The sequence below is a fragment of the Helianthus annuus genome, chromosome 9 (genome assembly GCF_002127325.2).
Source record: "Helianthus annuus cultivar XRQ/B chromosome 9, HanXRQr2.0-SUNRISE, whole genome shotgun sequence".
NCBI lineage: Eukaryota > Viridiplantae > Streptophyta > Magnoliopsida > Asterales > Asteraceae > Helianthus > Helianthus annuus.
The window spans coordinates 169,751,568-169,823,656 of record NC_035441.2 but is presented as its reverse complement, the minus strand read 5'-3'; the positions used below and the strand labels follow the sequence as shown (position 1 = coordinate 169,823,656).

At 41.2% G+C, this 72,089-nt stretch overlaps 2 protein-coding genes across 3 annotated transcripts; both read left to right on the top strand.

Annotated features, from left to right (window-relative positions):
* The first annotated feature begins 26,465 nt into the window (after nucleotides 1-26,465).
* Nucleotides 26,466-29,349, top strand: LOC110879503 (formin-like protein 2). The gene is made up of 5 exons (XM_022127973.2): nucleotides 26,466-26,649; nucleotides 27,627-27,825; nucleotides 27,917-28,128; nucleotides 28,249-28,645; nucleotides 28,729-29,349. The coding sequence occupies exons 2-5, from the start codon at nucleotides 27,660-27,662 to the stop codon at nucleotides 29,031-29,033; spliced, it is 1,080 nt and encodes a 359-aa protein (XP_021983665.1). The 5' UTR covers nucleotides 26,466-26,649; nucleotides 27,627-27,659; the 3' UTR covers nucleotides 29,034-29,349.
* Nucleotides 29,350-50,406: 21,057 nt separating this feature from the next.
* LOC110879502 lies at nucleotides 50,407-53,434 on the top strand. Of its 2 annotated transcripts, none has more exons than XM_022127972.2 (6): nucleotides 50,407-51,027; nucleotides 51,901-52,030; nucleotides 52,417-52,565; nucleotides 52,687-52,746; nucleotides 52,927-52,995; nucleotides 53,080-53,434. In XM_022127972.2, exons 1-6 carry the CDS (start codon nucleotides 50,785-50,787, stop codon nucleotides 53,149-53,151), a joined length of 723 nt encoding a protein of 240 aa, XP_021983664.1. In that variant the 5' UTR covers nucleotides 50,407-50,784; the 3' UTR covers nucleotides 53,152-53,434. The 2 variants fall into 2 exon arrangements, with proteins under 2 accessions (XP_021983664.1, XP_021983663.1); XM_022127971.2 differs by having other exon boundaries at nucleotides 50,415-51,027; nucleotides 52,684-52,746.
* Nucleotides 53,435-72,089: the final 18,655 nt, after the last annotated feature.

The following is a 72,089-nucleotide window of genomic DNA, read 5'->3' as shown; positions in this document are numbered from 1 at the left end:
CATGCTCCCTGTGGTTTGGTCACTTTAACGGTTTTGCCCCAAACCTTTAAAAATAGCATTTTTATCCAATAGTTTGCTATGGTTTTTCCATTTTGCTCCCTGTGGTGAGCAAAATGGAAAGATAAACAACTTGGATAGAGTTAGAGACGGGGAGCAAAATGGAAAAAAACGTAGCAAACTATTGGAGGAAAATAGCTATTTATAAAGGTTTGGGGCAAAACCGTTAAAGTGACCAAACCACATGGAGCAAAAAGGAAGTTTACTCTATTTTTAGAACGAAACGAAAAACTTGGGAAAGATGAAAAGTATGGTGGACCAAAATTGAAAAAATAAAAAAGAGTTGGGATTAAATTGCAAAAGATGAAGAACTTTAGGTTAAAAGTAAAAAAAACAAAGGGTCTAAATTGCAAAATTCAAGTTATTTATTAATTTTAGATAAAGATAAAAATAAAAATAAGTGATATCTATTAAAAGAAATTTATTAAACAAATATAAATAAATTTCTGAGGTTGAAGGAGAGAATGACGTCTATACTATCTATTAAGGGAGCTTAGATGATGACATAGAATTGCCTACGTATCACCTTCTCAGCTATGCCACATAGTCCCCGCTGATGTCATAATTCCGATTTATTTATATATATATATAAAAATCTATTAATCTAAATAATACATAAAAAAATTTCCAAAATTCAAAATTTTCAACTTTATTTCAATCCCTGCCTCTCACAAATCCCTAAATCTCATTTCAAATTTCAAACCCCTTTCTATTCCATTCTCTCTCTCTTTCTCTCTCTCAGATATGGCGATTCACATGAGCTTTGATGGTGAGATAGATTATCAAATTTCAAACCCATTTCCATTCCAAATCACGAAGAAGAAGAAGAAGCAGATGCACATATGTCAATGGAAACAGGTATGGTTACGAACAACGACAATCACGAATTAGACGATTCACGATCTGACGGTGATGCAGAAGAACAGAAACCTAGGGTTTTGAAGGCGAAAAACGGTTAAGTTTCGATGTGGTGGAGGTGAGCGGCTACGATGTATGAACTTACTCCGGTGAGTAGTCGGTTACGAGGTAAACACCTTATTTACCCAACTTATACTTTCTGACTATTTTAGAACTTAACAGAGATGGATGATGATGATGGTTGTTTGCGTTTTTTAATAAGTAATTTTAGATGTACCAGTTGTGTTTGTTGAAATTGTGTGTTTGTTTCCATATGCAGGTCTGGGATTTTTAATAACAAGTTCAGATCTGTTGAAATTCTGTGTTTGTTTCCATATGCAGGTCTGAGAAAATCAAGTTCAGATCTGTTGAAATTGTGTGTTTGTAATGTCCAATTGTGTGTTTGTTTCCATATGCAGGTCTGGGATTTTTTTTTCCGAGTGGACCTGTGACCACAGTCTCTCTCTTACTGATGGAAAGCACATGAATAATGGATGCAAAGATCCCAGTACAAAAAAATATGAAGCTCATGATGGCTGCTTATGAGGTTTTGCTAGTATATTTGATTTGTGGTCTTCACATGGTTAGATTTTAGTTTATTGTTTAGTCATTTTTACTGTTTAGTCATATGCAAGAATAATACAAAAAAACACTCGATGATTACATGTGGCTGATTTCTAAAATCACATTTTGGTGCATAAAATTGTTTACACACCATTGATAATTAGGCAATTATACTTCAGCTTTCATTGTAAAGTGATATAAATGGTATGAACAATATATGGACAAATGTGAACACTTAGAATTTGTTGTGATTTTTTCCAGAAGACACGTACTAAAGTACTGGTCCAACTTAGTCAACTATATATTTGTTATGATTTTTTCCTATTTTGTCTATTTTATGGCACCACACTTTCTTTTCAAAATGGATTAGAAATCCGTTCAACAGAATTTTACCAAGGAATTAAAATGCACTCAACTAGAGAGTCATGACCCTTCTCCTGTAACAACGAACTCCACGTCGACCTGTGCTTAATCCTAAAAAAGATTTTAATTTAAGGAATGCGAATAACTCGATCTTTTAAACACCAATGTTAATGTATTGATGATATATTTTTAGTGACTAATTCTAGATGAGCTTAAAGTATGTGAATTATGAAAGTATTGTAGGCATTTATGTTGTTTCTTCAAAGATTTTATATGATTTTGTATCTACTGTGTTTGTATACGTATAAAGACATTTATTATATGGCTTTTAACTTTTATTTGGGTATTCCCTTGTCTTTACCTTCTGCTCCTCATTTTGTATTATTGTGAGTTTAATTTTTTTATTCTTATTTGTTTGTGTAGTCTTTGTCACCCAACCCGCTCCATGGAAAATTCGAGAACTCGCCGTTTCAGAAGCAGTCAACAATCGGCCGCAGTTGATTGCTTCTTTTTTGTTTATTTCGGGTTATGTGGTTTTGGAAATTATTGCATGTTCAATCACCCGGATCCCATACCCGTGCATCATTCGGTATACTAGCAATCTTTTGTTTTCGATTTCGTTTCATTAAAATGGTTTACATCAACTAATTTGAGGTTTGAATTTAGTTATGATATATTTTTATTTGTGTTTATGTGAAGACTGACCAGGAAGCAATCAGGGAAAACATGCCTGCAAGATACGCTCGTGTCCCATGCAAGGTATAATTGATTGGATTATTTTAAATTATTTTTGAGTATATACATCAAAGTTGGTATGGCAATATAAAATATAAACAATTAAAATTGGTACAAAGGGTTCATCGACAATGACAGATCTTGGATTTAAAATAAGATTGTGTTATTTTTATTTTATTTTTATACAAATCATGGTTTAAAAGTGCTTTTCTCTTTGTATGCCATTGTATCACATGTATGCTTATATAAATAACTATATTTTTGTGAGTACAAGCAAATAACATACTTATGTGGCTACTAGCTGCTTGGATTTATTTTGCTTGGAATGGAGAACACCGTTCCACATGTTTGTCTCGTTATTTTGAAATTCCCATTATCAATTTTGCCTATTCTTTTTTTTTTGTAATTAGATTTCTTAATATTTGCATCACTTATGTTGGTTGTGTAGATATTCGTTTAATAGGATAGTGATGATGAAGGTAAATTTGGCGATATTTAAAATATCACACGTAACTGGAGTGTATCAAATGTTGTTGTTGCAAATTGGACTGTGGCTATGCGCTCTTGATCCTGAGATGTTGGAATGGCCAATTGCATCACTTTTGCACGAGATCCAGCTAATGTAAGTCTTCTGTCACTTTCCGTTTATATTAACATTTGAATTGGGCATTTCAATAAAGGGTTGTTTCGATTGACCCTTTCAACAAGGGGTTGTTTCGATTGACCCTTTCAAAAAGTCTTTACGATGTTCGATTAAGCTATTCTTGTCCAATATGGTTGACTTTTACTATACAAAAAATGCACATTTCAACCCCAGCCCGTTTCACTGCATAAAAATGGTCGCTTTTAACATCAGTTGGAAGTTTAAATCATTTAGTAAATAATGCATCAGTTTTGGTTTTGCTTTATCTCAAATCAATTAAATTGATCAAATTAAATTTATCAAATTTTATTATGTAATGGTTGGAATTCAGGATTCTATTAAGGGAGATTAGAGGATGACCTCTGTTGAAGAAGCAACCAGTGAGAGTGTTTTGGTGGAAAACTTGGAGGGGTCAGTGACGTTCTTAGCTATTAAGTGATAGCATTTCCTGACAACCCTCGACAACGTCACCGACCCCTCCAAGTTTTCCACCAAAACACTCTCACTGGTTGTTTCTTCAACAGAGGTCATCCTCTAATCTCCCTTAATAGCTAAGAACGTGACACGTAGGCAAATCGAGGTCATCCTCTAATCTCCCTTAATAGAATCCTGAATTCAAACCGTTACATATTAAAATTTGATAAATTTAGTTTGATCAATTTAATTGATTTGAGGTAAAGCAAAACCAAAACTGATGCATTATTTACTAAATGATTTAAACTTTCAACTGATGTTAAAATCGACCATTTTTATGCAGTGAAAACGGGCTGGGGTTGAAATGCGCATTTTTTGTACAGTAAAAGTCAACCATATTGGACAAGAATAGCTTAATCGAACATCGTAAAGACTTTTTGAAAGGGTCAATCGAAACAACCCCTTGTTGAAAGGGTCAATCGAAACAACCCCTTATTGAAATGCCCAATTCAAATGTTAATATAAATGGAAAGTGACAGACGACTTACATTAGCTGGATCTCGTGCAAAAGTGATGCAATTGGCCATTCCAACATCTCAGGATCAAGAGCGCATAGCCACAGTCCAATTTGCAACAACAACATTTGATACACTCCAGTTACGTGTGATATTTTAATCATCGCCAAATTTACATTCATCATCACTATCCTATTAAAAGAATATCTACGCAACCAACATAAGTGATGCAAGTATTAAGAAATCTAATTACAAAAAAAAAAAAAAAGAATAGGCAAAATTGATAACTGGAATTTCAAAATAATGAGACAAACATGTGGAACGATGTTCTCCATTCCAAGCAAAATAAATCCAAGTAGCTAGTAGCCACATAAGTATGTTATTTGCTTGTACTCACAAAAATATAGTTATTTATATAAGCATACATGTGATATAATGGCATACAAAGAGAAAAGCAAGAGAAAAGCACTTTTAAACCATGATTTGTATAAAAATAAAATAAAAATAACACATTCTTATTTTGAATCCAAGATCTGTCATTGTCGATGAACCCTTTGTAGCAATTTTAATTGTTTATACTTTATATTGCCATACCAACTTTGATGTATATACTCAAAAATAATTTAAAATAATCCAATCAATGATACCTTGCATGGGACACGAGCGTATCTTGCAGGCATGTTTTCCCTGATTGCTTCCTTACCAGCCTTCACATAAACACAAATAAACATATATCATAACTAAATTCAAACCTCAAATTAGTTGATGTAAACCATTTTAATGAAACGAAATCGAAAACAAAAGATTGCTAGTATATCGAATGATGCATGGGTATGGGATCCGGGTGGTTGAACATGCAATAATTTCCAAAACCACATAACCCGAAATAAACAAAAAAGAAGCAATCAACTGCGGCCGATTGTTGAGTGCTTCTGAAATGGCGAGTTCTCGAATTTTCCATGGAGCGGGTTGGGTGACAAAGACTACACAAACAAATAGTAATAAAAAAATTAAACTCACAAGAATACAAATTGAGGAGCAGAAGGCAAAGACAAGGGAATACCCAAATAAAAGTTAAAAGCCATATAATAAATGTCTTAATACGTATACAAACACAGTAGATACAAAATCATATAAAATCTGTGAAAAAACAACATAAATGCCTACAATACTTTCATAATTCACATACTTTAAGCTCATCTAGAATTAGTCACTAAAAATATATCATCAATACATTAACATTGGTGTTTAAAAGATCGAGTTATTCGCATTCCTTAAATTAAAATCTTTTTTAGGATTAAGCACAGGTCGACGTGGAGTTCGTTGTTACGGGAGAAGGGGCATGACTCTCTAGTTGAGTGCATTTTAATTCTTTGGTAAAATTCTGCTGAATGGATTTCTAATCCATTTTGAAAAGAAAGTGTGGTGCCATGAAATAGATAAAATAGGAAAAAATCACAACAAATATATAGTTGACTAAGTTGGACCAGTACTTTAGTACGTGTCTTCTGGAAAAAATCACAACAAATTCTAAGTGTTCACATTTGTCCATATATTGTTCATACCATTTATATCACTTTACAATGAAAGCTGAAGTATAATTGCCTAATTATCAATGGTGTGTAAACAATTTTATGCACCAAAATGTGATTTTAGAAATCAGCCACATGTAATCATCGAGTGTTTTTTTGTATTATTCTTGCATATGACTAAACAGTAAAAATGACTAAACAATAAACTAAAATCTAACCATGTGAAGACCACAAATCAAATATACTAGCAAAACCTCATAAGCAGCCATCATGAGCTTCATATTTTTTTGTACTGGGATCTTTGCATCCATTATTCCTGTGCTTTCCATCAGTAAGAGAGAGACTGTGGTCACAGGTCCACTCGGAAAAAAAATCCCAGACCTGCATATGGAAACAAACACACAATTGGACATTACAAACACACAATTTCAACAGATCTGAACTTGATTTTCTCAGACCTGCATATGGAAACAAACACAGAATTTCAACAGATCTGAACTTGTTATTAAAAATCCCAGACCTGCATATGGAAACAAACACACAATTTCAACAAACACAACTGGTACATCTAAAATTACTTATTAAAAAACGCAAACAACCATCATCATCATCCATCTCTGTTAAGTTCTAAAATAGTCAGAAAGTATAAGTTGGGTAAATAAGGTGTTTACCTCGTAACCGACTACTCACCAGAGTAAGTTCATACATCGTAGCCGCTCACCTCCACCACATCGAAACTTAACCATTTTTCGCCTTCAAACCCCTAGGTTTCTGTTCTTCTGCATCACCGTCAGATCGTGAATCGTCTAATTCGTGATTGTCGTTGTTCGTAACCGTACCTGTTTCCGGTGACATATGTGCATCTTCTTCTTCTTCGTGATTTGGAATGGAAATGGGTTTGAAATTTGATAATCTATCTCACCATCAAAGCTCCTGTGAATCGCCAGATATGAGAGAGAGAAAGAGAGAGAGAGAATGGAATAGAAAGGGGTTTGAAATTTGAAATGGGATTTAGAGATTTGTGAGAGGCAGGGATTGAAATAAAGTTGAAAATTTTGAATTTTGATTTTTCTTTTTATGTATTATTTAGATTAATAGATTTTTATGTATATAAATAAATCGGAATTATGACATCAGTGGGGACTATGTGGCATGGCTGAGAAGGTGACACGTAGGCAATTCTATGTCATCATCTAAGCTCCCTTAATAGATAGTATAGATGTCATTCTCTCCTTCAACCTCATAAATTTTATTTATATCTAAATTTAAATTCTAATAAAAGACTCCCAATAATGCCATATAGCATTTTCTCCTTCAATTCATTAATTAATCATATTAATATTGATATTGTAATTAATATTTCATCTAATCCAATAGTATTAAATATAATATAATAATAATGAAATACAATTTAATCTGATATGATATTATTAAATATAAATATAATAATAATGACATATTTCACATATCACGAAGACCCATATAAAAACCCAAATTAATAAGGAAAAGATATCACTCCCAGATGCATATATGGAAAAAAATGATGCTATAACTAACCTAACATTAGTATTGCTCCATAATGCTATAACTGGCCTAAGATTAGCAAGTAGTTAATTTTTTTTTGTTTATAATTTAAATTTAACATGTGAAGGAAGTTAATATTTAAAAAATTGTTGAGGGAAACAAAATTTAATTAATTAATAATATTATTAGAATTAGATATACCAACCACAATCCATCTCCATCGTCACAATCTCCAGCCACCAACTCCATCTCAATTAAAATTTAAGAGCCTTCTCATTATATATCAAAATTTTAAAGAAACATTTATGTGTTTATCAGTTTTTTTTTCTACTTCGTCTCATCCCCTAAGATAAGAATGAGATTTAAGAATTTAATTCGCATTCTTTATGTATCGTATCATAACATATTATATAAATTTAACTATTACATAAATATATATTTTATGCATACATAATTATTATCACTGAAGTGACAAATAATTATTAACTATTTGCTTAAACGTTACAGCGAGTAATGTTATATTTTTTTTGAACTTGGTATGGATAGTTCATGTTAGGGTAATATGTGTTTATATTAAAATTTATATTTAACATGTGCAATATCAAGAGTAATTAAATTTTGTAATTATTATGTTCTTCGGATACAACCACTCTTATCATTCAACCCGTGTAACACACGGGACTATAAACTAGTTTGTTTAATAAATTTCTTTTAATAGATATCACTTATTTTTATCTTTATCTAAAATTAATAAATAACTTGAGTTTTGCAATTTAGACTCTTTGTTTTTTTACTTTTAACCTAAAGTTCTTCATCTTTTGCAATTTAATCCCAACTCTTTTTTTATTTTCAATTTTGGTCCACCATACTTTTCATCTTTCCCAAGTTTTTCGTTTCGTTCTAAAAATAGAGTAAACTTCCGTTTTGCTCCACGTGGTTTAGTCACTTTAACGGTTTTGCCCCAAACCTTTAAAAATAGTCATTTTCCTCCAATAGTTTGCTATGTTTTTTTTCCATTTTGCCCCCCCGTCTCTAACTCCATTCAAATTGTCTGTCTTTCCATTTTGCTCACCATAGGGAGCAAAATGGAAAAACCATAGCAAACTATTGGATAAAATGCTATTTTTAAAGGTTTGTGGTAAAACCGTTAAAGTGACCAAACCACACGGAGCAAAACGGAAGTTTACTCTTAAAAATAAGTGTGTAAATATATAAATGTGTGTATATGTATATATATTTTATTTATAATTATAATTATTCTTATTGATTATTATTTAAAGATAAAAATAAAATTAAAAAAAGAATAAATGGGAAAGTGTAAAATAGTCCCCGAGGTTTGAGAATTACCAAAATCGTTTATGGAAGTTAACTGTACATTTTAATTGAGTTAGTGATTTAGATATAAATGACAACAAAAATGAAACCCAGAGGCCCGGTTAGAAAAAGTTTTATTTTTTAACTGAAATGACAAAAGTGACCAAACCTGATTTAGACATTTTACTCTTTGTTTTATAGACAAAAATCTTATTCACACCCACATAAAATGATTCATGTGTCCATCACTAGCCGAAACTATCACGAAGCTCCTTAGCAATAAAAGTGCATTAACTAAAAAGCTTGTCAATGTTGAAAAGTTTTTTGCAAATATTTTTGTTGATATCCAAATGAGTTTATTTGAGAGAAATTTTTATAAACTACTGAGATTCCGCGCGCTATGCGGCGATAATTTGACCGGTATCGGTTTAGCTCATTACGGTAACGACACTCGCTGTAGCAGCCAAGAGAAAAATATCTAAATAACAAAGTCTTCGTATTCTTTAGAGTTAATAATATACATTATATTAAATTAAATTAATATTAGCGTGTGATTATATGAAAGAGTAATGAAACGTTCATGTCGTATCGTCACAAATCTTAATCCAGTATAAGAAAGCGAAAGTTAATTTCTTTAACTAATTTATTTTTTTGTCTAAATTGTTGGTAAACATAGCAAAGTGTTCGATTAATGCAAAAACTGTTGAAAAAATAAAAGGCAGATCCCAAACTCATCAATTAGATGAAAACACAAACATGGTGTTTAATAGGTTATAAAATTCCTAAAAAAATTATAAATTCAAAAAGTTAAAAGCTATAATATAAAAAGTAATTAAAAACATTGTGATCGAAATTTAAAAAGTAAAAAACTCTATTGTAACCAACAATTTGTTTTTTTATATGTATAATAATTTTAAAAGCAAGCGAATTTTTAATACATAGATTATTTTCAAAATAACATACAACTATACAAGTCAAACTATTTTGTACTAAACAACAAAATTGACAATTACAAGGGAAAAAAGACAAATGACAATTAAATTAAATTATACTTAAAAGATGTTATATATTTTAAGCATTTGTCACTTATCATTAATTATCACTTTTATCAACAAAGTGTTTAAAAATGTTAAACTGCCAAAATGGTCTTAGAGGTTTAGCCATTTTTATCACTTTACTCTAAAATTTAAACCTTTTGAATCTGAATCTTTATGGTTTCAATTTTGTTATCATTTTCATTCAAAATCAAAATCTGGTTAGATTTTTCAGTTAACATTCAGTTTTTTTTTTTCCCTCCCTTTTAACAAAGGGCAAAATAGTCAGATCTTTTTTTTTTTAATTTGTTATAATAAAATGTTAAAAGTCCATTTCGCCCTTCATTAAAAGGGAGAAAAAAGACAAAAAAAATTGAATGTTAACTAAAAAATCTTACCAAAATTTGATTTTGGATGAAAATGGCAACAAAATTGAAATCACAGGGACCCAGATTCAAAATGGTTTGAGTTTTGAACTAAAGTTGAAAAAGTGACCAAAACTCAGGGACCATTTTGGCAGTATACTCAAAATGTTAAAATGAGAGTTTTGTACTTTAATGAAGAGATCTAATTTTGATGAAACAATGGTTAACCGGGCTGGATTAACACACTGGTCTCGTCAAGAAGGGTTAATCCCTTCCTCTCGAGGATCCCTGGCTGGATCGCCTGCTGGTTGATCTCCTGCACAAGGAAACAAACCGTGACTCGCAACAAGGAGGATGGGGTGGGGGGTGCTCCTTGTTACCACTCTCCGGCGTGAGAATCAGTAGTCTGCTTGGGAAGCAAAGTATGATAGTAGTAGTAGTGAGAGAGTTGTGAAGAGATCCCTCAACCTGGTTTGGGTTGGTATTTATAGCCGAGGAGTGAAGGAGGAGGTGGATGGATAGACTGACGACATGCTGCACCTTTGCAGGTGTGTCAGGCATGTCGGCTGTGGAGGTGAAGCCACGTCAGTCTGTCGCTTACGTAGACCTGACAGGCGGCTGCCATTGGTGCTACTTGCTCTGTGGTGTCAGTCCCACTTGCTGAGTGCACTGGATGCGGTGCGGGCCGCATCGCTGTTTGCGATAACTGTAGATGTTCCCGCGTCTCACTCTTGATCAAGAAATACGCGAGATGCGGTGCCAAGCCGCATCGTCGTCTGTGGTGACTATTGCTGTTATCCAGCTCCCTTGTATTGATAGAAGTGTTCACTGGATGCGGTGCTAGACCGCATCGCTGTGAATACTTCCGTTTTCATACACCAGATGCGGTGTCGTGCCGCATCACTATACCGTTCTCATATTCCGGGTAAGTCCTCCTCCATCATTGGGCAGATTGGATTCAACCACTGTGTTTGCGCGTTCCCGCACGGGCACAGGTAGGTTGTTAGCTAGTGAGGGTTTTGATAAGGGTAATGGTCACTCGCGGTCGTGCTGACGCGAGATCTGGAACCATACCCCTTCAAATTTAAAGACAAAAACTTTAACAAATTAGGCATGATTGATATATGGTTCGACTATACACCATTTATCTGATCTATAGATTATTCTTTTTTTTTTTCTCTGTTCATTTAAATAACTTGTCCCCTACACTTTCAACATGCCCCTTACAAATCAAAGTAGAATAATTTTTTATCAACTCTTTGAGTTAATTCATTACTTCGTATCAAAAGGTTAATACACTAAGGTAGTGTTTGGTATGCAGGAATGAGAGGTGGAATGGAATGGATGATTACGAGGGAATGAAGAAAAGGGTGTTTGGTTGGTCAATGGAATGGAATCACCCATTCCAAAATGCATTCCTGAAGGGGTATGGTCCCAGATCTCGCGTCAGCATCGACCGCGAATGACCATTACCCTTATCAAAAACCCCACTAGCTAACAACCCACTTGTGCCCATGCGGGAACGCATCGACACAAGGGTTGAATCCAATCTATCTAGTAACAAAGGAGGACTTACATGGAACAGGAGAACGGTAGAGTGATGCGACATAGCATCACATCTGGTGTACGAAAACGGAAGTATTCACAGCGACGCGGCCTCGCACCGCGTCCAGTGAACACTTCTATCAATACAGGAAAGCCTTACCTTAGGCATAGAAGAAGATGAACGTAGTGGTACGGCTGACACCGCACCATACGGACATTTTCGTCACGACAAGGGATGCAGGCAAGACGACGATGCGGCTAGCACCGCATCTCGCGTATTCCTTGATCACAAGTAGGAGACGCGGTAACTTCAGATGTTACCGCACGTAGCGATGCGGCTTGCACCGCATCCTATGTACTCAAGCAAGTGGTACTGACACCACAGTGCAAGTGGCACCAATGACAGTTACCTGTCAGAGCTACGTAAGCAATGGACTGACGTGGCGTAACCTCCATAACCGACGAGCCTGACACACCTGAAAAGGGGCAGCACGTCGTCAGTCCATCCATCATCATCCTCCTCCACTCCTCGGCTATAAATACCAACCCCAAACCAGGTTTGAGGTATCTTCTGAGAACTCTCTCACTACTACTATTATCTTACTTTGCTTCCCAAGCAAACTACTGATTCTCACGCCGGAGAGTGGTAACAAGGAGCACCCCCCACCCCATCCTCCTTGTTACGAGTCACGGCTTGTTTCCTTGTGCAGGAGATCAACCACCGGTGATCCAGCCAGCGATCCTCGAGAGGAAGGGATTAACCCTTCTTGACGAGACCAGTGAGTTAATCCTGCCCGGTTAACCATTGTTTCATCATTGGCGCCCACCGCTACTCTTAGCATTTTCTAATCCATCCATTTTTCCTCTCTCACGATCATGACTGATCACCAAAACAACACTGCGGATAACCAAAATCCTCCAGTCCCAAACCCGGTAGGGGTCAATGCCTCGACCTCCCAACCCGGACACATTGGCACGTCCACACAAAGGAGCCCCTCCTTTATGTTCGGACATGACTTATCACAGTTCCCATCTGTGATCCCACCAGGCACGACCATTCATGCCTGGTACGAGCAGCAGGCAGCTACGCTGACTGCAGCATACAACCGCGCTTGTACTGAAGCGAATATACGAGCTGGGCTTCCCCCAGCACCGCACACCCCTGTTGAGCGTATTTTACAATACGACGGCAGGATCCATTCACGCCCGGCTTCAAGAAGCCGGCGTGAAGAAAGGGGATCGTCTTACTGTTCGGTCCACACCCTCAACGAGGATGATTCCTCATACGGGTCCCACACCAGAGGACCGGTACATACCTGCCTTGGCCCCCATGGCGAGGACAGGAGGCGATCAACCTCCAGACGCGGCCCCGGCATTCAGACCCGATTGGGCCCACAACCATACATCGAAGGGTACGGTCATACCGACCCTGACGACCATAGCTACCGCGGTGATTCGCATGACACCAGTAGCAGACCGGGAGGACGCAACTATGTTCCTCCCAGTCACCCCCGCAACACATACCTTAGGGCGGCAAAGCGCCCTGCAAACGAACCATACAGGCCAAAGGCAGCGGCCGAAAATTCCAAGTTCGGCACACGGATTGCCAACGCCCATGTCACCACGACAAAGTTTCCATTCAACGTTGGGAAATACAACGGTTCGACCGACCCGGACGACCACATGAACGTCTTCATGGGCGCGGGCATCAACGGCCAGTGGGATGAACCCACTTGGTGCAATTTTTTCCCCCAGACCCTTACGGGCCTGGCCAGGGCATGGTTCGATTCTTTGCCAGTGGGATCACTGGATTCATTCGAGGACTTGCGCACCAAGTTCCTCGCACATTTTTGCCAGCAGCGACGCCACGAACGAGATTCGTGTGACGTCATGAACATCTGGCGAAGGAACGACGAATCGCTCGAAGCATTCGTCGTCCGTTATAATAAAGAGTGCCTGGAGATAGGTGACGTGGCAGACCAGATGGCACGAAACCACTTCATCCGAGCCGTCAAAGACAGAGAGATGATCATGACCATCTCTGGCAAGGAGGGCTTGCCCAAAAAATGGGAAGATATCATGACTGCGGTCAAAAAATACGCCCAGACACAGCGGTCACTCGAACCGCATGTGGCAAAGGCAAAACCCCAAGCCGAAACATCCCAACAAGGGTCCAAGCGTAACAATAAACGCAACCGGGACGTTGGAAATCGCGATATTTCCAAACCATACTTCCCGCAAACCAACACGTTCGACCCAAAGAACTACAACCCCCCCCGAGACAATCGGGCGTCCAAGAAAGAATCTCGGGACCGCAACTGGACCGAGATCACCATGTCGCCAAGTGAGGTCCTCCTTGCCGACCCACAGTTCTTGCGACCGGCCCAACCAATGAAGTCCAAGAAAAATCAGGACCTCACACTCTACTGTGAGTACCACAAGGACTCGGGCCACACCACCAACAGCTGCATCAGTCTCCGACTGGAGATTGAGCGCGCCTTGAAGGAGGGGAAACTGCAACATCTTTTGCCAGGTGGGCAAAAACCCACCAAGCGCATTACCCCTCACGGCGAAGGTACCTCCTCCGGGAAGCGAACCATGCATGTGGTTTCCACCCACATGATCCACGGAGGCAAGGGCAGGCCGCGAAAAGCGGCAAGAAGGCCGGAATGTGACTGGAAGGACGAGCAAGTCGTCTTTCCAAAAGTCCGAGGCGGACCGCGCGATAGGCGCGCCGTCGTCATTTCAGGCCAACTAGCACACTACTGCACCGAGCGTCTATTCATCGACCCGGGCAGTACATCTGATATAATCTACGAACAATGCTTCAACCAGTTCGACCAGGAGGACAAAGATCGGTTGCAAGCAGTAGATTACCCGTTAACCGGGTTCGCAGGGGAAACTGTCTTTCCCCTAGGCCAGATTACTTTTCCTGTGCGTCTTTCCAGCGGAAACCGCACAAGGACAGAAGAGGTAAACTTCATGGTTTTACCTCACACCTCCAAATATGACGTACTCCTCGGGAGAGAATCCCAAGGAGATTTCAATATGATTACGTCGGTCCCCCACTCTGCGGTTGGTTTCTCAACCGAATCGGGGGTCGCGATAATCTATGCCCGCAGGGACGTCATGATGTCGGACGAAGTACGTCCGACCAAGGTCGCAAGGCCCACCCCCAATGACCAGCCAGAAAAATGGGTTCTCAACGCAAGATACCCAGAACAAAAGGTCACATTGGGTCACGCCTTGTCCCCGACCACCAAAGCGCAACTGAAGCAGCTCCTCTTCAGGAACCAAGACATCTTCGCGTGGACACCCGCAGACATGACCGGGGTCCCACGTGATATTGCGCAGCATCACTTGAATACCATGCCAGGTATCAAGCCAGTGATCCAAGGCCAACGCCACCTTGGGTCAGCTAAAAATCAGGCGATGCAAGAGCAGATCGAAGAATTGCTCTCCGCAGACATCCTGCGGGAAGTTAAATACCAGACTTGGTTGTCCAACCCAGTCATGGTAGAAAAACCGTCCGGGGGCTGGCGCATGTGCGTCGATTACAAAGACCTTAACAAAGCCTGCCCCAAGGATTGTTACGCGCTTCCAGAAATCGACGAAAAGGTCGATAATCTCGCACCATTCAGGTGGAAGTGTTTCCTCGATTGCTACAAAGGATACCATCAAGTACAAATGGCAATCGAGGATGAAGACAAAACGGCATTCCGGACTCCCACCGGAAATTACTGCTATACAAAAATGCCGTTTGGGTTGCGCAACGCGGGCTCAACCTACCAAAAGTTGATGAACGACACTTTCCGCGGCCAAATAAGCAAAAGTGTCGAAATCTACATGGACGACCTGGTCGTCATGAGCATGGAAGAAGATACCATGCTCACAGATATCGAAAGAACATTCCAAACTCTGCGAAGCGTTAACATAAAGCTCAATCCAGGGAAATGCTCGTTTGGAATGGAAGAAGGCAAATTCCTTGGGTTCATCGTGACTAAAGATGGATTCAAGGTAAACCCGGAGAAGGTCCAGGCGATCGAGCGCATGCCATCGCCTTCATCGATGAAGGATATGCAACGGCTAGCCGGCAGGCTAGCGGCACTTAACAGATTCTTAGCCAACCACGCAGCTAAGTCTTATCCGTTCATCAAGACCCTGCGAAGCTGTTCAAAGAAAGAACAACTCCAGTGGACCGCAGAGGCTGAACAGGCCTTCCGGGAAATGAAGGAGTGTTTGATACAACTCCCAACTTTAACCGCACCACGCAAGGATGAGCCACTCATACTATACCTATCCGCCGCGGACAACGCGGTGGGTGCGGTACTAATTGTGGAGCGAAAGGGGGTTCAAACACCCATCTACTACATCAGCAAGATGCTCAACGACCCAGAGACGAGGTACTCAATAATGGAGAAATTGGTGCTAGCATTAGTGCACGCTTCAAGACGGTTGCGACGCTACTTCGTAAACCACGTCATCACAGTGCTAACCAATTACAGGATCGGCCCGATCCTCTCCAAACCCGACATCTCTGGGCGATTAGCGAAATGGGCCATCGAGCTGGGCGCACACACGATACATTATAAACCGCGCCCCGCGATCAAAGGCCAGATCTTAGCTGATTTCGCCGCCGAAGTACCGGTGAATCGCATCCAAGAATGCGAAGAAGCACAAACTCCTGCACCAACGCCACCCTCCTCAGAGACATGGGCACTCTTCACAGATGGTGCCTCCAACGACGAAGGGGCGGGTGCAGGTCTGCGACTCGTCAGCCCTGACGGCCAAGAACTTACATATGCAATCCGCCTCGAATTCAAAAGCACAAACAACGAGGCAGAATATGAGGCTCTGTTAGCGGGGCTACGTTTAGCAGTAAAAATCGGCGTGCAACATCTGGAAGCCCACGTCGACTCTTTGTTAGTTGCAGGCCAAGTACGCGGCGACTATGTCGCAAAAAGGGATATCATGATCCTCTACCTCGAGCAAGTCCTGCAACTAAAATCCAAATTCGCTTCATTCAATATTCGCCATATTAATCGAAGCGAAAACAAATCCGCAGATGCACTATCAAAACTTGCATCTACCAGCTTCCAACACTTGGCAAAGGAGATACGCATCGAAATCCTGCAAAATCCTTCGGTACCCCTGCGCCAAGTCAACGTCATTCAATACGGTTCCACATCATGGATGACACCTATTATCGCATATCTACAATCCGGTGTGACTCCCGAAAGCAAATCAGAAGCACGCAAACTACAATACAAAGCGTGCCATTATCAGATGGGAGACGGTATCTTATACCGCAAGTCATACCTCGGGCCACTACTACGATGTGTCAACCCCCAGGATGCCACATACCTCATTCGAGAGATACACGAGGGCATATGTGGCATACACGCTGGACCACGCATGGTAGTGGCCAAAATCATGAATGCCGGGTATTACTGGCCCGGCATGCACCTGGACGCCGTCAAAGAGTTGCGCAAGTGCATCGACTGTCAACGTCATGCTCCAAAAACCTTGCGGCCAAAAAACAACTTAGTCCCCGTCACAACCGCATGGCCCTTTCAGAAATGGGCAATTGACGTTGTGGGACCTTTCCCTGACGCTCCAGGTGCGGTCAAATTTATCATAGTGGCGGTTGATTACTTCACCAAATGGGTAGAAGCAAAACCACTCGCCTCAACCACTGCTATGATAACAAGAAAATTCATTTGGGAACACATCATCTGCCGTTTCGGATTACCAATGTGCATTGTCACCGATAACGGCACCAACTTCGCTGCCGACGAATTTCAAAAATGGCTAGAGGAACTACACATTGAGCACATATTCTCCTCAGTCGCACACCCGCAAGGGAACGGCCAAGTCGAGAGTATCAATAAAAGCCTAGTCGAAGGGATCAAGGCACGGTTGGGAACGGCCAGGCGTGGCTGGGTCGATGAACTCCCAAGTATCTTATGGGCTCACCGAACAAGCCCAAAAACAAGCAATGGGGAAACACCCTTCAGCCTAGTCTACGGTTCAGAAGCGGTGATCCCCGCAGAAGTAGGTCTCCCCTCTCCTAGAATGTTGGCTATTGAAAAACTAGACAACAACATGGAACGCAGGATCGACTTGGACCTCTTGGAAGAAAGGCGCGAAAACGCTGCCATTAACGAGGCCAAATATAAATCCAAACTTGAAAAGTACTACAACGCGCGCGTCCGCGTTTGTACTTTCAACCCAGGAGACTACGTCCTACGCGACAATGAGGCATCTAATGCCGAGCGCCCAGGCAAACTCGCCCCCAAGTGGGAAGGACCCTACCTCATCAACGAGGTCTTAGGGAAAGGCGCGTACAGATTGCAAACACTAGAAGGCGAACCTATCGCACGCACATGGAATGCACAACAGCTTCGACGCTGTTATATGTAAGCCATGTTCTTACATTTCTCTATGTAACCTATTGGGCCGCAGGCCATTTGCAAATAAATAAATAAGCAATTTTCTACATTATTGTTTGTTATTACTATTACAAATGCGTGTTCCACTTTGCGGTATCCCAAAAACATATTGGCAAAATCTTCATTCGTGATACCCATACCAAGTGGTAACCACACACAAATATTGTAATAGGCCAGCAAAAGGCAAAAAGACTTGCATGTTTTATCCGGCCGGATACACAAGTTTTTGTTACACTTAACACAATTCCTGAGCCCAAAAAGGCAAACAATGGAATTGACGCGGACTCATACGACAAAGGTATGGAGTACACTCGACCCCATTCACAAATGGGTAGAGTTCCGGTAATATAAGCTTTTACAAAGCTTAAGCAATTCTAAAACCCTCACACGGTAAATAACAGAATTGATGCATACCCATACAACAAAAGTATGGAGTATACTTGACCCCGTTCATAAATGGGTAAAGTTACGCATACACACATTCAGACATGCAAGAATTAAAAACACTTGTACAAACTGAACAAAGAAACTTTATATTCAAAAAATTCAAGTATCCACATGATGCTTACTGAATTTACATAAAGTTCCTATTCTATACAAGAGGAATACAAAAAGGAGGCACAATCGCCAACCTAAACCCTATTTTGTACCGCTGGTCCCCGCGTCTCCTCCGGCACCACCAGCGGGTTCTTCCTCTTCCACATCAGGGTAAAGCATCCGCAAGCGGTCAACATAGTCCGCAACCTCCAAACACTCGTCCAGCTCCCCTACACAGGCAAGGGGCGTATCATAAAAGGAGGCTACGGCCGCTTTCAGACGACCTTCGGTATCCACGTCACGGAACCCGGATGCCTGATCAGTATAACCGCCTGCGGACAATACATTGATATGCCCAATGCAGCGGTTATAACCAGCCTTGAAGCCAGCATCGCGCGCACGTTCCTTAACCAGGTCCAAACCAGATGAGGTCTCAGGGGCATTCATTATAGCCTCGACAATCTGCAATAAAAGGATCATAAGTCTTGAAATACTAATCCAAGCCAATGTAAAGGCAATGGATACTTACACGCGCGATGCCGTGAGTCCGCAACCACTCACGGTCAGCTTCCAGTTGGTTGAAAGAGGACACCAAGGCATCCTTGGCCTCAGCAGCAGCGTCAGCCCGCTTCTCCGCAGCAAACACGCGGGCAGTAAGGTCCGTAACCGCGACCTCCCGGGCCTGAACCTCAGCCTGTTACAAAAACAGCAAACAGTTCACTCGATAAATATGTTCAAAACAATAAAGGACGAAAGCAACAAAGTTAAAGAAACGTACCTGCAGGCTTTCAACAACTTTGCCTAAACGAATGCGCTCCGCATTCGCCTCTTCAAGAGCCTTAGAAGCACGGCTCTCCTTCTCTGCGGCCTCTTCAAGGGCCTTTGAGGCACGAGCCCCGGCTTCTTTGGCCTCTCCAAGGGCCTTCAGGGCATCGGCCTTCGCCTGCAATGCCTTAACAGAAATGGCCTCAGCCGCAGCCTTCTCCTGGCTCAAGGTAGCATTCGCTGCCTTGGCATTTGTCAGCTCCTGCCGAGCATGAAACAGAATGTCATTCTGCTTAGCCCACGATGCATTCCACTTCTTGCGCTCAGTGGACATTTTTTCATTCCAACTTTTGCGCTCATCAGCAAGAAGTTTAGCAAGGGTACGCACCTGTTTCAGCTGGGCAGCGGCAGCCCATTCCGAAGTCTGTTTCTGCTTCTCAAAAGCAGCTTTGTCCTTCTCGAGCTGCTCCGCACCCGCACGAGCAGCGTCGATCAACTTCTCTGCTTACGCCCGCATACGAGCAGCCTCCTCCTCGCGGCGGCCCAACACTTTATAATCTTCCAAAATGGCATTAGCCACAATGGAAGTCCCTACCAGCATCGATGAGAGCTGATTTATACGCAGCTCTCGGGGTGCGGCACGGGCACGCTCGACTTCAAACGGGGTCCCCAGACCACCCAAAATCTCCCTACATGCCGCAGGGTCGTTAGAAATGTCATCCCCCTGCATAACAGTCCAGGGGGGTCGGTGATACACCATACTGCGACCCGGGGAATAAGTGCGGTAGTAATACTCCAATTCAGACTCCCCAGGCTGAATTGGAGGCCCGTCATACCCCGCACCACCGGCAGACGAGCCGGTACCCTTATCAACCGAAGACTTCTGCGGCTCAGCATCATACTGCCGCGCTTCAGCGCCAGTTTTTTGCGGTTCAGCATCAGAATGTTGCTTCCCAGTAGCAGTGAACCGCACACTCAAATCGTCTCCCTCATTGGGAGAGATCAGATTGTTGGACGAGTCGACAGTATCAAATATCTGGGCCGCAGCATTCTCTGCGGTACCCTCCTTCTGCACGGTTGACTCAGGTACCACCTTGACGGGAGGTGTCGACGGCACCTCCGTTGCACCCGCACCCGTGGCACGCGGGGGGGACTCCGGAGCATCGAAGATAGAAAAATCTTCATCTTGAGGCTCTGCAAAAAAGTCAAATAGCTATCAAAACTAGTTACACAACAGTTAAGACTAGATAGCCTACACTTACCAACGACAACCGCAGGTTTTTTCTGCGTCGGAGCAGACCTTTTGGTCACCAGTCTCCGACGTTTGCTCTCAACACCACCAGCAGCTTTCTGCTCTGGCCCTCTCTTCTCACCGACCGCAGGGGGACCCGCAGCTGTCCCTCCCGCGGAAGTCTCTTCTGACTGCCTCTTCGCAGCACCAGAACGCGACACCGCAGCTGTACCCAAACCCTCAAGGGTATCAGATACTATCACATAATCCTTGTGTCGACGAAAAGAGGAGTGAGAGATACCTGCTGCCTGCGGCACCAGATGAGGCACAGTAGTGACCTCCTTTATCTTCTTTTGGCGAAAGCGCACGCCCTTCACAGTTTGCCTCTTTGGCACACCTTTCGCTTCGGGGTCCCCTAAGGCCCCAAGATCACCTGCATGGAATCAATACGTCAATAAACCACCATTATCAACACAAGTGACAACGCTTGGATATTATACCTTTGCCTGGCGGCAACTCAACTGCCAGTGCAGCCTCAGTAGGCACCCGGAAGTTACTACGGATGATGGTATTGTGATCCTCTTCACCATCCGCACAAACCACGGTCTCAACCGTCCCATGGAAATCCGGGGCAAACATCCTCCATGCGGGAGCATCCTCTGATAACACATAAAATCAGTACCGCAAAGAAGAATAGGGAACTTAAACACATGAAGAGTACGTACCACCGCTTTTCTCCCGCACCACGGGTCTTGAGTTTTTGTTCCTCCTAGTCAACATCATACGCAACAACCACAGTTGCGTGTTGGTCAGCTTCACAGACTCAATAGTCTGAAGCTGCGGAAACCATTCCACTGACTTCGAGCTAGGGACCGCAATGGTCTCCGCGATGATCGTCTCGGTCACATTCCGAAACGTCATATCTGCAACAATGGCAGCAGCTTTGATGTAGAAGAATTTCTTCTTCCACATCGTCATCCCCTTGGGGGGAGTCATCAGCTTGGGGGTACCGTCTCGTTGACGGAAAGAAAAGAACCCCATGGACACTGTCATCTGATAGAACCGTCGGAAATCTCCGACGGTAGGCTCTATACCAAGAGCACGGAAGGTGAACTCAAAATTACGAATCCGAATCATCCCAAGCGGACTCATTTGAGAAATGTGGACCTTATACCACTCCAAGACATCCACGACAAACACCGTCAACGGTAACCGAAGATTACAGTCACCAAAAAAGTCGGCCCACATGGTCACATAACCGGCCGGAGCGTCGGCACCAGTATCACCCTCCGATGGATACTGAGCCCCATATTCAGGGGGCATTTGGACAGTAAGCATAAGATTGTCAAAAGACTTCTTGGTCCACTTCAACGCCGGTAATCCGCCACCGGCAACCCCCTCTTCTTCTCCTTCAACCACTACCGGTTGTTCAGGGTTTTCACCCTCCACATTGTGTGGATTCGATGGTTCAGCCATCAAAAATATTCAAGAAACGAAAGATGGTGAACGGAAAAACCAGCAACCTCACCGGAATTTCAGAAAAAAATAGTCGGAGAAGACAGATAACAGTTTCTCTCTCAAACGGCAAATTTTTTGAATTTTCGAACAAGTGAGGGGAAACCACGAACGGTTTCCCCTTATATACCCATCGCAATTAATGCGGAGGGAGAAAACAAATGATCTCGAGCGCCGTTTCCGCTGACGGTTATCACGCGCGCGTGGCCGCCCACGCGCCTGACACAAGAGACGTTTACACTCTTCGCTACAGTGCATTTAATGCCTCGGGCAGTGCAAACGTCCTTTCATTTCAGCACATGCCAGGAAGATCTCACCAACTTCCACCAACTCACACGTGCGTCCAGCCACGTATGCAACAAAAAGCGACTACATTATCCAATTATAAGCGGCATGCGGTTTCTCTGGTATACCGCACCATAACCCATACCGCATGTCGTTTTTTAACATACCCCTAAAAATAGGTAAAAACATATATCTCTACACTATAAGGGGGTATAATACCTATCCGCACGACCCACGAGCACACGTGGAATATGCGGACATGACACACACGAGCCCGTTCAGGTGTGTCAGATGCTCAGAACCAGCATTGGCCGTTGGACTGAACCGCATCTCAGACACAGGGGAACTGCATTGCCTTCATTCTCTTCAAGCTTCAAATCCCTCCTACCCGGTTCACAACCGCAGAGGGTATATGAACACCTTCTTTAACAAAAGGAAGGAAGGGTATGCACGCGAACGCACATCAGCAACCCTGTCTCCTGAACCTTCAAGAGCTACATCCGACCCACACCCACTTCGAGCAAACGTGGTAATACAAAACCGCAGACACTCACGCGGAGCTACGGACATAACCATAGCTTCCGCAGAGTGGTTGCTACGGAAGAGCCAAGCTCACTCCACATCACCGAACAAATGCTACTGCATGGCAAACTCGGTATTGGAGCGGGAAGGTAAGTGGCTCCAAAACGAACGCAGAACAGCGCTCTAAATAAACTCTCGTCGAACAACAAGCGTCCGAACAGCGGTAACAAGTCTGCTTATGACTTTGTTAACCCGATTATGGGCCGCATAGAATAAACAATGGTGGGCATACCCTTGCCTATGACCATGTTTATTTACCCATAGTATGAATATACATTATTCGACCAAACATGGCCAACAATGACGCAACGAGGTAACCGCAAAGAACATGCGGTTACTAGAGAGCTATGACGATAAACACGAACACCCCACAAAAAAGAGATCGTCGTCTCATAACTCGATGCTGAACATAGAGCTCGAGCAAAGCACTTGCAAGCATCAACAACTTTTGATCCCAGTCTCAAAGATTGGTCCAAAAGTTTCTTTTCTTCTTCATGCACCAATTCAACAATTGGTATGAAGAAAAGCCCACCTTTAAAGGATGGGAAACCTCCACATACCTTCGAACCACCATCTCAGAGGTTGGTTCGAAGTTTGTGCAGCATTACTAACAAGGTCTCCAAGAGACCTTCGACACAACAACAGGTGGCAGACCACCTGGTGACATAAATCGGCTGAGAATCTCGCATCAGACAAGATTCCTTCACCGATACGGAAGAGGCGTCAGATGACCCTTCCGGACCTCCAACTTCATTTACATACAGAAAAGACCACACATGGTCTAGGATCTTCTCCAGACTCCAAACTACCTTCCAAACACCATAGTCCAGTACTCCTCCCACATACACCTTGTATGTGGCAGCAACACTAGACTGGGGGGACTTGAAGGGGTATGGTCCCAGATCTCGCGTCAGCATCGACCGCGAGTGACCATTACCCTTATCAAAACCCCCACTAGCTAACAACCCACTTGTGCCCATGCGGGAACGCATCGACACAAGGGTTGAATCCAATCTATCTAGTAACAAAGGAGGACTTACATGGAACAGGAGAACGGTAGAGTGATGCGACATAGCATCACATCTGGTGTACGAAAACGGAAGTATTCACAGCGACGCGGCCTCGCACCGCGTCCAGTGAACACTTCTACCAATACAGGAAAGCCTTACCTTAGGCATAGAAGAAGATGAACGTAGTGGTACGGCTGACACCGCACCATACGGACATTTTCGTCACGACAAGGGATGCAGGCAAGACGACGATGCGGCTAGCACCGCATCTCGCGTATTCCTTGATCACAAGTAGGAGACGCGGTAACTTCAGATGTTACCGCACGTAGCGATGCGGCTTGCACCGCATCCTATGTACTCAAGCAAGTGGTACTGACACCACAGTGCAAGTGGCACCAATGACAGTTACCTGTCAGAGCTACGTAAGCAATGGACTGACGTGGCGTAACCTCCATAACCGACGAGCCTGACACACCTGAAAAGGGGCAGCACGTCGTCAGTCCATCCATCATCATCCTCCTCCACTCCTCGGCTATAAATACCAACCCCAAACCAGGTTTGAGGTATCTTCTGAGAACTCTCTCACTACTACTATTATCTTACTTTGCTTCCCAAGCAAACTACTGATTCTCACGCCGGAGAGTGGTAACAAGGAGCACCCCCACCCCATCCTCCTTGTTACGAGTCACGGCTTGTTTCCTTGTGCAGGAGATCAACCACCGGTGATCCAGCCAGCGATCCTCGAGAGGAAGGGATTAACCCTTCTTGACGAGACCAGTGAGTTAACCCTGCCCGGTTAACCATTGTTTCATCAATTCCATTCCCTCAAGATCATTCCTTCCATCCCCCATGTTTTTTTTCCATTCCATCCCCTCTTGCACCATTCATCAACATCAACAACACCACAACCCACCACAAGCCACCACCCACCACCGACGCCATCGCCGCCACCCGCCACCACCTCACCCCGACAGTCACCGCCGCCGCCGCCACCCACTCACCACCGTTATCACCCACAACTGCGACCAACCGCTAACGACATTCGCCGCCGCCACCGTCCACCACCATCGTCAACGCCACCACCACCGCCACTACCAACCGCCGCCACCACCACCAACCGCCACCTCTGCTGCCACCCACCACCAACGACCACCTTGCCACCACCACCACTCGTCGTCGCCGCCGCACCGCCACTCGCTGCCACCACCACCACCTATCGTTGCAGCCGACACCCACCACCGCCACCTATAACCACCCACACTCATTGCCACCGACCACCACCACCACCACTCACCGCTGATTTTATTACTCCGTTTTTCTTGCCTACCCAACAATACACAATAATAACTCATTCCATTCACACATGGTAACCAAACAAGACTTGTAGTCTTCATGGATTGGTAATCCCTTCCAAATATATATCAAGGGACGAGTATGTGTTATCTTTCCCTTTAAAAGAGAGAAGTGTATAGTGATCATTATATGTGTTAGTGAAATGTTTATAACGATGTCCTATAGTTACCAAGAATGAAGAGAAAGCTGATAGAAAAGACAACTCTTGATTAGAGATCAAAGAGTGAATGTATAGTGATGTTGTTAACCTTTATCATAACTAATATGTATTGTGGTGTTTTTTATAGTGATACACGTCTATTCACTAATTTTGTTTAAATTAGTTATTATTTCAACTTATTTCAAATAAATCATTCAAAGTCTATTCACTAATTTTGTTTAAATTAGTTATTATTTCAACTAAATCCAAAGAAATCATTCAAATTATATTCAATTGAATTATTATACCAAGTGGTTTCAATGATGATTATGACAAACTCTAATGATTTACTAGGTGTTTAATCTCATTCTTTAAAAAAATACACTACGAGTCAATTTTAATTATTATGGCAAGAATCAAATCTTAGCAACCTAAAATTCTTTAATGCTATCAAATTAAGCACGGTTACCAAGTTATACAACTTTCACACACCATTCAACAACTATTGAGAGTCTTAAGCTAGGTCAAATATGAAAAGCCACTTATCAAAATCAAAACCCATGATTATGCATCAACACAAACTTGGGAAAGTATTACCATAATTCAGAAGATGATGATTACACAAACATTGGCAACTAATCTTTAGAACCCCATTCGACACTTAGGCTATGTGGTGTGGTCTGACACCACCAACCACCTTAGCACTTTAACGTGTTCAAAACCGCCTCCGGGACGCCAAAGGCATCTTTGTGAATGGCTTAGCGATGTGAAAGGAAGAAAGGATGACATGGGTGAAAACCAATTGAAACTCCATTTAGAGGGGCACCAATACACATTGCCCAACCTTATTCCACCAATTGCGACACTCGAGCTTTTGACCTTCAAAGAGAGCTCCACTTTAATAAGAATGTGTTATTAAACCACCCTCAACCCCGTGTTAGATACGACTACCACAATAACACAATATAATCTAAAAATAACAAAATTAATAATAATTCCATATAATATTTTATTACATCACTATAAAATATATAATTTAGATTTTAAATCTTAAATTTGTTCAACAAAAACAAATGAAATTTCCTCTCAATTATACATTTTCCGGGAAGAGACGTGTTAAAGGAGGATATATCCAAAACTAACCACTCACAAAACCCTAGTTAACCTTAACAACCCAATCACTCACCCTTATTCACTTCCTTAAGCAACACACATACTCACCGATCCAGAGTCAAACGACACACGGCGGAGCTGACGGCGGCGTCGTCCTCTCCGAAGGTAACCTTCATCTCCGACGATCACCCCACTGTCACAGTATCTACACTCAAAACGCACAATAAACCCTAATTTTGACCCAGTCAACCGTATTGTTACCTTTTCTGTGTGCTCGTGTGTTAGTCCCCGATCATCTCGAATTTGTGTTCTTCGTTACTCTTTATTCGTTATTTGAGTAGTGGTATACAGATCACTAGTGTTTGTTGAGTGTTTATATGTGGATGTGTTGGTATTGATGTGTTTGGTGGTGATTTGGTACTGGATTTATGTTTAGGTGTTTGTTTGTTGGTGTGTTTGGTGATATACTTGTTGTACTGAATGATTTTATGATTGAATTGTCGTTTTGGGGATTTTGTGTTGATAGTTTTATAAGTGTTGACTGATATATTAGGTAATTTGGATGGATACAGGCACTTGCTTTAAAAGTACATGATCTAATAACTTTCAACTAATAAGAATTTTTTTCCCTTTCCTTTTTACTGATTGAATTAATGAAAAGACGTATGAGTGTGTGATGTATGTGATTGATACTCTTAAATTCTGATTTTAGTTTGTTGGTTTGTGGTGGAAGTGATAATCTTGGAGATTGATGTTGAATTTTACAGTTAATTGCTTAAGTTAACAGTGTAATTAGGCATTTATGTCATCTGAAATTAATATCTTTAGGTGGGATACAATCATACAAGTACAACAAACCACTATGATAGATTGTTTGCTGTATGTTTTATTTTTTATTTTTCTTTGTTGGTTTAGAAGCTCTAGTTTTGAATTTAATATCTGGGCTTCAATGGTAATGAAATGATGCAATTAATATGATTGATATTAACACCTCATCCATTGACCATTAGTTTCGATGTATGAATCTCCTCGGTTTCAATCTTGTTTTCTGTATCACCAATGTATGATTTTGGAACATAGTATTGGCGATCCGGTATCTATCCTTAATGCCAATTTATCTAAACACCTCATTTTCTATGCAGAATTGACCTTCTCCCACACAAGTCCAATTCGCCATGTGTCCTCCAGCACCCATTCCTTCTGCTGCAATTGAACTCGATATATACTCAACAGATGAAACCATATGTAAGTTATTGATGCAACTACAAAGTGGACACACTCCGCCGCAAAATGTACTTTCTGATGTAGATCCTTACCAATACCCCCCCTCAAATCTCCCTGGTTGGTATCATGCTATCATGTTAAATCTTCTAATATATGTTTTTACTTGTCCACGAACTGTATGTTTATTAAATTGCTTAATGTCTTGCAGCTGACATGTGGTACTTCTCGTCTGGGTCAAAAATAGATACTAAATTCGGGTTCTGGAGGTCCACAGGGGAGGCTTGTAAGGTATACTCAACTACTTTGATTGTCGGTTTGAGAAAAACTCTTCAATTCTACGAAGGCCCGGTCCATGATTTACAAAAGACGAATTGGATGATGCAAGAGTACACGACAACTGAACTTTACACTAGTAAACTGGTATGCATATTATCTTTTAGACCACATATACATGTACTTAATCTAATTACATTTTCTTTTTTAATAATATCTTTAATCCGACCTGCTATTCAATTGCAAGTTTGGTTGGATAACCTGCAGGATCCTAGAGCGTTATGCAGGGTGTTTTTGGTAGATGACAGTAGTAGTGGAGGTTTTAAAAATGAACATTTTGTAAAGAATATTGATGATGTGGCAGTGGCAGTGGCAGGACCGTCTGATGTGGCGAATCAATGTTTAGATCAGGTTCTTGATGATTATGTTTCAGAGGGTGATTACTTGGAGTTGGATGATCTGGCAACCCCTCTATCACGTACTACCAGTTCTGCTGATTCAAGCTGTATGACGATGAGTTCGGAAGAGTTATTTGATTCAGATGCCCTATTGCGTGAACTCGGTGATGACGTTGTTGATCAAGAGATTCAAGATTCAAGAATCAAGTTGAATCTTTCTGCACCTGCAGAGTTAACGCAAGTGGTTATGCAACCAACCACTTTAGGTATTGCTATTTTATCGTGTGTATATGTTTGGTCTGATATCTTCGTTTTATTTCTCATGTTGTTTTGTGATATTTATCTGCAGGATCTGTTGACCAAGTCAACGAGTCCGAACCTTGTAAAGGACAAACTTCCAAAACAAATTCCACCACTGAAGACAAGGGCACGCCAAACGAGGCTGACACGGCACCACCACCACTATCATCACCACCACCACCATCGTCACCACCACCATTGTCACCAACTCCATTATCACAACTACCATCGTCGTCAACAGCACCGCCACCACCACCACCACCACCATCACAACCACCACTGCCACCATCATCATCTAACAATCGAACCAAAAGGCGCAAGATGATTAAGTATCTATGTTTCTTGGCATTCTAAATGAACAAGTAAGTTGATGATTTTGTTTGCTTGCTAATCATAATCAGTTGGAGGCCTAGATAAGTTATAGATTTTAGAAGTTGTGTATAAAGGCAGCTTCTTCTGAGATGGACTGTAAGTTGTGTGTAGAGAGAGTTGGATATTGTAATGTGTAAATATAGATTATAGACCAAAACAATTGAAGACTGATGGTCTATTTAGAGGGTTATTATCATCATCGTTATATATATGTACATATAATATTAAATTGATGTGATGTAGACCTTCATAATATGTGTGCTACATTGGATAGAACTGGGGGTTTTGTTTTGATTCATTGTGTGCTAGTTTTGTAAATGATTAGTGCATGTCATGGTTTACTTATTTGCTAAGCACCATACATATTTTATTCCCACACGCATAGAAGAGTAACTTAGTGACATTTAATTATGAGCGCGTGCCATGTTTTCAATTTGTTTTATATGTTTCATACACCCTCTAGTCATACTCTTAAATTTATTTTAAATTTACACATATGTCTACCATGGGAGAGACAATATTGCCACACACCTTTGTATGTTTAATCCCCCTTAAGTTTCAGTTAAATTTTAGTGCTGCAAAATTGATTTGCAAATTGTTTTTATGGTTAAAAGACATGTTACCATATTACTGTTACATCAGCTATTTTACACCATCAAGTATAGAATTGTGATGTTATGTCCATTGAGAGGGAGGGGAGAAGCCGAGCTAACCGACATGAAGGGTGGTCACTGACTCAAACATGCCGGTCTCTCCTCGCATTGGAGATGGTCTAAAGAATATTTTTGTATATATCAACTTATGCTAAGAACAATATTTCTCCCTTCCCATTGAAGATAAGATGGTTAAAGAATAATTTTCTCCCAGTTTGGTTTCATGTCATGGCACTCAACTACGGAAGCGATTCATATTCTACGGAGATTAATGGAAAAGTACACGGAGAAAAAGCGAGATCTACATATGGTATTCATCGACCTTGAAAAGGCATATGACAGTTTGCCACGTAGACTGATTTGGGAAAGCTTGGAGGGTAGGGGAGTTCCTGGGAAGTATATAGACTTAATTCGGGATATGTATGATAGGACTGTGATTAGGGTTCGTGCGCGTGTAGGAGATACAAAGTCTTTCCTTGTGGAAGTAGGACTCCACCAGGGGTCCGTGTTGAGTCCTTTTCTTTTTGCAGTTGTCTTGGATGAGCTGTCCAAGTCTATTCAAGTGACAGTTCCGTGGTGCATGCTTTTTGCGGACGGTATAGTGCTAGTTGCTGAAGCTAGACAAACCCTAAATGCGAGGCTAGAGGAATGGAGAGCAGCCTTAGAAGGCAATGGTTTAAGGATTAGTCGGCTAAGACTGAATACTTTTATTGTAATTTCAGCGGTGCAGGTGACAACGAGGACACTCAGGTTACTATTGAGGGCCAAATGGTCCCACAAACGACTAAGTTCAAGTACTTAGGATCGTTTGTGCAAAGGGACGAGGAGATAGATAGTGACGTATCTCAACGCATCCAGGTTGGCTGGTGTAGGTGGAGAGCAGCCACTGGGATTTTGTGTGACAGGGAGGTTCCCAACAAAATTAAAGGGGGGTTTTTATAGGGTAGCAATTAGACCGACTATGTTATACGGGACAGATTGTTGGGCCATCAAGAAAACACAAGCGCGCAAGATGGAGGTAGCGGAGATGAGGATGTTCAGGTGGATGTGTGACCACACGAGGTTAGACCGAATAAGAAGTGAGGGTTTTAGGGATTGGTTAGGAGTAGCTAGTATATCAGACAAGTTAAAAGATGGGAGATTGAGATGGTTTGGGCATGTGAAGAGGAGACAATTGACATAAACAGTTAGAGCAGTGGAAACCATGACAGTGGAAGGAAGGAGGAGTAGAGGCAGGCCCACGTTGACTTGGGATGAAAGACGTAGGCAAGATTTGATAGAATGGCACCTCTCTGAGGACATGGTTCATGATAGGAGTTCGTGGAGACGTAGGATTAAGGTTAAGGACTTGTAAGTGAGGGTATAGACGTGTTCTAGCTTTGCCTTGGAAAGGGGGGGGGGGGGGGGAGTAGATTTCTTTTACACTTTAGGTAGACCAACATATGATGGTTTTCTTGTATCTATGCATATATGTTGCTTGCTGATGATTTATCCGACTACTGTTACGCTATTACTTACCCATTTTTCGTCTATCTGCTTGTTGGTTGTTTTGGAGCCGGGGGTCTCTCAAGAAGGAGCCTCTCTATTCTTGGATAGAGGAAATGTTTGCCTACATCCCACCTGCCCTACCAATAGTTCTGTTATTTGTGGGATTTACTTGGTATGGTATGGTTGTTGTTGTTGTTGATGTTTGTAAAAGATCAAAACATGATATATATCTTTTTTATGTAGTCTAATATTTTCTTTCATTAAATTATACCATACAATGTTTTATATTAATTCACTTCGAAAAAACCGTTTTTATAAGCTAAACCGTATCTAAATAGATATTTTGACACCCTTCCTTCTTATAATATCCGTAGCATAAAAAATATAATGTAATGAAGTATAAATTGACATGTATCGACACACAAATTGACAAAGAAATATCAAAATTCGATGTACCACATTCTCACACATAAAATCATTCTAACAAGATAGTGCTTAGATGGATTACATTGCAATTGCAATTGTTGAACATAACTACTTATACATATACGAATTAACTCAAGTAAGTGCACAATCATGCTTGCTTGCTAAGAATAAACTCACTGTAACACAATAGTAGGCATAAATAGTGCCCACATAATACAACTTTGACGAAATGATTCTTATTAAAAGGAAACTGCGATAGCAATATGTTCATGCGATTATGATGGCAAACTAAACCAAAGCGGTAAATACATCATAGTGCTTGCAATATTTAGAACTTATAATATCACATTGTACTTTGAAACCATTGGAACACCAAATCCTATCATTTTTGATGTATTACCATCATTTTTAACACATTTTATGTTCAAACAATCCCTTTTCTTTTTGTTGTTATCGTTTCCATTATATACTTATTTTTTAATCTGTTTATATCATTTTTTATATATATTACCATCATTTTAATACATTTATGTCATTTTCAATATATTCATTTGCATATAGGTTACCTTTATATCTAATCAATCTTTAAAGTTTATTCTTCCTTTAAAACTTTTATATAATATTTGCTATAAAAATATACTTTAAACAATATAGATAAAAGTTGTAATGATACTAAAAAATATACCATGTTAAATACATCTCAGTTCATAACTTAACTAACATTAAAATATATATAAAAAAAAACAAATAAAACTATATATGCATATTATACATATTATTAGAAAGTCGCCATGAACAGTGTTTTGAGTTTTTATTAATATTGTTTTTTTTTCTAGGTTTTTATTAGTATTATATTTGTTTTATTTGTTTAATTGATTTAAACATATATTTTTATATAACTTTTAATATACAATTAAAGTACCAGTTATCAAACAAGAAATCATAAAAATGAATATATACTGGTACCGATGTTGTTCAGTACGGTATGGTAGCGATAGGATATTAATTCATCGAAAGCAAAAACACAAAAAATAAATACGGATACAGATGTTATTCAATCGGTTTTGATTGAATTTTGTACGATAGCGACACAATATCCATTTAAAAAATATATATCGTAATGTTGAAATAAAAAGAGGGGAACAATTGTTTTTGATTTTTTTCAATATTGATTTTTCTAAGGTTTTATTATTTCTTGGCTTATTACTTAAATTGATTTAAGTATATTTTGTTCTCTCATGTAACTTTTAAGATATGATCATAGTACCCGTTATCAAACAGGAAATAATAAAACGGAACGTATACCGGTACCAATGATGTTCGGTACAATATGGTAGCGATACAGTATTAATTTATTGAAAGCAAAAAACTAAAAAAATATTGGTTCCGATACAAATATTGTTCAATTGGTTTTGATTGGGCTTGGTACGATAGCGGCAGAATATCCGTTATAAAAAAATATCGTAGTAATGTTGAAATAAAATAAACATAAAATGCAATTGAACTGAACCGATATCAACTGAACAACATATATAGGTACGATATCAATATGTGTTTTTTTTTTGTTTTCAATCGATGTAATGCTTTCTCTTTCAATTACTATATCGAGTGCAGGTACTGTAACGAACCAAATTGATATCGACTTAATCCCCGCCGCAAAGCGCGGGGGAATATCACTAGTTCTTATTAAGAGGTATGTAAAGTTACATTTTTCTTCCAAAACATAATAGACTATTAAAAGTATGATTGATATTGAAAAAGATATCCAAGAACCCGTGAACCAAATAGTATCTCAAAATAAACTATTGTATCAACTATCAACCACGCTGAACTGGAAATAAATTATCATAAAAACTTCATAGTACAAGTCTATACATTTTCGTAAATTTTTATTTGTGCAATTAGAATAAAAAGAGTTACGAGGTCTCAATTCATCTTTTAAGCCTTTTGTACATAATTACCTACATAACATTAGGCCACTTTAATTAAAATAACTTGCCATTCAAACAATAATAATAACAACAACAACTTGGGCCAAAGACGTATTTAATTTTTATTTGTGCAATTAGAACAAAAAGAGTTATTAGGTCTCGATTTATCTTTTAAACCTTTTGTACGTTACTTAATTACCTACATTGTTAGGCCACTTTAAATAACTTGGGCGAAATACAAATATATTTTTTTAATCGTGTATTATATTAGTTTCAGTCATATACATCAATTTGGCCCTACCAGACCATCAACCATTTTTATCTTGTCAGGATCATTTTAATTTTTTGACCCTACACGATTGTCTTTATCCATACACAATTCTTTAATTCTCTATATAATAATATAAAATAGTTGACTTCTTATTTTACATCGGTGGCCAGAATACCTGATAGTATTTTATTTTAGAGCATGGTGTGTAACGTTGAGCTTTATCTATTACCTTTATTTGTGCTTCAGAGTAATACTCGGTGCTTTGGCCAAAACTTGACGTTTGGGTGATTTTTTAATTTTTTAAATTTAATTTTAATTAAAAAACGCACATATACTTGTCGAATTTTGACGTATTTTGTTATTACGCGTCATTTTGTGAAGTATATGGTCTATACGGCATGTTCCGGATAAGTTCGGTTACATGTATTGCCGTATTCCATGATTTCATGTGATTCTGTTTTGATTTCACTTGTAGTCCAACATGTTGTTTTGTATGTTACACGTCCTACCGGATCAGTACTTGACGTATTTTGTCATTGAATGTCGTATTATGACGTGTATTGTCACTATTGTTCCGTACTATCACGTATTTTGGCTGTACGAGTCGTGTCGGTGACATTCGGTATCATGACGTTTGTTGACTGTAAGTGTTGTATTAGTGCGTAGATTGATTGCTATAGAGTATTATGTTTCTATTGATCGTATTATGGTGTATTTTAAGTTGATGTGGAAAATATATATGACACCGATTTGTAAAAAAAACGTGAGAAAAAAATTATATAACAATCAATTTCAAGTTTGAAGGATATATTTTTTTTAAATCACATAATTATATTCTTTTAGTTTAGAATTTAAAAAACATCGGTGGAGTTGACTAACCCTAATCTAATGGCACCATTTTTAAACCAGTACACATTAAAAAGAAAAAAAAAAAACATTAATCATTCCCTTCTTTTGCTAGCCACCATCATCCTATTAACTATCTTGAGGAACCTATAAGCATGAAAAAAAAGCAATCTATAACAAAAAAAAATGAAAAAAGAACAATCTGGAACAAGAACGAAAAAGCAATCTATAACAAAAAAATGAAAAAAGAACAATCTGGAACAAGAACGAAAAAACAATCTAACAAACATGCTGACCTGAGATCGCAACTCGCAAAGAAGGACGTTATATTCTTCATTATTTAGATATTAATTCTAAGCTTGTCGTCGCCGAAGCTTGGTCGGTAGTTGGAGGGTCTAAAACAGAGGGTAGTCGATCGTCGAAGGTCTCGTGAATGGAATTCTGAATTGTCGGCGGGAAGTTGGGTGGGTTTAAAGAAAGGGTTTAAAATATATTATGATTTTATAAAACTACCTAATCTAAATAATAAAAAAATAATAGAAAGAGTAAACTGCCATTTTAGTCCATGTGGTTTGGTCACTTTTACCACTTTAGTCCAAAACTCAAACTTTTTGCATCTGGGTCACTGTGGTTTCAGTTTTATTGTCATTTTGGTCCAAAAATGAAATCAGGTCATATTTATCGTATAAAATTCTACTATTTTGTCCTTTTCCGCAGGGGCAAAATGATCATTTCTTTTTTTATAAATAAATATCATATTTTATAAGACAAATATGACCTGATTTGCACCTGAGAAAAATGACAAAATTGTAGGATTTTATAAGACAAATATGACCTGATTTTGTTTTTGGACCAAAATGGCAATAAAACTGAAACTACAGTGACCCAGATACAAAAGATTTGAGTTTTGGACTAAAGTGGCAAAAGTGACCAAACCTCAGGGACCAAAATGGCAGTTTACTCTAATAGAAAAAAATGGTAACTCGGTTACGTGGTAATTACATAGTATTAGAACACCAAATTAAAGTTTAGTTATTTAAGAGAGACAAAAAAAAAAAAAAAAAAAAAAATTCCAATGACTTGATTAGAATAGTTGATAAATTTTGTTACATTTTTTGTGACACTTTCCCTTAAAAAAATTATAAAAACCACTCGAACGCCGAGCTTTGGCCAAAACGCTGAGTATTACCCTAAAACGCTGGGCTTTGGCTAAAGTTCAGCGCTAAGTATTACCCAAAACGCTGAGCTTTGGCCAAAGCTCAGCACTTCAGAAATCAAAATAGACAAAAAGGATGTGTGAGTAGACGAAGCCTTTATTTTACATAACATAATAAACCAGTTGAATTAGTAGAACAACTGTACATCTTTACACTTTTTTTAGCAAATTTATGTTTTTTTTTAACTTTTTAATTAACACGATTACTATAAATCATTGTTACACACCATATTTTAGACCAGGTTTCGGTTTAGTTTCCATAATGCACCTTTTATAGCCACTGTACATATCCAAAATTGTATTTATAAAGAGAAGAACTTGATTAAATAAAATATTCTATTAAACCTCATCCAAACATGTTTCTAATATTGTGGGAATCGTATTCTAGGATCCATATTTACCACATTCGTTATAACAAATACAAAACCAAAAGACCTTGGAATGTCATATAGACAAATACCGCGTTGGCCAATATTTCCCAACTCACGTTTGCTATAAAAACAATTTTACTCAAACTGACGCCAAATTCGATCATGACCTAAATTTACGCTAATTTGAGGTAAAGCTCGGGTTTTCAATTCAATATAAAATTACTATAACAACAATAGGAGACTCAATCAATAAAATCAAGGTGTCGACCTATTAATTATTTGCCAATAAAACCCTTGAAAAATACTTTTCAATATTACATTTTAAGTTTGCGTTACACTTGTAAAATAAAAAATGAAACTGTAATAACTTATTCTCACACTTGGGAAAACCGGAAGGTTTTTGATATTATTGATCTGTTGTAATTCGTTTCTTTGTTTGTTGTTTTTTCTTTGTTTTTGGTGTTCCCAGCCGCTTGCTGCCTCTTTATATTTATATATAAAATGAGTTTGCAGTTAAAAAAAAAAAAAAAAAAACTTATTCTCACAAAACCAAAAATCATGTTTAAAATATGGTTGAAAAAGACTAAACATTTAAATGATGAAATTCATTTAATCGTCTGTTCGTAGTTCATTTACTTTTACAAATGTTGGTGTTGGTGCATTAAATGTACACTTATACAATAGTGGTGTGGTGTTATTAGTTTGTTTTTTTTTTTTTAACGGCCAACAAATTCAATCCTGAGCATTTTTGGGACACCCACTGGACAAACGGAGTACTCCGAGAGTAACCTGAGTCTACCGCCAATTCCGGGGAAAACCCAGTAACCCACCCGACCGAAGGCACGACGGTGAAATTACCGGTAAAACCCGTTTGGCTCAAGGATCCAACCCAGGTTTCCCTGGATCTCCTATCATTGCCCACCAATGTCTCACTCTGCACCAAGTGGGAGTCGAACCTGCATCTCTCAAGAAAAATGCAAGTCTTCCACCACTTGATCTAGAGATCATTGACTTATTAGTTTGGTTTGATTGTCATATATATGATTCAATATTTTTTTCACGTGTCCCACTTTTTTTTAACGGCAAATTTGGATCACTGATGGACTACTGGAGTATCATTGTGTCACCAGTAGAACTACCCGATCATATTCATCTTCACTAGAGAATGCCTATACACTAACTGGAGTATCATCGTGTCACCAGTAGAACTACCCGATCATATTCATCTTCACTAGAGAATGCCTATACACTAATTCAGGTGAAAAGCCAATAAATATGGGAAAAAAAACCTTGTGTGGGAATCGAACCCAAGACCTATTGGTCCCAAAGCCTTATCTCACCCCCAAGATGCCACTAGTCTATAAAGTCATGTGCCCCCACTTTTAATTTTATATAGAGTAAATTGCCAAAATCGTCTCTGAGGTTTAGGTATGTTTGCCAGTTTAATCTAAAACATTTTTTTTGTACCATATTTTCATCCAAACTTCTAGTTTGCTTTATTTTCTATAGTCAGATATTTGGATGAAAATGACAAAAAATCCCAAATCTCAGGAACGATTTTGGCAAAAAAGTTAGATATTTGAATGAAAATAGCAAAAAATCCCAAAAGTGAAGGGCAATATGGTACAAAAAGGTTGTTTTAAATGAAACTGGTAAACATGCCCAAACCTCAGAAAAGATTTTGGTAATTTACTCTTTTATATATATTGACTTGTTTGTAATTGAGTTTCATTATCCTAACGTATGGAAATTTATATAACTAGTTGATTTTCTGACCTCGCGTTGCGGCGCGAATCCAATGTCTGTAAAACGTGTGTCCACAACGGCAAGCGGATATCGAATATCAAAACATAGATAAAAATGACGTAGTAACGATAGTTACTCCGTCCAAAAAACGATTTTAACGATTTTAAATAATCTGATATAATAGTAGGACCACACGTCCTACACGTTGGAAATTCGATTGTTTTCAGTTTAGTTATGACGTTACTAACACGTTAAAATATGGATGAGCTCGTTCCGATCCCGAAAATAATCAAAATTAGGTACCGGCACCGAAAATGGTCGGTACTATCAGTATGGTATTTGAAGGTAAAAATAAGTAAATACAGGCTGGTGTTAGACCGGTGTCGAACCTAAAGTAACGATTCTGAAAATGCCAAAAGGTGGGTACCAAATTGGTATCGAAAATGATTTGGTATAGTAAATTTGGTATCGATACGATACCGGTTTGATTACAGGATTTGATACCATTTGCTCATCAATAATTTAAATGTCCAAGTTAATTTTACATGTTACAATCCATTCATTACAGGAAAAGACAAAAAAGAAAACAAAAGAAGTTGTGTATATAAAACCTCATTCAAACGAAATATAATTTACTTACCACGTGTATGAAAAACAATCTAAACGGTGTAATTACTTGCGTTGCTACGTGGCATGAGCTCGAAGGTGATGTTAGGAATGAGCTGGGTATCGAAAACCCCCAAAAGTGGGTAGCGGTATGGAATATACCTGGTACGGCACCGGTACGGTACCAGTATTTAAGGATAAAAACCGGCACCGAAAATGTAAAAAGTTGGTACTGAAAATGTACCCGTTTTGGTAAATTTGGTACCGATACCGTACCGTTGGCTTATCCCTTTGTAGTGTTACTGTTCATTTGGTTTTGTTTTTTTAAGGATAAAAACCGGTACCGAAAATGTAAAAAGTCGGTACCGAAAATGTACCCGCTTTGATAAATTTGGTACCGATACCGGTACCATTGGCTTATTCCTTTGTAGTGTTACTGTTCATTTGGTTTTGTTTTTAATGTATAGGTTGTACCCGCTTTGGTGAATTTGGTACCGATACCGGTATCATTGGCTTATCCCTTTGTAGTGTTACTGTTCCTTTGGTTTTGTTTTTTTAAGGATAAAAACCGGTACCGAAAATGTAAAAAGTCGGTACCGAAAATGTACTCGCTTTGATAAATTTGGTACCAATACCGGTACCATTGGCTTATCCCTTTGTAGTGTTACTGTTGATTTGGTTTTGTTTTTAATGTATAGGTAATGTATAGGTAATATAGGTAATGTATAGGTAATGCCATTTCAAATTTGTAGACAACTCTTTTACATTACCACATATGTAACACCCAAAACTATGGATCAGATTTTGTCAAAGTTGTAAATGTTGAGGGATTGAAATGCGAAGTTGTTATGTGGAATAATTTTACTAAACTTGAGGAGGAAAGAAACTTTAAAAACCATAGCAGCCCTTAAAATAATTATATGTTGTTTATTTTCATATGATGTTTTGAGAGAGTTTATTAGTGAACTCAGGCAAGCAATTAACAATCAGGTTTAATGAATTCACTTAGGTAATTTGTTTTTGTTATCGATAATAGATTGTATTGTATTGGTTTGGATCAAGGTTTATGACTGATGACGGGGGTAGCCCAAGACTAAATAAGATGATTTAAATACATGAATGCTTAAAGGGTTAAATGGTTCAAAGGTTGAAAAACTGAGGAGATGAAGTAAAGCAATACGGGAACAGTAAGTAGTCACATCTCCGGATTGCTTCACCAACTCACCAGCCGCAAAAGCAGCACAGACACACAGAACACACTCTTTTACCCGCAGGTCAAAGCCTTCAACCCCCAAAAAGGGCAAAACCCCCACTGCAAGCATGGTCACTAGTCAAATACATTCCCCTTCGAGAAATGTCTTCTCCTATAAAGTTGACACTTCATTAACTGAGGAGGACATTCCTGGCCAGCCTTGATTTCCCGAAATCTCTGGTCATACATCACAAGTACTTGCTTCTCGTAAGATACTTTCTCTCACAATCAACACACACATTCCTTTTGCTAATTCACCCGAATCTGAACACAATTCAGATGAGGACCTTTAGCAAATCACAAAATCAAACTAGTGAACCTCTATCCACGTCTTGCAAACGTGGGGGGACCCCACGACCTGCTTTAGGCAAAGTTAAACCCTTCAACCCTTTTGCCTAACTAGCTAAGCTACTATCTTTGGTCTATTATTTGTTGCATCAACAAGTTGGCGCCCACCGTGGGGCCACGCCACTATTTCTCCTCCAAAAGACCTAGTAGTGTAGTTCTCTTCTCTTGAAACTACCATGTCAGAAAGTGAATCCCCGAGAGAAGTAAATCAGGTTCCAAACACCTCTACCCCGGGTACTAGCCAAACTCATGTGGCTATACCAACTTCTTTCTCAACTCCGGGGAGCAATCCCGAGTTTCTCACTTTCAACACCCCAACTCCGTCCAGATCCGGAGTCCCTTCCCCCAACGTTGGCGTCTCTGACACACCAGCACGTGTTAAGCTTACCCCTGAAGGGGTTGCCCATAATTTCCTTGAGTTGAGGTCTCTCCTCAACCAATATGTTAATAGGGAAAGGGACAAAAGAGTGAGGATCCGCTTAGACTATGATGAACCTGAGCCGACATTATCTCCTGGACCTCCCATCCCTCCTTTTGCATCTAGGGATGAGGCAGGTCCCAGCAATCCTCCAAATCCTAATCCGTATCTGTCCGCAAGGCCGAATCCCACAGTATACCCTCTCTTCTCGTCCCAACTGGCTACAAGTGGTGTTCCACTAGGCCATGAGCTGACCCTTGACCAGCTCCTACAGTCCCCGGTGACGAGCCTTCCACCCTTAACAACGACTTCATGGGAACAGGCCTTGTCGGTACTCCCCTTGGCACGAAGTGCCGTTATGAGCACTCCCTTGGGAGTTAACTGCTCTGTTGCACCCGGAAGCCTTCAAGGCTTCAACCTTATGCCTCAGATGATGACCCAGATGATGGCCAGTTTCCCGTGGCAGCACTTCATCAATCAAGTGCTAGCAACCCAAGGAAACAACAACAACGTGGGTGCAAGGGTTGAAGAAGATTTAGCCAAACCTTACAAGCCGAGTAACCTTTCATGCTTTTCACAGCAAATAGCTGATTATGATTTTCAAACAAAGATCAAAATGCCGTCCCATATCAAGACATATGATGGAACCGAATATCCTGAGGGCCATCTTCAGATCTTCACCGGTGCAGCAAGGATTGAGAAATGGTCAAACGCTGAATGCTGTCTAATGTTCATGCAAAGTCTTGTCGGATCAGCCAGGATTTGGTTCAATGATTTACCTGCCCGAAGCGTTCGAAGCTTCGACGACCTCAGCAAGGGTTTTCTGGCCAATTTCTCTCAACAAAGGCGATATGTCAAAGATGCAACGGTGATCTTTCAGATAAAACAACGTGATGATGAAAGTCTTCGAGAGTTTATCGAACGATACAAGAAGGAAGGTCTCACATATGTAGGGGCAGACGAGAAAATAAGGGTAACTGGTTTTATGAATGCTATCACCTCAAAGTATCTCACAAGAGATTTCAACAAATCCCTGCCCAAGACCTTGAAAGAAGCTCTCGAAAGAGCAGAAGCCCATATTCGGGGAGAGGAGGCAGTAGATGTTAAAGAGCAAAGGAAAAGAGGTTCCAGTTGGCGAAGCAACAGCCCAGCTAGGAAAAGAGGGAACTTCAACTCCTATGACAGACGTCAAAAGGGTTCAGACCATCAAGGCCTGAAGGTCGAAACCCTTCCACCAGGGAGAAAGGCATAAGTTTCACACCCCTCACAAAGACTCCTCAAGAAATCCTTGCAACGGAAGAAGTGAAGCAGAACTTTTGGCCTCCTAGGGCTCTCCTCAAAAGCAGAAAAAATGAGAACTCCACACAATATTGTGAATTTCATGAAGAAAAGGGTCACCACACCAATGATTGCTTCCAGCTCAAGAAAAGAATTGAGGAAGCCGTTAAGTCCGGAGAACTTGCTCATTTGGTGAAAGGGATAAGGGACAAAATGGCTGAAGGAAAGGGAAAGGAAGTCAATATGGTGGATTTTGATGGGAGGGTTCCGCACAAGAGGCAACGGTTGGAGGCTTGAGAGCTTCAATGTGTTTGCTTTCCTCCAACAGAGAAAGACCCCCTCTCAAGTCCTCTTGTGGTTGAAGCTACTGTGGGAACATTGCAAACAAGTAAAGCCTACATAGACACTGGTGCTGCCACTGAAATCATGTTTGAGAAGTTCTTCAACCAGTTAAGCAATGAAGAACGTTCAAGGCTTCAACCCTCTGGAACCTCCATAAAAGGTATTGCCGATATACCCCTTAAGCCTTTAGGGCAACTGACACTTGATGTTCGTTTCAGCGAAGGATAGAAGGAAAGAATCCAACCACTCACCTTTATGGTTATCAACATACCTTCAAACTATGATGTGATCATTGGAAGGCCGGTCAGTGTGCATTCTATATGGCCGTGTCTGTTGGCCATGGCACAGTCAAATTTCCCACCGAGAGGGGGATAGCAACCCTCCAACCTTCTTAGGAGGCCTACCTGGTTGAAGGTGAAAGTTCCAAAAGTGAAGAAGATAAGCAAAGGCTAATCATAAATCCCAAGTACCCTGAACAAAGAATAAGGGTCAACCCAAGCCTTTCACAAGAAACCCTCTCGTATCTTGAAAAGTTGCTAACACACTACATCGATGTCTTCGCTTGGTGTCCAGAAGATATGACAGGGATCCCTCGTAACATTGCTGAACATGAGTTAAGGATACCACCAGACATTAAGCCTGTGGTCCAAAAGAAAAGAAGTCTAGCGCCTGAGAGAAGCCTGGCTGCTTGCCAAGAGGTTGAAAAGCTTGTGTCAGCCGGCATTCTCCGAGAAGTCAAGTACCAATCATGGGTTGCAAACCCAGTTATGGTCCGAAAGCCAGACAACTCCTGGAGGATGTGCATAGACTTCAAGGATCTCAACAAGGCTTGTCCAAAAGATTGCTACCCATTACCAGAAATCGACCTCAAAGTTGACTCCCTCACCGGTTACCCTTTTAAGTGTTTTCTTGATGCTTTCAAAGGGTATCATCAAATACTCATGAAAGAAGAAGATGAGGAAAAGACAACGTTCCACACTGATAAAGGGATTTTTTGTTATCGGAAGATGCCTTTTGGCCTAAAAAACGCTGGAGCAACCTACCAACGACTAGTTGACAAAGCCTTTTCAAGTCAAATTGGTCGAAACATGGAAGCATATGTCGATGACCTGATGATTAAAAGCAAGACGGAATACAATTGCTCGATGACATCCAAGAAACCTTCAAGAACCTAAGAAAGGTCAACATGAAACTCAACCCCAAAAAGTGTTCCTTTGGGTTTGAGGAAGGTAAATTCCTTGGGCATATTGTGGGGAAACAAAGCATTAAAGCCAATCCGAGCAAGGTGAAAGCTGTTCTAGAAACCAAACCACAAAGAAGCAAGAAAGAGGTTGAAAGCTTAAATGGAAGCTTGCAGCCTTGAAGCGTTTTACCTCCAAGTTGGCTGAAAGGTCTTTACCCTTTTTCAAAACGCCCAAGGGCTGCTCTGATAAGAAGGACTTCAAATGGACTGAGGAGGCTGAAGAAGCCTTCAACCAGATGAAACAACATCTAGCTTCCTTGCCAGACATTGCAGCCCCCGAAACGGGAGAATTAATCTCAGTATACCTTTCAGTTGCTGAAGAGGCCATAAGCGCGGTCCTCACCATTGAGCGAGACAAGGTTCAGGTACCAGTTTATTTCTTCAGCAAAACTCTAAAATTGGCTGAAACCAAATATTCTCCCCTTGAAAACTTGCCCTAGCCCTAGTTCAAACAGCTAGAAAGCTTCGGAGATACTTTCAAGCACACCCTATACAAGTGGTCACCGACCAACCCATTAGAAGTGTGCTTGAAAAACCAGAAAACTCGGGACGACTAGCCAAATGGGCAGTGGAACTAGGTGAACATCACATCACCTATGTCCCAAGAAAAGCTATAAAAGCCCAAGTCTTGGCCGATTTCATTGTAGAAGTACCAAAACCAACAATCACTGAAGTGAACACCGCTACCACTGAACCTTCAAACCTTGAAGCTTGGAAGCTTTTCACCGATGGGGCTTCAAGCGTTGAAGGGTTAGGGCTGGGCTCATTTTGATCAACCCAGAAGGGATGGAATTCACGTATGCTCTCCGTTTTGATTTTCAGACCACCAACAATGAAGCTGAATACGAGGCACTGACCGCCGGCTTAAGACTAGCCAAAGAAATGAATGTCCAAAAGCTTGAAGTGTTCACAGATTCATTGCAGGTCTCAAGCCAAGTAAATGATAGCTATGTTGCAAAAGAGCCCAACATGAAAAGATACAGAGAGAAATCCAAAGAGCTGATAAAAACCTTCCAAAAATGCAACATCAAGCAAATTCCCAGGTCCCAAAACAAAAAGGCGGATGCCTTGAGTAAGCTTGCATCTCTCACTTTTGCCCACCTTACCAAGAAGGTGTTGGTAGAAGTGCTAAAGGCACCGTCAATCGATGACTTGGAAGTTCAAGACGTAGTCACCAAGGAAGAACCGAATTGGATGACTCCAATCAAGAAATTCCTTAAAAATGGTGAATTGCCAAAAGATCAAATAGAAGCCGAAAGGGTCAAGATCAAAGCAAGGCAATATGTGCTACAAGGTGAAACCCTTTACAAAAAGGGTTATCTTGCACCTCTGCTAAGATGTGTTGGTCCTGAGCAAAGTCAGTATTTGATCAAAGAAATTCACGAAGGTATATGCAGAGCTCATTTTGGTGCCAGGTCGGTGGTTTCGAAACTCATGAACCTCGGTTATTTTTGGCCCTCGGTGCATCAGGATACCAGTGAGCAGTTGAAGAAATGTGATGCCTGCCAGATTCATGCACCAATCCCAAAAAGTTCTAAGCATGACCTTGTCCCAATAACCTCAGCATGGCCATTCTATAAATGTGGAATGGACATTGTCGGTCCATTTCCCCCAAGCAAAGGCGGAGTAAAGTTCTTACTGGTGGCCATAGATTATTTCACCAAGTGGCCGGAGGTTAAACCACTTGCAGAGATCACGGGCAAGCAGGTCATCGACTTTGTTTGGGAGAACATTATTTGCCATTATGGATTGCCAGGAGTACTTGTCACTGACAATGGAAAGCAATTTGCTGAGAAGCCTTTCAGCGTTTGGTGCAAAGAATACAGGATCAACCAGGTATTCAGCTCAGTGGCTTACCCGCAATCAAACGGTCAGGTTGAAAGGACGAATCGGAGCATAGTGGAAGGTATCAAAACAAGATTGGGAAGGTATGAAAGCAACTGGCTCGAAGAATTGCCAAGTGTTTTATGGGCAATCCAGACAACCGAAAAACAAGCCATAAAAGAACACCTTATAGCCTAGTATTTGGGTCTGAGGCTGTAATTCCTGCTGAAATAGGAGTTGTAACACAACGAGTCGTCAACATAGATCCCGAAACAAACCAAAAAGAGACTATGTTGAACTTACAACTCCTAGAGGAAGCACGAGACCAAGCTGCAATCCAAGAAGCCAAATACAAGCAACAAATGGAAGCCTACTACAACAAGAGGGTTAAGAACGAACACTTCAAGCCTGGGGATCTGGTCCTTAGAAACAACGAAGCTAGCAAAAGAGAGTATCAAGGAAAGCTTGGCCCAAAATGGGAAGGCCCGTATACCATCCTTGAAGCACATAAGGGTGGATTGATGTGCGTGAAGTGTGTTATAATTTAGATATATATTTTAAGCCCTTTTTACACTTTTTAGCCAAGTTTTAAATTTATAAAACATGATATTTACTAACACTAAACACACATATGGGCAAGTGCACCCATCGTGGACGTAGTATAGTGTTGGTAAGATACCGAGGTCGTCCAAGGACACAAGAGCTTTTAGTACCGGTTTATCCTCAACGTCTAATCAAATCAAAATGTTAGAAAAAGATTTTTAAACTAAGAAAATAAAACTAACTAAATGCTGAAAAATAAAATAAAAATAAAAATAGATAGACAAGATGAATCACTTGGATCCGACTCGTGTATTAGTATAACCTTTGATTATTTTCGCACTTTTACACTTGTTTAAGAGATTATCTTAGTTATTGTAGTAGGCCCCTCTTTTGAAGGCGACATTACCCTCAACCCAGTAGTTTGAGTCAGCAAGGATACAATCCTAAAGGGTCGGATTATTGAAAGATAATGAATTAAGTTATTAATGCAAATTATGGTAGGCCCCTCTTTTGGAGGTGACGTTACCCTCGACTAAGTAGTCTGAGTCAGCAGGAATACAGTCCTAAATAGCTGGGTTATAGCATTAATAGTAGTTAACTTATGAGGGGGTCAAAGAGTTTGGATCCCCGCCATCCAATACCTTTGGGTATTGAAGGAGATCCTACTAAATTTGACCCAGGTCCCTTACAGGACCTCTAAACGCTGAACAAGGGCAAGACCCTTACCAAACCATTCCCTTAACCCCCGACCAGGTAGCCAACATACCTCCATATAGACCGTGGAGATATGAATGGTGAAAATCTTTTATTTTATATAGACAGTAAAATAATGCCAAGACACCACAGACAAACGATAAGGAAAAGTCACATTCAACATAAGCAACTAGTTATTAAAGTCATTAATACAAAACCAAATAAAAAGTGCAAAAGATTAAAAATAAAAAGTATTATACTAAACACTTGTCTTCACCAAGTGATGTAAGAGACTTAGGCAAACATGGCCTTGATTGTCAAGAACTCTTACGATCAATCTTGGATCCCGAGACGACTCACACACTCTATGATGGACAATGGATGATGGTGGTGGATGATGGTGTTGTGATGGTGGTGGGTGGTGGATGAAGTGTGAGAGAGGTGGTCTGCCAAGGGATGAGTTGCAATGAAGCCAAGCACTCCTATTTATAGGCTGAACAGAGGCCTGGGCACGGCCCCGTGTCCGCTGGGCACGACCCCATGCCTGTCTGACACTATCTCTTCTCATTAATTGTAATTCGCAATTACAATTAATGCGTCTGCAGTACTTTGGGCACGCCCCCGTGTTCACTGGGCACGGCCCTGTGGTGAGCAATAGAAGCTTCTACAGGTTTGTCTTTTCTGCTGCTTCTTGGGCACGGCCCCGTGCTCGCTGAGCACGGGGCGTGTTCAGTCTTCTGCCTTCTCTGTTTTGCTTGGGAGGATGCTGTTGAGGGGTCGGGCAATCCACTTTTGTTCCTTTTCTTGTATTTATGCTAGATTTAGCTGTCTTTTTGCTCCTTTTGTTAATTTGAGCTCATTTAATCCTGAAAATACAAAAGGAAGACAAAAACACACTTTTTCCAACATTAGTACTTAAAAAGGGTTAGTTTTATGCCTCATTTGATGTAATTTATATGTTGCATTTTACACACATCATGGATCTTACAAGCTAGCAGATTCAGAAGGCAAAAGGCTTCCAAGGCATTGGAATGGAAAGACCTTGAAAAGGTTCCATGTCTAAACAAGAAAGTTTGGTTTGTGTTGCACAAGTTATATTTTGAGAATGACACTACGAAAACCTTTTGTAAGAACAAGTATCTATTGAATGAATGAAGTTGTTTTATCAAACTTGTCTTTCTATCCTAAGATCAAGTTGAGAACCTAGCAAAAAACTCCATGGCAAGGGCCATAAAAGAGGATGAGCTCCCAGGCCCTATCACTCAATAGGTTCAAGGGTTGAATGAACCTATATAAGGGGTGAGTTCCTAAATCAATACAACTCCATGAGACTTATTATCAAAAACAAAATTGTCTCATAGTCGGGTTTGAACAGCCTACACCAAATGTTCCTTAAGCCTTAGAAGAATAATCAACAAACAGGCTTACGAAATCAAACAAAAAACAAGAAAATAAATAGGATAGGTGCTATGTCTTCTTGTTAAAAATACCAAGGCTAAGTGACTGCAGCACTGAATCCTTTAAGGTATAAAAAGCATAAAGGCAACACAAACTCGACAAAGACAAAGTTACAAGAAAAAGATATAACTCGAAGAGTAGTAAAACAACTTGAGCAAAGAGTTATAAAAACTTAAAATACAAACCAAGTCAGGTTACAAAACTAAGAAGCCTTCAAGGCTTCAAGCCACATATGTGACAACTCGAAACCTTAAAGGTTTCAACCTACCTACAGATAGCCAAAAAGCTTAAAAGCTTAAAAGCTTAAAATCAACCAAGTTGCCTTAACAAAATAGGCACAAGTATAAAAACACAACACAAAGAAAATAACTAAACATAATATCATAACCAAGAAACCCTTGAAAGACTTTCAACCATTCAAATACAAGTTAAAACAAGTCCTAGTGACTTGCAAGCTTAGACATTGTTCAAACGGCCATACAGGCCTAAAAGCACAACCACATAACGGGAACCTTAAGGGTTCCCGCAAACCTAATATTGTTCAAAGTTAAGGTTACAAACCACAAATTGTTTTTGAGTGCTAAGAAAGCTACGAATATCCGTTAAGCATCGGCAGAAGGCTTGGAAACCCCGGAACCTTCACCCTTGGCCTTCTTTGCTTTCTTCAGCTTCTTCACTTTTGCACCACCATCACCACCTACTGCTGAAGCCTCCAAGCTTGCATCCTTCGAAGCATCTGGTCCGCCTGAAAGGGTGTCATCACTATCTCCAGAGTAGGATCTCTTCCTCGAAACAGAATCCAAGACTTCAGAGCAGACTTTTTCATTAAGGCCCTCCGGTTTCAAATCCTGCAATACAGTAAGAGGCTTACCAAAACAAGCAGAAACTTGATGGATATAAGGATAGGTCAGCCTCTCCATCTGTTCAACGGAGCCCTTGAAAACATCGGAAGCCTCAGGACGAAACAAAGGAGACTTCTCCAAAGGATGTCCAGACTCATGAAGCTTATACCCAGCAATGAGGCCTTGATGTTTCCCCAAGTTAAGTAATTTTGTGTAAACTTCGCCAAGTGCGAAATTGAACTCCTTGGAGTGGAGAAGGTAGGTAACAACCTGTTGAAAGCCTTGCTCAATCAACCATTGGTTATCACCGGTGGTTTGAGCAACCGCGGCCTTCAAACCTTCCTTCTCTGCATCAAAAGCCCTTTGTTGAACAAACAAAGCTTCCCTATCTGCCTTTAGCTTCAACCGATCGGTCTCAAAGCTCTTCTTCAAATCACTCATTTCAATGTCATGCCTCCTAGTCAGTTCACTAACCTTCTTGTCCCATGCTTCTTCTTTCTCAGCAAATCCAGCTATCTCCTTCTTCATTGCAGCCATTGAAGATTTCATCTTATCTTTTTTCTTAGAAAATTCTTCATATTCTTGCATCCTCTTACGAAAACGAGCAATACCCTGAGGAAGCATGGCAGCAAGGTTGCAAGTACTCAAAATCATGCGAGATAACATCATGTCATCATCCATCTCAGCAATAGTGTTATGAACTGGGCCAAGTTTGCACCAAGAAGAGCTCGAGCAGACGTTTTTAATTAAACGTATTTGGAAAAACAAACAATCGGTAGATGACAATGTCTGCACGTGGTTTGCACGACGCAGACTCTTCTATCTACACAAATATTTTTTTTAAAAAAACAAACAACACCTTGGTTTTGTATTGAAGCAAATAAATTCTTTTATCAAGAAACCCTATCTAGTACAAGAAGATCAAATTTGTAATTTAGTAATGTGAAAGTAATAAACATCCCAGGTCAGATAAACTCTTATTTAGGTTCTATAAAGAACTTAAAAGCATTATTAAACATAACATAATCAGGAATAAAATCTCCCATGTAACATATTATAGAATGATTATAAAACCCTATTTGTGTAACCCTACATTCATAACTTTTGGTCCTAGGAAATAAACCCACAACATGTATCAACTTTTTTATTTCTTGTTTTTACTTTCCTTATGCCCTTGTGGTCTCCTCCTTGGAGGCACAATTTGAATAAATTTTGTACTATTCATTTCAGAAAATAATATCATCACAATTCATTACACATGAAAAAAAAAAAATCCCAAAATAAACAATCAACATTATAAAAACACACAAAACAAAACAAGATAAAAAAAATGTAAAATAAAATACAAGATTACCTTTCAAAGTCCTAAAAATGGGCATATAAAAAATACACACACATATGATATTTCCAATTCCAAACCAAAAAAAGGGCAGGTTGGTAATTAACCAGCGACCCCACTACCTTGCCTTTATAGTGTATACCAACAGTAGTCAAAGAGTCAAAAGTTTAACATTACACACAAACCATGAAAACCGCTAAGTGGTATTGCATTATTGCACCACGCCACCGTAAAACCACCCATCTCGCCTCACACGTGTCGCCCCATCATTCGCCTAACCCATCTCGTCGGGATTCAACCACCATCAAATTTAAACAACAAAAACAAAAAAAGAAAACGAGAATTCAACTCACACACTCACACACACACACAATATGTCACTCTCTCTCATGTGTGTTCTCACTCTCTAAACCCAAACCCCAAATTTTGTCATCATCATCATCATCATTATTATTAATATTAATATTAATATTAATGTTACCGGTTTTTGATCGGTAACTCGTATCATCAAGCAGTTGGTTTTTTTTTTTTTTTTTAATTTTATAATATTATTATTCTGATCGTGTGTACGGATAATGCTGTGAGAAATAGAAGAAGAAATGGAGGAGGGTTATGTGAATAATGGTGGTGGTGGTGGGTTTTCTTCTTCTGTTCAGTTTCAGAGCTGCGACGGCGGCGCCGGCGGTGGTGGTGGCGGTGGAGATAGTAGTGAGGAGGAGTTGTCCGTACTGCCCCGACATACTAAGGTTGTTGTCACCGGAAACAACCGTACAAAGTCTGTTCTTGTTGGGCTGCAAGGGGTTGTTAAGAAGGCTGTTGGCCTTGGAGGTTGGCATTGGCTGGTAAGTAATTTTTATTTTTAATTTATTAAATTTGATTCAAATAATTAATTTTTATAATTTATAAATTGATTTTTTTTTTCTTTTTGAGTTGGGATAATTGGTTTATGGATTTTGGGGATTAATGTTTTTTATTTTTATTTTTGAAAGAGGGTTTTAACTTTTAAGTCAATGGATCTAAGGATTACAAATAAGTTTAAGATTGTTGTTGATTAAATTAAAAAATTCTGTTATTGACTTTTATGGTTATTTTGAGTATCTTGCATGTGATCCAAATTGTGGGTTTATGGATTTATGTGATTATTTAATGTGGAAAATTAGGATTCTTTGTTCTTTGTTCTTGTTGTATGAACAAACTGTTTTGTTTTTTGCATTTTTTTAATCCTAAAATGGATAAACAGGTTTTCAAATTTCAATCCAGTGTTGTTTGTAATGAAGCATGAGTAATATGTTTTCATGGTCTACAATTAATCTTATGAATTGGGTTCTGAGGATAATCTTCATCCATCATTGATGAAATGGAAGCTGTTCAACATTTTTAAAATGATCTCTAAACCGGATTGCGATAATTGCTATAAAAGTTTATAGATTGTTACAATAAATTTGATCAATTTCACACCAATTGTGCTTCAAGACATTCATTTTTGGACTCTTTGTGCCTTTAGACATACACTTTGGGTGGTATTTTTTCCTTTTTTTTTTCTTCTGTAAATTTTGTTATCTTTTTGGTTAATTACATAAGCATGGTTTTTGGCACTTTCCGTGGCTGCATTCGTGACTTTACGACCGCGTTAAATTTCTTTTTCACAAACACTAGACTGTGATTTTGTTGTTTTTGTTGTTTATACTTATGCTATCTTTTTATCATAACTTTAGGTGCTCACTAATGGCATAGAGGTGAAGCTTCAAAGGAACGCGCTAAGTGTGATCGAAGCTCCTACCGGTAATGAAGATGATGATGATCTCGAGTTTGAAAACGGTCACTGGAACAACGGCTCTGATCTGGGTTAGTGATGCTTTCAAAGTTTCCTCACAAATTATTGATTAAGTATTTTTTATAATAATATATGAGAATTATAATTTAATTACAAAGTTAAGAAGATGTAGCCTTTTGTGGAAGCATGGAGTAACATATCTTGAAACCTCAAAGAAGGCAGGCAAAACTGTGAATATCATAAAATTTCAATGGCAAAAGAGTCTTTTAATATCATAACTATGATATTGATGAATCTTTGCATTTTTTTTACATTGGATACCTTAGTCACATGGTAGTACTTGATCTTTTTTACTACTGCTAGAAACTCTATTATGCATTCCATTAAAGTTGTCCATATGGACCCACCATTTTCAGAAAATAATTGTCAAGTGTAATCCTCTTGTCCATGTTTTCAGCATCTGATGATACACAAAAGTCGCATCGATCAAGGCCTCACCGCCCCCATAAATCAACAACCGGGTCGTCTCATAATAAGACCGCTAGCCGGTCTCTATCTTGTGACTCACAACCTAAGTCCTCTTTTACCACTTCTCGTGGGTCCGTGGTATGCAAGCTTCATTCGTTCATTTATTCCAAAAGAATAATTAAAATGAAGCATTTTAACCCCTTTTGATTTATTATCTTTTTGAGGCTTTGTTACATGTAATTTGTTTTTTTAATAGAAGGTTGATCTGAGCAAACTAGAGATGGCGGCCCTACGAAGATACTGGCGTCACTTTAATCTTGTAAGTAGTATTTTAGTATTCAAAATTATATATAAAACCAATTTTAAGTAGAGAACTGACCAAATTTTATTTGTTTTTTTTTCTTAAACGCTCTCTATTTAATATATATATGTTATGTATTGAGCGGCCCTCTTATAGTATATATGCATATATCTATATAATAATCTGTGTGATTTCTAGGCGGGTGCGATGCCTAACCCGTCAAAGGAGCAGCTTGTTGACATTGTACAAAGGCATTTTATGTCGCAGGTAACATATATTATCGGGTTACATCTAATTCTTATCTAGTAACGTAAAGAAAAATGTAATGAGGGTTTGTGTTGTGGTTTGAAGACGCTGGACGAGTTGCAGGTGATTGTGGGGTTTGCGCAGGCTGCAAAGAAGCTGAAGATGGTATGCAAATGACCGGTGGTGGATGGATCAGAGTGCAGTAACAAAAAGGGATAGATATCTTTTGTTGTTGACTTTGACTTCGACTTTGACTTGACCTGACTAACAGATACTCGTTTAAGCTCATGCTACTCCCTATGTCGATGTAAAAATGCTGTTTGATCGTTCTTCTGTCTCTTTGTTTCATGGGTTTGGTAGCTTTGTTTGTAGATATATGTAGAGCCCATCTCAAAAACCTGCCACAACATTGCCATTTTTTGGCTTTTGAATGCAAGGAAGGCATTGCCATTTGTTATTATTGTTTTTTTGTTTTTCAGTTTTAATACCCGTCCGCGGTTTGCATTACTGAATATTTGTATTTCAAGTTACACAAGTGCCACACTTTACTGGTATGGATTAGCTTGTGATTTATGTAATGCGAACTGGGGACGGGTAATAGTAATAATAATTGAATAGTTTCTAACAAAGAGCAAGTCATGAGAATTTGTTGGAAACTAAATAACTTTCAAATTACTCATGGTTTTTTTAAGTGGTTTACTGATCCCTAAATTCATTTTACATAACGTAATAAACCAATATCTGATATTTTTTAAAATGAAATTTCATAGCTATTTTTGTAGCTTGTTACTTTTTATCAATATTTGTTAGCTAATTTCACTAAAACGTAATTATTCGATGAAATAATTGCTAAGATAATGATTTTAAATATTTAGTAATATAAGTATTGGTTAACTAACTACTCATTGCAAGTTTTCAATATGTAGTAATAAAATTATTGGTTAATTACTCTTTGCAAGTGTTTCCTATATATTTGCACATTGCAAGTGTTTCCGGTATGTTTATAGATGAAGTGTAAAATTCTCATATATTTTCTTTCTATCATACTGATAACCATTCCTTATAATATGACTAACGCAGTAGGCCCGGCCGGAGTGAGGCAAGATGCGGCCGCCCAAGGCCCAAACTCCCCGGGGCCTGAAACTTTTTTTTACAAAATATTTATATGAATGTGTGTACATATATTTTGTTTCAAAATGGTTAGCTATATTAGAATTGGTTGATCTGATGGCTTTAAGTGGTTTTTGTTTCAAAATGGTTAGCTATGTATTTTGTTTCAAAATGGTTAGCTATATTAGAAGATGGAAGCCACTCATGTTCGACTCCATTTAGTTTTACTAAACAATTTTCAAAAATTATTTAAGTGGTTTTTTTTCTTTTTATTATACAAAAGCTAATGAAACGAACACATTTTGGACATATTACGACCATATTTTTTAGGGTTTTTTATTTTCGTTGTCATACCGAGTGCATCGAAACAGACAAAGTTTCCACTGTACGAAACACACGGGTTTTTAAATTGAGTTATTGACTTTATTTTATAGGGGTCCGTTTTATCTACTCGCCCAGGGCCCAAAATTTTCTGAGGATTCTTGGGGATGACGCTGTAACCCACTCACATATTTTTAGGTGAACCAATTGAACGCTCTAACAATATAAACATTTAGGGTCAAATTCACCATAACGATAACTAAATTACTAAAGTATGCAACAGAGGCCTAAATAGAGTATGAATGTATGATTAATTTTTGCCATTGGCATTGAAGACGAAGAGTAATCCGGTTGTTTCCTTTCGGCCCATCAGGTCCTTTGGGCAGTTTTCGTTGAACGTGTAAAACAGGCCTTCTCCTCAAGCCCAATTCTTTACCGAATAAAATCCAAACATGCTACCAAGCGCCAGCTGCCACCTTAATTGGTTGTAGCCATTACCAAATTTATGTCACACCCCCCAACTATCGGGTGTGGGAGACAAAGCCACGGCATGGAATGAGGTGGCACTGGGTGCGCAACAACGTGGAAAATTGTGATTGACGGGGCGTTGTGACAGCGTGAAGCGAAGGGCGTGGGTTGTTCCGCTAGCGTGCGTTGTGGAAAGCACGCATTTGATAGTTTACGAAACACCAAGTTTGAATTTGTACCGTTTTCAAACAGTCAACAAGGTGAGAAAATTATTTATTTTATCCCATTAATTACTTAATCACCTCTTGATGAAACAATGGTTAACCGGGCAGGATTAACTCACTGGTCTCGTCAAGAAGGGTTAATCCCTTCCTCTCGAGGATCGCTGGCTGGATCACCGGTGGGTTGATCTCCTGCACAAGGAAACAAACCGTGACTCGTAACAAGGAGGATGGGGTGGGGGGTGCTCCTTGTTACCACTCTCCGGCGTGAGAATCAGTAATCTGCTTGTGAAGCAAAGTATGATAGTAGTAGTAGTGAGAGAGTTGTGAAGAGATACCTCATACCTGGTTTGGGGTTGGTATTTATAGCCGAGGAGTGAAGGAGGAGGATGATGGACGGACTGACGACGTGCTGCACCTTTGCAGGTGTGTCAGGCTTGTCGGTTGTGGATGTTACGCCACGTCAGTCCGTTGCTTACGTAGCCCTGACAGGTGACTGCCATTGGTGCCACTTGCACTGTGGTGTCAGTCCCACTTGTTGAGCGTATAGGATGCGGTGCGAGCCGCATCGCTGCCTGCGGTAACATCTGATGTTATCGCGTCTCTTGCTTGTGATCAAGAAATACGCGAGATGCGGTGCTGGCCGCATCGTCGCCTGTGGTGACTGTTGCTGTTATCCAGCTTCCTTGTATTGATAGAAGTGTTCACTGGACGCGGTGCGAGGCCGCATCGCTGTGAATACTTCCGTTTTCATACACCAGATGTGATGCTATGTCGCATCACTCTACCGTTCTCATGTTCCAGGTAAGTACTTCTCCATCACTAGACAGATTGGATTCAACCCTTGTGTCGATGCGTTCTCGCATGGGCACAAGTAGGTTGTTGGCTAGTGGGGGTTTTGATAAGGGTAATGGTCACTCGTGGTCGATGCTGACGCGAGATCTGGGACCATACCCCTTCAAGTCCCTCCAGTCTAGTGTTGCTGCCATATGCAAGTTGCATGTGGGAGGAGTACTGGACTATGGTGTTTAGAAGGTAGTTTGGAGTCTGGAGAAGATCCTAGACCATGTGGATGGTCTTTTCTGTTTGTAAATCAATCTGGAGGTCTGGAAGGGTCATTTGACGCCTCTTCCGTACCGGTGAAAATGTTTCGTCTGATGCGAAATTCGCAGCCTTTGGCTGGTTGCCACCTGTTGGTGTGCCGAACCAATTGTGGGAATTAGTTGGAGGAAGTGTACAAACTTCGAACCAATCTCTGAGATGATGGTTGAAGGTGTGCACAAACTTCGAACCAACCTTTGAGGTGGTGAACGAAGAAGAGAGCGTGCTGTTCCCATGATTGGATATCTAATGATGATTCCTTTCGTGGGGTGTTCATGTTCTTCCAATTAGCTCTCAAGTAACCGCACGTCCTTTGCGGTTACCTCGTTGCTTGACATTGTTGGCCACGGTTGTGGGAACAACGTTGGGTACTTGCGTCATTGTTGGCCATGTTTGGTCGAACGATGTGATTCTGGATAATGGTCAAATAAACATGGTTGATGTGCTGAAAATGGGTCAAATAAAACTAACTAAATTACCCTAATTCTAGACTCTCTAAGCTTTAAATTTATAAAACTAAGACTCGACCTAAACCCTAAAACACACAACCGGCAAGTGAACCGATCGATGTAGTAAAGCTAAAGTAAGTCCGAGTATCGAACCCACGAGACTCTACTGACTACGCTACGACTCTATCTAGACTCGGACTGACACGACATACTAAAATGTTTATTAATTTAGGGGGGGGGGGGGGTTTCTAAAAATCCTAAAGTGCAATTAAAATTAAACTAAATTAACTAGACGAACGGATAGACAAGGCACAAACTCACACGAAAACCGAACTCAGAGATGATGAAGGAACTACCTAGACAGGAATCCTGATTGCTTTTAGTATTGATTATAACTGGAAGTTGTCTGCTATGGGACCGGGATCTTGGGATTCTCACCCCTCGGGAAATCAGAGGACCCCTAATCCTTCTCAAGAGCGCGCTAAGACCCCCTAAAGGTTGTTGATTTACCGGTTGTTAGACTCCTTTACAAGACATCTAATTGGGTTTATAAAAGTATCCTACGAGGCTCACTCCCTTACGAGACCTAAACCTAGGATAGGTATTGTTTTCTCAGCTAGACTTGCTAGACAGCAGCCAAAAGGTTAACTTCCTAAGAAGGACCCACCTTGCGGTTTAATCACTTAGACCTAGCAATAATCTCGCACCTTACAGCTATTGATGATTAGTAGAACACTTGATTTTATAAAATTACCAATTATTACTTCTAAGGTTTATCGGCCGATTTAACCCTAAAGATTCTAGATTTATTATGTGATATAGACAGTCACCAAAACCTAAAATCTAGCACGATTCTATTATGTGATAAAGACCGTCACCAAGATTCATGCGAAGCGATAATTAATCATTAAACAAAATCAAGCATGCATACACATCTAACTGATAGAACAAACCGTTTACAATTTATAAACAATCCATAGCTTCCAAAAATCCAAAAATAATCAAACTTAAGCAATCATTCAACCATGTCTAGGTAGTTACGGAAAATTAGCCGATAATCATGTCTAAGAATATGTCCATAATCATAATCAAATCTGAATTCATCATTACACAATCAAAAACAGACAAACAACGAAGAAACAAGATGATAGAACCCGTAAACTTCGATTTCGTGTGCTCCGAAAGTCTCCTGATGATTCTTAGCAGCCCAAATCTTCAAGACTCTTCAAACAGCCTCCAAAGTTGTCCTCCGCTCCTCCAATTCGTCAAGATGATGATGATATCCGCTGTGATCAATGTTCCATCAATATAAAGCCTCAAAACCCTAAATTTCCATGCAAGTAACATCTTTTCGCGACAGAGAGGTTTTACGCGGCCCGCTTTGTGTAAGGTGAATATGTAATGCGGGCCGCCTTAAGGTTCTATACCGGAAACTGACAACAACTTGGCTCGCGTCCCGCTTTGTGTAAGGTGCTAAGTTCAGGCGGGCCGCCTGAACTTAAAATTCATCCAATTCCTTGTTAAGTTGATGCGGGCCGCCCTAGAGTGTTTCCAAAGCCCACGCGGGCCGCCTGGAAGCTCCAGATATGTGTTTTTCACTCCGTTTCAGCTCCCGCCTCCTCGGTTTCCGTGCCAGCCTTCCGCATTTCCAGAATTCTGCTCGTTTTCGCTCCTTTTGGCTGTAAAGACCTGGAAACAAAAATAAATCAATAGTATGTACATTCTAAACCAAACCGACACTAAAACTAACTAACTAACGACTAAAACCGACGCGTATACCGATGTATTTTGCAATACATCAAATATCCCCACACTTATCTTTTTTTTCGTCCTCGAAAAAGAATAATGCAAACGGAATCATAGTCAAGATAGTCGATCGGAACAAAAGCTTAGATTATTTTATTAAATCGATACTCGTGTTAGCCGCGATTGCAAGTATAATGATCCTCTTAAACCCAACCCGGTTTCAAGCCCTTATCATGCAATTTAGGTTCAAGTTCGGTCAATCCACCTAGGGTCTCACGCTACGAATTGCAAGTCCACCTACTCCCCCCTCAAGCTTATAGGACAAAAGGAACCACCACTGGGTTATTTCCTAACCGCCTTATACCAAGATCAAGAGAGTTTAAAATCAAATCTATTCTTCCATTTTTTTTTTCATTTTTCATTTTTTTTCATTTACGAGCGTAGACGTTGCTTTCCCTAATCCTAGAGGTATTCCGGCTGTAGAGTCGCTATCCCCAACCACAGATTACATAGGCCTTGGTACTTTTTATTTATTTTGCAAGGTCGATTTCACACATTCTAGCGGTATTCCGGCTGTAGAGTCGCTATCCCCAACCACAGATTACATAGAATGGCTACTTTCATTTAGTTTCTAGCTCGCTTATTTATTTATTTATTTATTTATTTTTTCAACGAGATAATGACCAAAAACTCTAACGATCTTAGCTTATAACGGCATCCCTTATACTATTATTGGCGGTTTCAATTTCCCCACTTTCCCTAGATGAGAACCCACTAGTAGACCGACAATTAGGTATAATTAATATCAAAGGAACCCGAAACCGAATCAAGCCTACCCGCGCATCCCAAACTAGACACAAGCACGATTTTTTTATTCTCATATTATTATTATTTGAACCCGATCAAAAACCCGACTTTTCTATCATTTTCCGTTTTTATTTTGCAAATTTCTTATTTCAAAAGACATTTTCTATTATTATTTTTTTTTTGAATTTTTTTTTTTCGACTAAAGACTCACTAACTACAAGTTCCCATCCCCACACTTGAATGTTGCATTGTCCCTAATGCAAGGATGTAAACCTGACTCCTAAAACCTAAAAACAAAAATAAATAAATAAATATACAAGTATACAAGTGGAACGACTTAGCTGAATCATATGTGAGACTGTCAGTATGCCAGTCGATACCACACATGCCCTCCAATCCAAAACGCGCTCAGCAAACTGTACTAACTCGGACACGCGAACGGAAGCGGCAAAACAACCTAACAATCATAATCAATCCACACCAAAATAATATAACATAATAAGATCAGTATCACATCCATCAACCAAACCCAACCCTACCAACCAGTATATCATATCAAATACAAACCAAAATATTAGGATAAAAACAGCAATAAATAAAAACCAAAAGATATAATCTCCAAAGATCCTGCTGTGTATCCTCAATCTCCTCCAGCTGCACCCTCCTGATCACCTGCAGGATCCTCCTGCTGTGGCTGCCAAGCTGCTGGCGCCTGCAAATGGAAGTGATCATATATAACCTGCAAACCCTCTCGTATCTCCTGTCTCACCTGCTCAACCCTGTCATACATCTCCTGCCTAACCTCCTCAACTCTGTCATACAAACCCTCCAAAGTCGGCGGCACTGGCCTAGGCTGCCTGACCGGCCGCTCACGTACTGGCAACTGATGCCTCTGTAGTGGCGGCCGAATACGCTGAGGAACGGCACTCTGCATCGCCTCTGCGGCGGCTGACTCTGGTGGAGGTGGCACCTGCTGCCCCTCAATCACCGCCTCCCACTCTGGTGGCGTCGCCACCGTCACTATCCTCGCCAGCTGTAGGCTCTTCAGCTCCATGAGTGCTGGAGCTGGTCCTACAAGCATCCGATCAGGCGGAAAATCAACAAAAACACCTAAATTGGCCGCTAACATCGTGATGTACGGCCCACCATATAACCTCGCATTCTTACCCCCTTTTTCGGCCTCGATAACGACCACGCCAATATACTCGCCAGGTTCGCTGGCCTCCCCTCAACCATACACATCAAGCAGAATAAACTATGTTGGTTCACTTTGTCCCCCTCATACCTACCAATCAAGGTTGCCGCTAATATCTTGTGCACAAACCTGTAAAGCGGATCCCTGATGTCAGATGCTACCATGTTGCCTGAATATGGGGTGGTAGCAATACTAGCCCAAAACCTCTGCAAGTCTGCAGTCCTCACACACGCCTCCTTCGCCTCCTTCGTCACATACCTCAACAAACCCCTAAACTCGTCCGACTCCACCTCCTGACACGAGTAAAATCCCGTCGCCTCAGCAAACTGTGGTAATGTCATGTTGAATATCCTCTTGCCTAGCGAAAACGAAACCACATCAGCCTCATCAAAACCCCCTGGATGTCTGTAATAAAACGTGGAGTGAAACTCCAAGGTAAGCTGATAATACTGTGGCGCATCACACTCTACCGCCATCCTAAACTTAGTGCCTAGCAGCTGCTCCAACCTCTCCACCTGTCCTAACTGCCTCACTAAATCCCAATCTATCCTCCTAAACTCCAACAAACTCAGCTTCTTTATCGGATCATACTTCAAATATTCTGCCGAATTGAATGTGGACCGTAACAACGGACTAGTCCCCACCCTATCCGACTGACCGTGGGGCGTCCCGTCGTCCCTGTATGTGATTTCCCGAAGTACCGGGACACCCGACTGCTCCTGTGCAGCCGGCTGGGCTCTCGTACCGCGCCTCTTGCGCTTTATCCCCGAGGACGAACCTTCACCTGACATACCTGTTCACACAAATCAATAAACAATGCAAAACACGTGAACAGTTAGTAACACAAGCTATTTTTTTTTTGGTATTTTTTTTTAATCAGAATAAAATAATATTAAAAATAATGCACAGTCGGACGACGGCCGTATAGCATTTCGTTCGCGGCCGTCGCTCGATACATGTGCTTATTACATAAACAACTCGAATATAGGCCGACCTCGCCCAAATGGAGATTGAGTACGAGCGAAGCGGCCTAGATCCAAGCGATGTAATAGTATGCGCACGACACGACACTAAAATGACGCACTATGACTCGAAACACACTAACGGACCCGAAGTGACGCAAAACTAGACACTACGACACTTATGACGCATTTTACAAAGAATTTACACTTTTGCCCCCGCCCGGCACCTTGCTCGCCCTCGAGCAATCCTAAGTGCCGAGAAATCATCACAAACCAAGTGCGGAAGCAACGAAAGCGAATGCGCGCAAATGTTGTGTAAAATGGAATCTTTATGTGAAAAATGCGCGCAATACCTCCCCACACTTGAGTTTCACAATGCCTGAAAAATATCTCTCGCTATATGTTAACTGAACCAAAAATGCGCCCAAAATTTTTATTTACGCGCAAAACCTCCCCCCTTTATCTGGTGATATCTTCCCAACCTCGCGCCTCTCAAAACAAATCAATCAATGCAACAATCCCATCCCGGGCCACCCGCACCCTTTCTACACTTTGACACAACTGACCCGACTAAACTACGACCTGCGGACTCGACGCTGCCCCTGCATCAACTATCAAAGAGACTACAAACTGACTACGGACTCGACATACTGACAAACTGACCTGAACCATAACTACTACAAGACTGAATTAACTGACGACTCGACACAACGGACTCGACTCATAAATTAAAACAGGAAACACATACCTGAAACGCGACCAAACCGAAGTGACTGTGGTGTGGGTTGAGTGAACTGGTGGCGCGCGGACTGGCGGTTGATGATGACTGGGGTATGGAGGCGGAGTGATTGAGCGGTTAGCAGCGGCTGAGGTGGATGGTGGATGGCAGACGGTGGTTAACCGGTGGTGACAGGCGGCGGTGGAAATGATATGGATGGTGGTGTTCAGTGACTGGTGGGAGATGGTGAGGTTAGTGGTGACAGTGGGTAAAGTGGGCAGTAAATGGCGGTGGTTTATGGTGGTGGATGGGGGTTGAATGAGCGGTGGTTTTTTAGCAATGAGGGTGACCGGAGAAGATGGGGATATGCGGGTAGGGTTTGAAATGGCAGTGAATTGGGGCTTTTGACCCTTCGCCGACATACAGGAGCTACGCGGCCCGCATGAGTTATAATGGTGATATGAGGCGGGCCGCGAGCCAATTATTTTCAGAAAACCTTTTTTTGGGCCCAAGCGGCCTGCATGAACTAAAGCATGATGGGTAAGCGGGCCGCCTGGGTAAGAGATTACAGCAACAGTGGTTGCAGAATCAGCTGTGTGCAGCAAAATTTCATTTTTTATTAATACCCAAGTTACCCCTGCACCTTATTTCACCATTTTTAGCGTTAACGTACCTGGGAGCATGTTTGGTGGTCGACCCCGGCAGCGGCGCCAAAAACTTGATGTGCTGAAAATGGGTCAAATAAAACTAACTAAATTACCCTAATTCTAGACTCTCTAAGCTTTAAATTTATAAAACTAAGACTCGACCTAAACCCTAAAACACACAACCGGCAAGTGAACCGATCGATGTAGTAAAGCTAAAGTAAGTCCGAGTATCGAACCCACGAGACTCTACTGACTACGCTACGACTCTATCTAGACTCGGACTGACACGACATACTAAAATGTTTATTAATTTAGGGGGGGTTTCTAAAAATCCTAAAGTGCAATTAAAATTAAACTAAATTAACTAGACGAACGGATAGACAAGGCACAAACTCACACGAAAACCGAACTCAGAGATGATGAAGGAACTACCTAGACAGGAATCCTGATTGCTTTTAGTATTGATTATAACTGGAAGTTGTCTGCTATGGGACCGGGATCTTGGGATTCTCACCCCTCGGGAAATCAGAGGACCCCTAATCCTTCTCAAGAGCGCGCTAAGACCCCCTAAAGGTTGTTGATTTACCGGTTGTTAGACTCCTTTACAAGACATCTAATTGGGTTTATAAAAGTATCCTACGAGGCTCACTCCCTTACGAGACCTAAACCTAGGATAGGTATTGTTTTCTCAGCTAGACTTGCTAGACAGCAGCCAAAAGGTTAACTTCCTAAGAAGGACCCACCTTGCGGTTTAATCACTTAGACCTAGCAATAATCTCGCACCTTACAGCTATTGATGATTAGTAGAACACTTGATTTTATAAAATTACCAATTATTACTTCTAAGGTTTATCGGCCGATTTAACCCTAAAGATTCTAGATTTATTATGTGATATAGACAGTCACCAAAACCTAAAATCTAGCACGATTCTATTATGTGATAAAGACCGTCACCAAGATTCATGCGAAGCGATAATTAATCATTAAACAAAATCAAGCATGCATACACATCTAACTGATAGAACAAACCGTTTACAATTTATAAACAATCCATAGCTTCCAAAAATCCAAAAATAATCAAACTTAAGCAATCATTCAACCATGTCTAGGTAGTTACGGAAAATTAGCCGATAATCATGTCTAAGAATATGTCCATAATCATAATCAAATCTGAATTCATCATTACACAATCAAAAACAGACAAACAACGAAGAAACAAGATGATAGAACCCGTAAACTTCGATTTCGTGTGCTCCGAAAGTCTCCTGATGATTCTTAGCAGCCCAAATCTTCAAGACTCTTCAAACAGCCTCCAAAGTTGTCCTCCGCTCCTCCAATTCGTCAAGATGATGATGATATCCGCTGTGATCAATGTTCCATCAATATAAAGCCTCAAAACCCTAAATTTCCATGCAAGTAACATCTTTTCGCGACAGAGAGGTTTTACGCGGCCCGCTTTGTGTAAGGTGAATATGTAATGCGGGCCGCCTTAAGGTTCTATACCGGAAACTGACAACAACTTGGCTCGCGGCCCGCTTTGTGTAAGGTGCTAAGTTCAGGCGGGCCGCCTGAACTTAAAATTCATCCAATTCCTTGTTAAGTTGATGCGGGGCACCCTAGAGTGTTTCCAAAGCCCACGCGGGCCGCCTGGAAGCTCCAGATATGTGTTTTTCACTCCGTTTCAGCTCCCGCCTCCTCGGTTTCCGTGCCAGCCTTCCGCATTTCCAGAATTCTGCTCGTTTTCGCTCCTTTTGGCTGTAAAGACCTGGAAACAAAAATAAATCAATAGTATGTACATTCTAAACCAAACCGACACTAAAACTAACTAACTAACTAACGACTAAAACCGACGCGAATACCGATGTATTTTGCAATACATCAATGGTCATAGGCATGGTAATGCCTACCATTGTTTATTCTATCAAATTTACAAGTAGGGTAACAAAGTCATAAGCAGACTTGTTACCGCTTGTTCGATCGCTTGTTGTTCGACAAGGGCTCGTATGATCATCGGGGATCTCGTCCGCATCTCTTCCTTAGGCACCTTCCTTCACGCTCCAATACCGAGGAGTTTTCCTTGAAGTAGTTTTGTTCATCGATGTGGAGTTAGTTGTGGCTCTTCCGTAGCAACCGTTTGCGGAAGCTATGGTTATGTCCGCAGTGACTTATGAGTGTCTGCGGTTTTGTCACCCCATATTCGCTTGAAACGGGTGTGTTGCTCGGATATGGCTCTTGAAGGATCAGGAGTCAGGGTTGCTGATGTGCGTTCACGTATATTCCCTTCGTTCTTCTTGTTGAAGAAGTTGTTCAAGCACCCTCTGTGGTTGTGAACCGGATAGGAGGGATTTGAAGCTTGAAGAGAGTGAAGGCAATGCGGTTTACCTGTTTCTGAGATGCGGTTCAGTCCAAAGAACAACGCTGGTTCTGAGTATCTGACACACCTGAACGGGCTCGTGTGTGTCATTTCCGCATATTCCACGTGTGCGCGTGGGTAGTGCGGTCAGGTATTATACCCCCTTATAGGGTGGAGATATATATTTCTGCCTATTTTTAGGGGTATGTAAAAAAAAACGACATGCGGTATGGGTTATGGTGCGGTAGACCAGAGAAACTGCATGCCGCTTGTGTTTGGATATGGTTGTCGCTTTTTGTTGTATACGTGGCTGAGCGCACGTGTGAGTTGGTGGAAGTTGGTGAGATTTTCTGGCATGTGCTGAAATGAAAGGACATTTGCACTGCCCGAGGCATTAAATGCACTGTAGCAAGGAGTGTAAACGTCTCCTATGTCAGGCGCGTAGGCGGTCACGCGCGCGTGATAACTGTCAGTGGAAATGACGCTTGACACGTGGTGCCGTATAATTGATCCTTTTCGAACGTGATGATTTGTTTTCTCTCTCCGCATTAATTGTGATGAGTATATAAGGGGAAACCGTTCGTGGTTTCCCCTCACTTGTTGAAATTTTTCAAAATTTTCCGGTGAAAGAAAAGAAGTTACTTTGTCTTTTCCGATCAATTGTTTGAAGTTTCCGGTGAGGTTTTCTGAGTTTGTAGTGTTCATCTTCTATATTCCTGATGGCTGAACCATCAAATATTCACCATGCTGAGGGTGAAAACCCGTAGTCTTCATTGCCGGTGGTGGCAGAGGAAGAAGGGGGGGGGGCTCCGGTGGTGGTTTATCGGTGCTAAAGTGGCCCAGGTCGTCATTTAATCGTCTGATTCTTGACGTCCAAATGCCCCCAGAATATGGGGCCCTTTACCCATCGGAGGGTGACACCGGTGCCGATGCTCCGGCCGGTTACGTTACCATGTGGGCAGACTTTTTTGGTGACTGTAATCTCCGGTTACCTTTGACTGTTTTTGTTGTTGAGGTTTTGGAGTGGTACAAGATCCACATTTCTCAACTGAGTCCGTTGGGTATGATCCGGATTCGAAATTTTGAATCAACCTTTCGTGCTCTTGGCATAGAGCCTTCTGTTGGAGATTTCCGACGGTTTTATCAAATGACGGTATCCTTGGGGTTCTTTTCTTTCCGTCAACGAGATGGTAGTCCCAAACTGATGACTCCTCCCAAGGGTATGACGAAGTGGAAAATGAAGTTCTTTTACATCAAGGCTGCTGCAGTTGTTGCGAACATGACGTTTCGGAACGTGACCGAGACGATCATAACAGAGACCATTGCAGTCCCTAGTGTAAAGACGGTGGAGTGGTTTCCGCAGTTGCAGACCATTGAGTGGGTGAAGCTGAGCAACACACAGTTGTGGGTGTTGCGCATGATGCTGACAAGGAGGAACAAGAAGTCAAAGCCCGTGGTGCGGGAGAAAAGTGGTGGTATGTACTTTTCATTTGTTTGATTTTTCTTATCCCCGTATGCGTTACTGACTTGTGCGTTTGCTATCAGAGGATGCTCCCTTATGGAGGATGTTTGATCCGGATTTCGGGGGTCAGGTTGAAACGGTTGCTTGTGCGGATGACGAGGATGGGTTTAATGTCATCATTCGAGATAACTTCCGGGTGCCTACTGAGGCCGCATTGGCAGTTGAGTTGCCGCGAGGCAAAGGTACATTTAGGAATCCTTTTTACTTGTGATAACAATAATGGTTTCACCGACTCACCTTTTGGATGGTTTCCATGCAGGTGATCTTGGGGCCTTAGGGGACCCTGACGCGAAGGGTGTGCCTAAGAGACAAGTGGTGAAAGGCGTGCGCTTTCGCCAGAAGAAAATAGCAGAGGTTACCGTTGTGCCTCATCTGGTGCCGCAGGCGGCAGGTATCTCTCACTCTTCTTTCCGTAGATACATGGATTACGTGATAGTATCTGATACCCTTGAGGGTTTGGGTGCAGCTGCGGGTGGAACCGCTGCGGGTTCGCAGTCTGTCGGTGGGAAGAGGCAAGTAGAGGAGACGGCCGCTGGTGCCGGTAAACGTCGGAGGTTGCAGTCTAAGAGGACTGGTCCGACACCAAAGAAACCTGCGGTTACTGTTGGTAAGTGTTGTATAGCTTGTCTCAAGTGTTATGTACAACTTGTTTTTTGATAGCTATTGACTTTGTTTTTTGCAGAGCCTCAAGATGAAGATTTTTCTATCTTTGATGCTCCTTTGTCTCCCCTGCACACCAAGGGTGCGGGTGCAGGTGCGGGGGTGTCTAAGGAACCTTCGGCGCCTTTTGTCAAGGTGGTGCCTGATTCAGCCGTGCAAGCGGAGGGTACTGCGGAGAAGGTTGCGACCCAGATTTTCGATACCGTTGATTCCTCCAACAATCTGATCTCTCCCAATGAGGGTGATAATTTGGATCTACGGTTCTCGGATTCTGGGAAACAAAAGTTTGATGCGGAGCCGCAGAAAACTGATGCTGAGCCGCAGAAGTCTTCTGCTGGTGAGAAGGTTACCGGTTCGTCTGCCGGTGGTGCGGGTTATGATGGGCCTCCTATTCAGCGTGGGGAGTCTGAATTGGAGTACTATTACCGTACCTACATGCAGGATCAGAGTACCGCGTATCATCGACCCCCCTGGACTGTTATGCAGGGGGATGATATTTCTAACGATCCTTCCGCGTGCAAGGAGATTTTGGGTGGTCTGGGCACCCCTTTTGAAGTTGAACGTGCCCGTGCCGCACCCCGTGAGCTGCGCATCAACCAACTTTCTACAATGCTAGTAGGAAGTTCCATTGTGGCGAATGCCATTTTGGAAGATTACAAGGCGTTGGGCCGCAGGGAGGAAGAAGCTGCTCGCTTGCGGGCCGAAGCAGAAGAGTTGGTGAAGGCTGCTCGTGCGGGTGCGGAGCAGCTTGAAAGAGATAGAGCTGCTTTTGATAAGCAGAAACAGACTGCAGAGTGGGCTGCAACTGCTGAGCTGAAACAGGTTCGTACTCTTGCCAAGTTACTTTCTGATGAACGCAAGGGTTGGAACGAAAAGTTTTCCAATGAGCGCAAGAAGTGGAATGAATCTTGGGCTAAGCAGAATGACAATCTGTTTCGTGCTCGTCAGGAGTTGACGAATGCCAAGGCAGCGAACGTTGCCTTGGGCAAAGAGAAGGCTGCAGCTGAGGTGATTGTGGTTAAAGCGCAGCAGGCGCAGGCCCGGGCTGTAAAGGCGCTTGAAAAGGCCAAGGAAGCGGGGGCTCGTGCTGCGAAGGCCCTTGAGGAGGCCAAAGAGAGTGAGAGTCGCTCTTCTAAGGCTCTTGAGATGGCGAATGCTGAGCGCACCCATTTGGATCAAGTTGTTGCCAGCCTTCAGGTATGATTCGTTATTTCTGTTTGTATTTTTCTTTCCGCCTTTTTAGAATGTTTACTGATTTTGAGTAAACTGTTTTTTGCTCTTTGAAAGGCTGAAGTTCAGACCCGGGAGGTCGCGGTTACAGACCTCACAGCCCGCGTGACTGCAGTGGAAGAGCGGGCTAATGCTGCTGTTGAGGCCAGAGATGCTCTGACCTCTTCGTTTAACCAACTGGAGGCTGATCGTGAATGGATGCGGAGTCACGGTATCGCGCGTGTAAGTATCCCTTGCCTTTATATTTGTTTAGATTAGTATCTGAATCTTATCATCCTTTTATTGCAGATTGTTCAGGCTATCATGGATGCATCTGAGACCGCAACTGGTTTGGACTTGATCAAGGAACGTGCCCGCGATGCCGGTTTTAAAGCTGGTTACAACCGCTGTATCGGTCACATAAACGTCATGTCTGAAGGTGGTTTCACTGAAGAGCGATCCGGGTTTCGTGACGTGGACACCGAAGCGTGTCTTGACGCGGCTGTTGCCTCCTTTTATGATACGTCCCTCTCTTGTGTGGAGAAGTTGGACGAATGTTTAGAGGCTGCGGACTACGTTGACCGGTTGCGGATGCTGTATGCCGATGCAGAAGAGGAAAATCCCGCTGGTGGGGGTCAAGATGGCGCGGGTACCAGTGGTACAAAATAGGTTTTAGGTTGGCTATTGTGCCCCCTTTTTTTGTTTTCCTTTTGTAAATGTTGGAAACTCTATGTAAATCCATTAAGCATCGCGTGGGTGCTTGAATTTTTTGAATATAAAGTTTGCTGTTCAATGTGTACAAGTTTGTTAATTTCTTGTATGTTTGAACGTGTATATGCAGGACTCTACCCATTGTGAATGGGGTCAAGTATACTCCATACCTTTGTCGTATGAGTACGCGTCAATACCATCATTTACCCCGTTAGGGTTTTAGAATCGTGTAAGCTTTGTAAAAACTTGTATATCCGGAACTCTACCCATTTGTGAATGGGGTCAAGTATACTCCACCTTTGTCGTATGAGTATGCGTCAATTCCATCATTTACCCCGTTAGGGTTTTAGAATCGTGTAAGCTTTGTAAAAACTTGTATATCCAGAACTCTACCCATTTGTGAATGGGGTCAAGTATACTCCACCTTTGTCGCATGAGTATGCGCCAATTCCATTGTTTACCTTTTTAGGGTTTAGGAATTGTGTAAGATTTTTAAAACCTTGTCTATCCGGCCGGATAGATGCTTAATATTTTGCCTTTTGCTGGCCTATTACAATATTTGTGTGTGGTTGGCACTTTGTGTGGGTATCGCGAATGAAGATTTTGCCAATCTGTTTTTGCGGATACCGCAAAGTGGAACACGCATTTGTAATAGTAGTAACAAACAATATTGCATTGAATCGTTCGTTTATTTAATTGCAAATGGCCTGCGGCTCGATAGGTTACAAGAAAATGTAAAAACATGGCTTACATGTAACAGCGTCTAAGCTGTTGTGCATTCCATGTACGTGCGATAGGTTCGCCTTCTAACGTTTGCAACTTGTACGCGCCTTTTCCCAAGACCTCATTGATGAGGTAGGGTCCTTCCCACTTGGGGACAAGTTTTCCTGGGCGTTCAGCATTAGATGCTTCATTGTCACGGAGGACGTAGTCCCCCGGGTTGAAAGTACAAACGCGGACACGCGAGTTGTAGTACTTTTCCAGTTTGGATTTGTACTTAGCCTCATTGATGGCAGCGTTTTCACGCCTCTCCTCCAAGAGGTCTAAGTCAATCCTGTGTTCCATACTGTTGTCTATTTTTTCAATAGCCAGCATTCTGGGAGAAGGGATGCCTACTTCCGCGGGGATCACCGCTTCCGAACCATAGACTAGGCTGAAGGGTGTTTCCCCATTGCTCATTTTTGGGCTTGTGCGGTGAGCCCATAGGATACTTGTGAGTTCATCGACCCAGCCGCGTCTGGCTGTTCCCAACCGTGATTTTATGCCTTCGACTAGGCTTTTATTGATACTCTCGACTTGGCCGTTCCCTTGCGGGTGTGCCACGGAGGAGAATATGTGTTCAATATGCATTTCTTCTAGCCATTTTTGAAAATCGTCGGCAGCAAAGTTGGTGCCGTTGTCGGTAACAATGCACATTGGTAGACCGAAACGGCAGATGATGTGTTCCCAGATGAATTTCCTTGTTATCATAGTAGTGGTCGAGGCGAGCGGTTTTGCCTCTACCCATTTTGTGAAGCAATCAACCGCTACTATGATAAACTTGACCGCACCTGGTGCGTCAGGGAAAGGTCCCACCACATCGATTGCCCATTTCTGAAAGGGCCATGCGGTAGTGACAGGGATTAAGTTGTTCTTTGGCCGCAAAGTTTTTGGAGCATGTCTTTGACAGTCGATGCATTTGCGCAACTCTTGACGGCGTCCAGGTGCATGCCGGGCCAGTAATACCCGACATTCATGATTTTGGCCACTACCATGCGTGGTCCGGCGTGTATGCCACATATGCCCTCGTGTATTTCTCTGATGAGGTACGTGGCGTCTTGGGGGTTGACGCATCGCAGGAGTGGCCCTAGGTATGATTTTCGGTATAAGATACCGTCTCCCATTTGATAGTGGCACGCTTTGTGTTGTAACTTACGTGCCTCTGACTTGCTTTCGGGAGTCACACCTGATTGCAGATATGCAATAATTGGTGTCATCCACGATGTTTCACCGTATTGGATGACATTGACTTGGCGCAGGGGTACTGAAGGGTTCTGCAGAATTTCGATGCGTATTTCCTTTGCCAAGTGTTGGAAGCTGGTGGATGCAAGTTTTGATAGTGCATCCGCGGACTTGTTTTCACTTCGATTAATATGTCGGATATTGAATGAAGTGAATTTTGATGTTAATTGCAGGGCTTGTTCGAGATAGAGGATCATGATGTCCCCCTTTGCGGCATAATCGCCGCGTATTTGTCCTGCAACCAACAAAGAGTCGACGTGTGCTTCCAAGTGTTGCACGCCGAGCTTGACTGCTAAACGTAGTCCCGCTAATAGAGCCTCATATTCTGCCTCGTTGTTTGTGCTTTTGAAATCGAGGCGGATTGCATATGTAAGCTCTTGGCCGTCGGGGCTGACGAGTCGCAGACCTGCGCCTGCACCTTCCTCATTGGAGGCACCATCGGTAAATAGTGCCCATGTTTCTGAGGAAGATGGCGTTGGTGCAGGGTTTTGCGCTTCTTCGCATTCTTGGATGCGATCCACCGGTACTTCGGCGGCGAAATCAGCCAAGATTTGGCCTTTAATCACGGGGCGCGGTCTATAGTTTAGCGTGTGCGCGCCCAGCTCTATCGCCCATTTTGCTAATCTCCCAGAGATGTCAGGTTTGGATAGGATCGGGCCGATCCTGTAATTGGTTAGCACTGTGATGACATGATTTGCGAAGTAGCGTCGCAACCGTCTTGAAGCGTGCACCAATGCTAATATCAACTTCTCCATTATTGAGTATCTCGTCTCTGGGTCATTGAGCATCTTGCTGATGTAATAGATGGGTGTTTGAACCCCCTCCCACTCCACTATCAATACCGCACCTACCGCGTTGTCTGCGGCGGATAAGTATAGTATGAGTGGTTAATCCTTGCGTGGTGCGGTTAAAGT

Excerpts from the sequence above, each read along its gene's own strand:
- LOC110879502 (XM_022127971.2), top strand. The coding sequence starts at position 50,785 with ATGGAGGAGGGTTATGTGAATAATGGTGGTGGTGGTGGGTTTTCTTCT. Across the intron at positions 51,028-51,900 it reads TTGGAGGTTGGCATTGGCTG|GTGCTCACTAATGGCATAGA; the intron begins GTAAGTAATTTT and ends TCATAACTTTAG. Across the intron at positions 52,031-52,416 it reads GAACAACGGCTCTGATCTGG|CATCTGATGATACACAAAAG; the intron begins GTTAGTGATGCT and ends CCATGTTTTCAG.
- LOC110879503 (XM_022127973.2), top strand. The coding sequence starts at position 27,660 with ATGTGTCCTCCAGCACCCATTCCTTCTGCTGCAATTGAACTCGATATA. Across the intron at positions 27,826-27,916 it reads CCCCCCCTCAAATCTCCCTG|CTGACATGTGGTACTTCTCG; the intron begins GTTGGTATCATG and ends AATGTCTTGCAG. Across the intron at positions 28,129-28,248 it reads AACTTTACACTAGTAAACTG|GATCCTAGAGCGTTATGCAG; the intron begins GTATGCATATTA and ends GATAACCTGCAG.